Source organism: Pyrgilauda ruficollis, unplaced genomic scaffold (genome assembly GCF_017590135.1).
Source record: "Pyrgilauda ruficollis isolate IOZ18807 unplaced genomic scaffold, ASM1759013v1 scaffold96, whole genome shotgun sequence".
NCBI classification, from domain to species: domain Eukaryota; kingdom Metazoa; phylum Chordata; class Aves; order Passeriformes; family Passeridae; genus Pyrgilauda; species Pyrgilauda ruficollis.
Window position 1 is genome coordinate 2017323 of NW_024531710.1, and position 72089 is coordinate 2089411.

Sequence of the window (72089 nt, forward strand, 5' to 3'; positions counted from 1 at the left end):
ATCTACACTGCAGTTCACAAACAGGCATTTCAAAGCTATTGAAAGCCCATTCACTCTCCACAATACTTAATTATGTCTCAAATTTACCCAACTATTAGCTTTAACTGGCAGCAGTCTCCACAGTACTGTCCAAAATAAAGGGGGAAAAGTTGATCTGGATGCCTTCTGTTTCATCTTTAAACTTCTGTGCTCATTTCAACAGGGCGCAGCAACAAAGTTCAAGTATCTTTCCCTGATTATCATGTGGGAAAAACCTGAAATATCCTAAATGAAAGCAAAGATAAACTGCTTTTGAAACTTGTTCACCTTCACATTAGCACAGGAGTTATAATTTGCTGGTGAATTACCCACACAACAGGAACTCCCCAAGGCAAAGCTGGCTACAATTAGTTCCAGTTCATCCACATATGACTCAGCCCTCGACTACAACAGAAAAGACATCACATGCTGAACTGCTTCCCTTCTGTGCTCCCACAAACACACACCTCCCCAGGTGCAGGTCTGCCTGCCCTGCCCAGCACAGCTGGGGTCAGTCATAGATCCAGCAGCCCCCAGTCTGGCTGCTGGTATTTTGCAATGCCCACACAGGGTTTGGGATAAGGTCAGCAGGGTGCTCAGACTTGCTGCTGTAACTCATCAAGCCTCAGCAAGTTTGGAACACTATTTGTCATAATGGAGATACAATCAAAGACTTCAAATACCCTGCCAAAATTCCCCCACAGATTATTACCTTCAGAACGACTGGAAGACGGGGCATAATTCAAACAAAACAAAGAGCCACAATGTAGAACTCAGCTGCTACCAGTACTGATTGGGAAAGTGAAACTAGCTTCTCACAGCTGTTGCAATGCTGGTAACCTGTGCATATTTACTCCTTGGAAAACTCGACTGTTTCTCACGTAGTCACATAGGAGCAGATAAAAATACCAGTCATTTAAATAAAATGCAAATAAAAGCAAAACTCCCCTACATCACAAAGCTACTCAAACCTTTAGTCTATGCTTAAATACCTAGAGCTGCTTCCACCATCTAAGCAATTTTTGAGTTGCTATGAACAACAATTCTTCAGGTGAAATCAGGTAACCGGGGTTTTACTTGCAGGGGATAAAAATATGTGTTACAGAAGCATTCCTCATAAAACTACTTCATCAGACTTTTTTCCCTAATGAACTACCCAAAAGACACCCAAATATTTGAATAAAATACCCATTAGAGCAGCCATATATCCAGTAATTTTACAAGACTGTAACAGGGATTTCCCCAAGATTTGCACTGCTCAAATCCTGCTCTGTCACACTGCACAAGTAACAACACACATAGGAAACCATGGAGCAGCTGCAAATGGGAAAGCACCTGTCAACAGGTTTGCTTAAGGGGGAAGAGGACGGAGGATGCTGAGGCAAAAAGCAGTGCTTTCCACTGACTCCCAGTCTTTGCCCTCTGGTTAATAAGGACCATGGGGAATCCAACATCAGCAGCATCAATATTAAGTTTCCCTAAACAGTGAATATCATACTGCAAGAACACCACAGAAGGAATAAGCCCAAGCCACTGCGCTGTTTAAAGAAACATTTCTGATTGTTTTCCTTACTCTTGCCAGAGACTTGATACTGCTTCTCAACAGGATCAGCCACTTTCCCAGACTCATAGAAAGTACATGCACAAACACAACTCGAGTTCAGATCTCTTGGGCAGGAACTACAGTGTAATAGTTTACCTTCTGAATCCTGACAAATAAAGCACATGTGAAAGGCTCACCAGCTTGATGGAAGGAGCAACACCAATGAAACAGCTTTCGCAATTAAGAGGTTTGGGTCTCCACATACCCCCAAAAGCAAACAGAAGGAACTCCAAACCCCATAGCACTTATTTCAAAAGGTTTCTTCTCCGTTTAAGACATTTGACATGTGAGAGTTTAGTTACAGCCAGTAACTGTACAGTGCTGCAATACACATGGAAAAGCAGAGGGTTCCAAAGAGACAAAGGTCTGGAAAGCAAAAGATGAAATGCTCAAAAATGTGTGTAATATAATGCTGCACAAGAGTCTGATGTTTTCGCCTTCTAGTATATAAAGAGTTGTTAAATTACAGTGTTTAAACCCTTACCAGTATGTACTGTAACTACTGCAATCCATACACACAGTATGCTGAACTTTCTCCTGTTTTTCTGTTTTCTTATGATTGGTCATAGGAATCTGTGCATCTTCATAATGCTTTTTTGCATGTCCATTCACATATCTAAAATAAATGTAAAAGAAAGAAGTTTATACTTCTAAACAGCTAGTCAACATTCATTAAAAAAAACAGGAATAAAAAAGGCATCCAATATTTACAACAGCATTAAAAAAGACAATTCATTTGTGTGAAAAGACTGGCCAAATTTTCTAATGTTTTCCCCCTTTACTCTCTCCTGTGGTCCCAACTGGCCCCTCCATGTCCTTGACCAAATCCCAAGATCTGTGCTCCTAACAGACTAATGCACTTCCACAACTGAGAAAATCCTGAACTCCATTTTCCCACACCTGTAGTGCACTCAGTTCTCTGTACTGCCTTCACATATACTCTTTTTACAGCTCTATCTTTTCTCCCCCAGCACTTGTGTTTGGGATCCCTTTAACAGAGTGCTGACTCCCATGTTCAGCTTTCCCATTCTGCAGCATGATTTAATATTACAGATATCGAGTTCATGAACTTGGGCTCTGGAGCTTGTGGTTACATAAGGGAATAAGAAATCTAAAATCCTGCAGCTCTTTTGCTGACACAATGAGCATTTTCTTGCTCAAAGTTTGATATATAGGAAACTAAGCACCTTTAATTAAAAAAAAAAAAAAAAAAAAGAGCCCTAAGGTATGTTTTATCTTCTCATTCAATTATTTTCCATTCTAAGGAGGGGAGCTGTTTGGAAAGACAAAAAAAAACCTGCAAAAATAACTGACTCAATATCTACCAACTGCACATAAGAAAGGCTATTTGGAGACAGTAGTAATTTTTTAAAGATTAGTAACAATTAAAATATTCCAATTATTTACTGCACACCATTGCATACCATGAAGTATCTCCCTCTCTCTTAGCTCCCACCAAGTATAAATTTATTAAATAGATAAATAGAGGGAAAAAAGGGTCAGCATCAAAAACTCTTATAGAACACATTATTAAAACTGTAGCACTTAGTGACAGCCAGATCAAACAACCAAAATCTGGAGTTCATTCAAACCACTTTAAAAGACAAAATCACTATGTTTCATAATGCTTTCCCAGAATACCAGCACACCAGCACAGATGTTACCCAACAGAAGAAAACATGCTCACATCTCAGATACTGTCTAAATGTCAATACTAACTGCATTCCACTGCATCTCAAACATTTATGTAGCAGCACGTTTTCTCCAGTTATCCTGACACATAAATAACAGCATTGACTGTATAATTGCTGCACAATTTTTTTGGTACTTCAACTAATACAGACATCAGGGTGAAGTCAGAAGGAATTCTGATGGCAGCTACTTCTTACATTCTATGGCAATGACTTTAGGTCCAAAACTACACTACAGTACATTTAAGTTATTTTCAGTGTCAGCTGAATAGTTGCTGTTTCTCTCAAAATAAGTTGTGCTAACTTGTGGCTTTGCAACAATTCTTATTGTGTTTATCTTATCACAAAAGAAACATCTTCCACAGAACGGAATGTTAAAATAGCCTACTAAACTATCAGTTCTCCACACACTTTTTGAACTGAGCAATCAAATTTACTGTCCATTTTACTTAAAAAACCCAATGAAATAAAACCCCCATATCTTGAATATAATCTCTGGACTTCTCATAAAGTAGAAAGAACCATGTTAAGCATAAACATACAATGTTAAATGAGACAATGAAAGGTTTATTTCAGGGAAATTTTGAATGAACTGCCTCAGAGCCAAGCAACAAAGGAGAAAGATAAAGGTGTGATTAAGATTTGCACACCAACACTGTACGCACCTTCCACAATGGACACTCGAACACGTCAGACAGACCCAGGGACTTTTATTTGACCGGCACACTATAAAAGATTTTTAAAAAAAAGTGTCAAACGAATGAAGTCTACTTGATTTTAAAATACAATACAAGAATATCAGAATGACAAAAACAGTGGCAAACGTTCCAATTTTTTCTTTTGGCTTTTAATAACAGTCCAGTGAACACAGGATAAAAAGCTATGGCTCTTCTGTTTCATAGAACTTGTTATACAAGGAACCATTTTAAAGAAGATATTGCAAGAAGCGTGGCAATCTTGTAAAGAAGCACATAGAATAAATTACTGTGCAATGCATGCTAATACACACCATTTATACAATGTGTATTCCTACGCTGCAGTGCTGATATAGAATTTATCCATAATGATTTCATCCTCAGTCCCGCACAAGCAGCTGAAAGGTTAAAATGTAACACCAGTGCTGTGCTTCACAATCTACTTAAGACATCAGAAGATGTTACCTAAGTTTTTGGCTGTCATATTTTAAGTCTAGAAAATTTAAAATATGGATGTTTTAATCTAAAGGTCTTAAACAAAAAAAAAAGGGGCAAACACTAAAAAAAGATGAAACACCATCCCAGGGTAGGGCCACGGAAATGGGATATTCCAACTCTAATTCCAACCCAGCAGGTCACTGAAAGAGGGAAGCTACGAAATACAACACTTAGATTTGAATGAAATAAAATTGTTAACAACTATCCATTACCACAGAATTTACAAAAATAATAATACGCTTCCAAATACCCAACTAGTATGATGAGAAAATTAAAATAAAATGCTAAGAGCATTGCTACAAGGGCAGAAAACAAAAATAAAATACAACTTCGATTATCCCCAAAATACAAAAGGGCATGATACCAGACCCATAAATTTTACACACCATAAATTTCTGCTGCTTGGAACAGCCAGTGAAAAGAGTCACGGAGGAAAGAAAAGGCATTGGGAACTTGAGGGTCTGTGAGGCCAGGGTGTTTAAAGACAAAGAGAACTGACCCTGGTTGTACATGTAAATTACTTATATTGTTATTCCTTGTGGGAAAGCTTGAGAACAGTCCTCCCTTTCTGGAGTCACACCTTAAAACAAGAACTGAAGCAGCAGAGAAGTTGCTCCAGGGTAGGATCATCTGAGCAGGCTAACTCAGGACTTGTAGCAAAACTCAAAATACAGTTCACCAAGCTACAAACCATGGTACATAGTAAACTGTCAAGATCCAAGACTATCAGAGAAAATCAAGATAAGAAAAGCAGTTTCTTTAGCAAATTTAATGTTCATTAAAAAGGAAGGCATCAATTTTGATTCAACAGAGAACTGACAAGCTTAGCTATTTAGAAGAGCTACTACATTTTTCCACTATCAGATTTTACCTTTTTGACTTAAATCGGGTGGGGAAAAAAGAGTACACTGCTTTTTAAACAATTGTTTTCTGCATTTGAATTTATTATTACAAATAGCTGCTGTATTTCAATTCAAAAGCTAAAAAACCAAGGCATGTTTAAAACGAGAATGTTACTGTGCTACATGGGAGAAAAAGGCACATCCTCCAGAAATAATTTATGAAGTAACTTCTTCAAACTCTTTAGTCAAGACTCCAGAACTGCTTCCTTCAGCTACTTTACTGGAGAAACAAATTGTCTCAGAGGTCTTTGTTATCTGGCATTGGTTCTGCAAAACCCAATTTTTCTATTTCTAAAGCTGCTTATTCCCACAGCTGTGATGGTCATCTTGCAACAGATAGAGGGCAGCCAGGTAGAGCTGTTTTGGTTTGCGTTTCAACTCAGGAACATGGAAGAAGTTAGTCTAATTTGACCAAAACATTACCAAGAAACCCAAAATTTAACACTGGCAAACAGAAGAGAAAGGGAAGATCTTACAAACAGCTATTATCAATTAAAAATGGGCTAAAGGAACCACTGGTCTACCCTGATACAATATTATTTGCTTGAATTTACAAACAGCCATGTAAAACATTAACCAGAAGGAAAGAAAGGAAAGCCATTCATGCACTTAATCTGTGTTTAAGTGCTGTGCGAAGAAAGCATTACTTTACACTTTCCATGCCAGGAACATAAAAAGGTCTTCCTAGGATTAAAATCCTAGCAGAAATTTCCCACTGTGAAATAACATGTTTGCTTTCACTATGTTATCATCTGCACATGGAATTGGTTCTCAACCAGTAGGTCAAAGCATTATGATGGAAACTATTACTCCTACTTTCCACCCCTACCAGACAATTATAATTTCCCATTCAGGTACTTTAAATACCTGTACTGCTTGTTTGTCAAGTGTTAAATTGTACTGAAGGAGTGCTCATTCTGCAGGTTTACGTGTTCTGCACAAAGCCAGCAAACAAGTCCAACCTCTGCACAATACCAAAAAAAATTGCATACACAAAAATTTTCCATCTTTCCTATCAGAGAATAGGAAAAGATGGCTCATTTGTTTACTTTAACTTTTAGGAAGAACTTTGCCCCAATTGCATCACATCAGAAATGTGTAGTTTATCTTCTGCACAAACATCTCCACCCACATGGAAGTGACTCCCACTAAGATTAAACACAGAATCCAGTGTTAAATCTGTGACCTCCAATTGCTCTGTTCTCAGAGAATTACACAACTCATTTTTTTAAGACATGGCTGGAGATTGCATTCTGTATTTCTCTGAGACTGGCTCAGCAGAAAACTGCATTAAAGCCTGGCTCTCCAGGCATTCCTCAGTTCAGATCCTGAAGCAGTTATCATCTTGCTACTTTATAAATTAAATTAGACTGGAAGTTTCAGGCATTACTTAGGACTCTATCAAGACAGACAGGCATCATGGAATGCACAGCAAAATCACAGTCACTGTCCAGAACTAGTTATAATCTAAACTAGAGGTAGACACTTTGGCTTCATGTATAAAGACACTGCACATTATTCCTTTCAGATGGGGTACAGACATGAATACAGTAAGCTTCAAAGTGGCCCTGAAGTGAGAGAGTGATCCATAGCAAATCCCTTTTCAATTCGAAGAACATTACACAGCCCTGGAAGTTGACCCCTACAATAGATTTGGGTGTTCTGGACTTTCAGGTCACACACACTAAATAATGAGGAATGATTTTCACTTGTATAGGTACCGATAGATTGACTCCATAATCAGTTTTCCAATTGGGATTTGGAGGTTTGGTTTGTTTTTCTTTAAGCACTACTTAAAAAAAGAGAAGGGAACATTACATTAGCATCCCTTACTTTGGATTAAAGTTATGTTCACACACTGCAACCCCAATAAAAAAATTATCTGTCTTATTTAGTGGTATACAGATCAAGGAACATTTGCTGCTTTCTCAGCTTGGACAAAAGTTTGGCTACTGAAACAGTTACCAACTGCCTCAATTTGCTGTGTTCTTAGAATAGATTCAAGTGGTCAGGCAAAGACGACACTAACGTGTCAAAAGAAAAGGGAAAGCAAAGCTGCAATGCCACAATCTTATCTGAGGCCATTTGCCACCTTACATCAAAATCATCTTAGTTCAGAAACTTAGAAACACATTTTTTCGTCATGTAATAGGAAGAATTCTTTTGCAGAATTATTTCTCTAAGTAAAACTTGAATACTGATGTGTTACACAGTCTGCAAAGCCCTCCCTCAATGAAGAGGAATTATCAATTCATCCCCAGGAGAGTAAAGACTCATACATAACTTTGGGAACACTCAGAGATGTCCACGCAGCTTCCACTTTTTGCAAATCACCCGGATAAGGTTATCTTCTCCTTAAGTGACCTTATAAGGTCACTGTGTTATGCCAAATAGAATGAGCAAGATACAGCTAATCAATTTGGTGTTCTCTCACCACAGGGTCCCCACCCCATCCTACCCCCATGATCATGCAAATATGTACTTTTCGTGCTTGACTTTTTTTTCTTATTGAAAACTGACTCCAAATGCACTCGTATGAAGCATGAGTGCTCTTGGCAAACACTGCATTTCTTACACAGCAAAGATGCAAACTGTCACTGAAGGAAAGTTACAGCTATGTAAAAGTATACAACAGACCTGTGGAATGAATGGGTTTGTTTAAACAGCACACTGCATAGCTGCAAAACTGGTAACAGAAAAAAAGCAGCAGGAAGAGACACACAGGAAGCAGTTTTTGTAAAGCAGCCATGTTCAGAAACCTGCAAGATGCAGTGTCCGCCAGAGATCTGGCAGCAGCACAGCTATGCGATCGACACAGCGTGAGCGACGCCGAGCCAGAGCTGCTACAGAACTGGCTTACAGCCACGGTTTAAAATAGCCCTTCATTGCTACACTAAAGAAAAGGTCACCAAATATCAGCGCATTAAGAGAAATACTTTAGTTCTTCTGTTAAAAGCACGTTGACTAGAAACAAGATTAGGGTCACTAAACTATTTCCAATAGTCTCCACAGCGTTTACCAGACAGCCTTTACCAGCCTGGGCTCAGCTCTCAAAAGGAGCTGTAGCAGCACTCGCGTGTTACTGGCCCAGTTATAGACCTCAATAACACACTGACCTGCACAGAAACATCTCCAGACTAACTGACCTCTGGTCAGTTCACTTTATGTTCACACAACGGGTCAGCTATACCAAAACAAGCTAAACTGAATTAAAAAAATCCCACTGTTGCTCTACTCAAGAAGAAGGAACAGTATTTACAAACTTGTGGTATCAGTGGTACAGTGACACTGTGCTGAGGAAATAATCCCACAAACACAAGCACTTGGTGACAAACACTTATCTATGCTACATAAGTACAGCATGCTGTATCATGTGACACACATGTGCCTATGCAAAAACACCACAATAATACTGTTACAAGAAATTGACTACTTTTCCTTTCCCATACCTTTACCTTACTTTTGCCTTAAAAATCTCTCAAGTGTCTTGTTTAATTATGATTTAGTAATGGGACTCCCATTTTGCTTAAAGAACCTGACAATTGCAGCAAAAGAGAGCCGGGCAGTCTCCACTAGCAGCATGCGAAGAAAAAAGCAGCAACAATCCACACACCAAAATGAGAAACCCCACCCTTGTAAAACATGGACCTTCTGCTGTGACACATCAGGCCTAAGGAATCAGACTGAAAGCTACCTTTTCCAAGAATCTGGAAGTAAAGGTGCAAGAAATTTGCAACCAAAAATCCTGGTGACAAAAAATTCTGTACAAGTATTTACCAAATTTACAAAAACCTCTTTAGTAAATAGTATTTCAAATGCAAAGATTTTTCAGTCAAAGGATTCAAAGCATTTTTCAGAAAACCCATTTCTATTTTACAGATAAGAACAAGAGACTGAATCATTTCCCAAAACAGTTTTACCAGCACAGATCAGAACTGAGCCTACTAGCCTGTAGCCGGCCCAGGGCCTGCAAGGCCTCCTTGGAGGTCAGAAGCCTGAGCTAGGAAATGCCAAGTCACGATGACTGGGCCTTAGAAGCCCCTCTCTTCCGCCTTTCGGACCCTGCTTATCTCTCTGTAAGCCTATAGGTCACTTTCCCCTGACCCTTACTATTGGACAGTTTTCAAAACCTCTGTAGGGTATAAAAACCCCTAATTAATTCTGCCTGGTTCGGCAGAAGAGCTGTCACTGAGAACCTTGGGGGACACCCCAATAAAGAATCCTGCGGAACCTTATACAGCTTTTTTTCCTCTCTCTCCCTGCATCTGCTGCTGTGGCACCAGCAAGCTAAAGAGCTGAAATCACAAAGAGATGATAATCACTGAGAGCTGAAATCACTTAAGCTTGCTTAGGCTGCCTGCAGCTGGGACCTGCTTGGGAGTTCGGACGCTGTGCTGAGCCTACCTGAGATATCCTGGCCACGGCAGTCCACCGGGCACAGCCCGGCTGGAAACTGCTGTGATACCAGCCCATACACCTTAGTTTTTTAAATAATTTTAACTGCAGCTAAGGGTAACATATCTCAAAAACCATCACTCTACGTAAATTTTGTAAGGTGATTTGCCAAAACAGCTCTGAATTGAACACACAGAACTTCCCATATGGAGTATACAACAGGCATCAGGTGTTTGAGAATCATCCACGAAAGCTGGTGTTCTAAGTAGGGAATCCTTGAGTTATTAACCTATGAGAAACATCAAGGAGACAAATGCATTGGATGTGGTCCCTCCTCTCGACTTACATCCTAGAGCTGCAAAATGGTTCTGCCCACTGCTGGAATTCACAACTCTGGAACTCTCTCTGGATGCAAGCACAAGATTTTTCAAAGACTGAATAAATCAGCAGAGGAGTTTTCTCCACAAAATGCCCTTTCATTCAAGATGTGAACATCCCACGTTTAATGCACGTACCTCCTACCCTTGAAAGACCTTATTTACAGACAACTTCTAAATGCTGAGGTAGCACTGCCAATTCCTTCCCATGAGTAAATACTTCTTTTGGGGAACAGTGAGATAAAGGAAGAGACCGAGTGAAACTTTCACCCAGCCGAGCAGTTACAGCTTTCACCCAGGCTGCAGGCCCCACAGTAAGGAATATCTATGCGCTCTACATTCAAAATCCACCACACGAAACACTCAGTTGTTAAAACTGAGACTGGAACCAAGGATTTTTCTCCAAGATGAATGGATCAATTCACAACATTTGAGAGCCACGTGCACTCTTTCCTCCTGGCCCACAAACTCACTTATAAACCAGCATATACAATAAACAGCATCTCAAGGCAAAACTGACAAGTCTTCCTCATCACAGAGCATCAGTCAAGACTGCAGAGTATGTGGATAAGTCCAGAATCAGACATTCTGGCATTGAAAAAAACACCTTATTGCCAGAAACAAAGAAGTCTTAAAGAATACAGGTATCCTCCAAGGTATATTAATATTTTTACCAGCAGCATATAAAAATGCCTAGCAGGCAATGTAAGTTCCTTACGACTAAGTACACATACACCAACACAACTGATCAGGTTCCCAGCTTCCGACAATCATTTGTGTATTTAAAAAGGCAGTTCCTTCAAGTGTACACACACACTTTATTATTATTTGACCTTACTGTATGTTTACATTCAGGAGGAATCAAAAGTACTGAAAAGACAGGGTAGGCCTTAACATACCCAGAAGTGCAGTAAGAATACTAATGCTATCTTATAGTCTAGGAACAGGTTCCTCAAAGTTAAATACAGAGTTCAGTGTGCATGGCTGTTCACTGTGGGCTTTTTTTTGTTTGGGTGGGGAATGTTTAAAGCGTACATGCATTTGGGAAAAGCATCTGCTCCATATTTAAGAAGGCCAGTGAATTCCGGGCGAATAACTGTAATGAAAGTCAGGTGACTGAAAAAGGAAGTAAATGTTGCAAGAGTATTTTTTAACCCCTGAGCAGATGAAAGCGCCATTCTAAACAAAGAATGCAGGAAAAAGGAACATTACAGGCTTTGAAAACTAGTGACATGTTCTACACTTAGAAGCCAGCTGGTTTTACTGTCCAGGTTTTAAAGAATACTCCATTTGTTTTCAAATTTAATTTCAAAAAGGTTTTCTTTCTTTCCTTCCCTCTGCCCTATTAAAAGAAGTTCATGCATGCACTAAATTTGCTCTAAACTCTTAACTGTTACAAAAAAAGAATTCTATTTAACAATATGTTGCATAACTTTAATTTGTACGACATCTTTACTACCTATTTTAGAAAAACAGGATTCTAGCCAAAATGAAATCAGACAGAAAGGGAAAAGGTTTTCAATTATACTATTTAAAATGCTTTGTTTCAAAATGAGCTAGCACACACTTAACTAAACTAAAAGTTAAGAAAATATTAATGAAATTTCAATTACATTTTTATCAAAGCAAAAGAACGCATAAGGAAGCAAGTCTCCTAGTAAGCATTACTAAACATACAAAAATGTTAAAACCTTCTTTCACAATGAAGAAAAGTCTCAACAGTATCAAGTCCTAGCCTGACTCAAATCACATTCAAATATAAGAGAATTCAAATAAAACTCCAAAGAACATTTAAAGAAAGAAAGAAACAACCCTCACGTGCAGCTATGGGAAAAAACCCAAGTTACTTCCCCATCTTTGTCTTTCAGCCAAAATCCAAAAGATTGGGTTTCTAGTAAGAAGTCATTCAGTGATAGTTTGTGAACTACTATTTGTGCTCATGCATACCTGTACAGGTAGTTTCCACCTCCTTGTGCTAAATAAAAGCATAGCTCAGTCTCATAGAAGAAATTTCACATGGTTACAGTGAACCATTCCCATTTACAGTGGAAAACCACACATAATTTAGCTATACTAAACAACACTTGTGTGAGAATATAAAGCAGGGGTAGGTGCGCAACTACTATTCAATTTTCACAGAATAGGTAGGTCACTGAAGCGCCCAACACATTCCTAACGCTGAAGAATGTCAGAGAACAAGGTGATCAGCTTCATAGGCCTGAAATTCCCTTCCCCACACTCAACCACACTGGCTTCAGTTCGGCATTCAGATTATGCAATCAGAATTCCACACTGAGAAACGGGGATGTTAGAAAAATGCAGGCGTTTTTGTTTGCCTGTATTCTCAGTGCAGAGATGGAAAAGCATACATGGAGGTCAGGAAAACTACTTCTAAGCAGTGTAAATAGGCCCCCAGGAAGTGGCTGAAATGGGGGCAGGAGGTGCCAAACCAAAGTCAGGTCACTCCCAGCAGAGCTACAGAAACACCCCAAGTTCACTGTGCCACTGCTCTGGGTAAGGCAGGAAGAGACAGGATCAGGGCTGCCAGTCACACACAGACATTCGGCTCCCAGGCTATACCACCGCCACTTCTGAGAATTTCATCTTTCTACATGTCCAGGAGAACGCAGACGTGTCAGCAGTTATCTTCCTGCATATACCACAGAAATCACATCCTACCTGAAAGCGCAGGGAAAAGTATGGAAGGACAACTGACAGAAAGAAAACAATAGAGGCAGTCTGATCTTAATGAACAGGCATAGCCAAAAGCATTTTTAAAAAAATTACTGCCTCTATTTCTCCTTCACACTCTAAAAACATTTTAAGAGTTGTTTGGCTACTTTGATAATAAATTAGCATACAAATTTAAATACATATATTTTAAAACTGAATGCTTTTAGCCTTCACAGAAAAACAGATATCATTTCTCAGTGTAGCAGTAGCCTCCACCAAAAAAAACCAAACAAACCCAAAGTTAGCAAATCTTTATGTTAGAGCAAGACACATAAATGCTCATTTTCAGACAGCAGCCAGAAAAAAACACAGCAAAGCCAACAGTGTAACGTCATTTTGAGTAAGTGAGCAATTAATAGCAGGTCAAAATATGCAAGCTGGGAATAGAAGGGAAAACAAGAGAAAGACAGAAAGAAGTCTTCTTACTTTATATAATCTAGTAATAATCTGCTTGTTTGTAGTTGCCACTATTACATTCCTACTTCCCCAATACCAGCAAAAGACACATTAAATCATCCCCCCCAAAAAAAAGGAGAAAGAAATGTATGGTGGATGAAAACATTACCAAATCAAAACACGAACTGAAGGGTAAAACCTCCAAAAAACTAAAAAGGTCAAGGATATTGTGAGAAAGTGTTATAAATAACCATGTAGTTATTGTCTTTCGCTATTATTAGCTTTTGTAAATTATTTCAATATAGTATAGTTTGTAATCTCTTTTGATACAGTATAATTTGTCATAATATAACTTTCATGGTTAATACCCTAATCTCTGTGTAAATTGTGTATCTTAGTGTAATAAATATATACATTATAGTTTGGGCTTTTGCAAAATATTTAAATAGAGGCTATGTACTGTGTGTTATAACTAACTTTTGCAGGAGTAATTGTAGTTGTGAAATAGTAACTAATGTCTTTATTTTTGTATCTGACTGACAACAGTGAAATGGCTAAGGTTGATTGAAAATACTTGTAAAAATAGCTATAACATCTGTATGATAACACTGGAAAAAGCCAGACAACACCAAAAGCACAAGGAAGAATATACCACAGACCCTTTGGCTAACAATAACTGTCAAACCACAGACCAGGGGGACTCATGAAGAAACAAAATAGAAGACACTCAAAATCCCATCTGCACTTGGCACGTACACGAAGAAGATGAGGTCAAGGGTCAAACTACGATAAGGAATTCTTGGAACATGTAAACTCAAAGGAATGTTTGTATATATGTAATATTCATTTATATGCATTTGACCAATGCAATGAGAAAGTACATAGGAAGAATTGTTATAGTTAACGGTGTGCTTCTAGCAGTTGGTCACACACCCCAGCACTGGGTACTATCCCATTTATCCCTTATTAAACTTTAAAAAATTTTAAAGACTTACCTTTGTTTCTCACAGAAAATACATCTATTTTGACACAGATAAGCAGATGCTCATATTCCCATCTATGAATTTCCTTGAAAAATCAGTATTTCCCTATTTGACATTGATAAGGACCTTCAACCTCCATCCCAAACCTGAGGGTTATCACCTTGCTTCACAGGCAAAAAAACTGTCTTCTTGCACCACAAGGGCAGGCCAACTTCCAGAACCACCACCTTTTTCTGCCAGACTGCCTGGGGGGTATTGGGATTAGATTCACCTGGGTAATTAAATCTGCCACAGAAATCTCAAACTACCTTTACAAGATCCAAAATTATGCAAGATATTCCAAAGGGGGTAACCCCAGAGGATTGTTTTCACATACCAGATAAGACTGCTAAGTGAGATGAGTACACTGCCAAGTGTACTCATCATGTCAAGCACCATTTAACACATCCTCTTATAATCGAGGAAAATAATTTTTTAAGGACAAAATCTTACACTACTCCCATACCAAGGGCACCATAAAGATATTCCAATTCACGCTACAATAAAATCTGTTTCCTCTAACAATACTGAAGTATAAATCAGAACAGCCTTAACTAGTTTTCAGATCCAAATTTTTTATTAAATTGCACTTTCTAATCTTCATGGAATATTTTAATTAATGGCTTTTAATCACTTTTTACCTAGGTAAGGAATGTTAGTTAAAACAGAAAGCAAAGCATGAACGGGGTACTAAATGAAGTGAGTGTTACTGATCAAATAAGAAATGGCTCAAAGCTTAATATAATTCCAAATACTGGGTCTGAAACTTTCACTCTGTCAGCCTCAGATACACATGACATAAAACCCCAAACTTAGCGAGTTTAAGTGTGCCAGCCTCAGCACCTTGACATGATCAGACAAACAAAGCATAATGCACTGATATTGTTTAACACCTGCATACCCTGAAGAGCTTGGGAAAGGCAAGTGAAAATCATCCTGCTTACACTGAAACCAGCTGTAATGAGATTTACCCTAATCTGAAGTAAATCAAGAGTCTGTCATGTACACATGAGTGTCTCATCCTGCTTCCACAATATCAGACGATCCTGGTCTCCTTACCTGCCACACTTTGAGGAGTCATTTCAAAGCACTGGATACTTACAACAGTCAGTAGTAAAATTTGTCCTTCAAAGTTGATCTTCAAAATCGTCATGAACATTAGACCTAGTTTCTCAAAGGCAATGTATTAAATGTCTACTTCTTTCCTCTGAAGCACCTCTTCCCCAATCTAATGTTCAAATTTTGTGATAGATTGCGATTGTTGTGCAGAAACAAAATTTTCAAAAGAAAATCTAGAAAATATTAATCAGCAATTTAAATTTACTGACTTGTAAAAGATACTAAGCATCTGAAAGACTTGCTTCTTTTTTGCAATTAAAAGAAAATTTCCATCTAACTTACGAAGCCAAAATTAAGACTTTTATCCTATCTCAATAAATGTGTATGTTCTAACAGAACTGGTTCCAAAGCAGGGTGCTCTACCTCACAGGCCAGGGTAGCTGCTGACCCCATGGTCAGTTCACACATCAGTAACCAATTCAAAAGGGAAAAAAAACCAACCCAATTTCAAGGAAAATAAGACTGAGTCTGAAAGAACATAAATCTAACAAGCTAACTTAAAACAACAGCCAGGGAATGAATCTAAGGAGACATTACAACCTACAGAGTTACTAACAAGCATTCCTGCATAGCAGCAACCCAGAAAAATGAAAAGGTGGAAGAGTACCCAACTTTGAAATTAAAGTTACTAAATAAAAAGAAGTAATTTTAAAAATATATTTACTTTATCATTTAAATCTCAGAATAAATCTGACAACTTCCAGGCCAAATTAATTTTCCAGACAGAGGGTGACAAATAATCCTCACACACACAATACAGACCATTAGGTCCACACATTGTCCATGATCTCACCCTGAGTTTACACACAGAGAACTGAAGTTGTCTTAGGAATAAGGTCCTACCTACCCCTCTCCAGTTTCAGCAAGTTTTCCCTCCTCCTACAGTACAGTAATAATGAAAAGACAGAAAAAATCAGGACCTCTAGTAATAAAACTGGAAAAGCAGACAGAAACAGAAATACTTATGGAAATGGAGAAGCAACACTAAGAAGCAGCTGGGATGAAAAGGAAAGCCAAGAGGGCAAAGTCTGTACCTGTGCTTTTACACTATACTTGTTTTGGCACTGACTGCAGCGGTGCAATGCCAGAAACGACAGTGTGGCAGAATGGCATTACCTACCCTAGTGAAAGCAGAACAGTGAGACTAATTTAACTGAGAAAACCAAATCTGATGGGGGGTGGGCAGGGAAGCAGCATCAAAAAACCCCATCAAAAGCAGCCTGATCCAGTGCAGTCATATTCTTGAAAGCTCTACTCAGCCTAAAACATTTGATCTCAAATCTAAATAAGCACTCAGGGATATCTGGGGTTATTCTGAACAAACTGAATTCACCAAATATTTTAGTAACTTACTACACAAACAACGAAAGTTGTTAACTCAGCATAATCACTGTACATGAGGCCTCAAAAAGTTTGCTCATGCTGGCCCTCCTGACTTTCATATTCCCAGTGTCACTTCCAAATCCCACAATGTATGTTGCTGACCATTGGTGCAATTACAACTCTTATGCAACAGAAATCAGAATGCAAAAAACTGATGCCAGGCACATATATTCAGCTTTTGCAGGAAACACCAGTCTACAGCCAGAACTGCTCTTCAACACTTAACAAAATTATGTTCTTTAAGGAGGAAAAAAGTATTCAACTGACAGTGATCTGAAAAGCAAATTTTAAGCATCCTTTACAAGTGCAATTCCCTTTAAAAAAACCCCAAAATCAGAGAATCTCTACTTCAGCAGATGCAATCCTATCAGTCCACAGTTGTTCTTCTAAAGACAGAACTTCAAATTCTGCAATGAACGACCAATGAGCCCAGTGAGAACAATAAATGAATCCTCAACCACACAGGAAAAAAAAGTTGGAAAACTGCTCCAGACTTCCACAGGTGTGCTTAGAAGATTGCAATCTTACTTGGGTGGGGCAGGGCTCCCTGTGGTTTGATGAGTCTATGAAAAGCTGTTGAGAAATACCACATCTGAGCTGTGCCAGAGTACTTTTCATAATTACATGATTTGCACAACAGTGCTGAAGGTGTGGCACATCATACAAATGCAACAGCTTCAGTCTGTGACACAGTACTGCCAGTGCCTCCAGCTACTCTGCTTCCAACTTCAGCACAAATTTCAGAAATTAAAATGCGTGGAAAGACTGCACTCCAATTGGAATTAGCAGATATCTGCCCACATTATTTCACGTGACAGCACTGATTAAAAGCCATTTTCAATTTCTATACCATTTCTACTTTGCATATATATCTCCTCCTAAATGCCCAATTACAATAATAACCTACCTATAGATCTGAAAAAAAAAAAAACCAAAACAAAACCAAAAAACATTCTGCACTCTCTTTTGATAATTTTGAAGCTTCTCAAAGCAAATACATGCCGATTTCTGTACTGCTTACTGTACACAGCAGGCCTGACTGGATTAAATACCCAGGGGAAAGCACACCACTTTATGGATGGGGGGGGCCTTAAACTCTCTGACTTCCAAGCTACCTAACAGGAGCAGAAGACGTAGAGACACTTAAAAATGAACATACTGCATTACTTATTAACTGAGAGCAAACCCGTTGATATTTGGATCACAGCCTTGCTGGCAATGCTTCCTCCCAGTGCTTTTTTAATAATCTTCCTTCATCACAAGACCTCCAAAGCAACTCTGGCAGGAAGCTTTCAAGGGAAACTTATTTAGGCCATTGGAGAGCAGCTCAGGCTGCATACACTCCTCTAACCGACTTGCTACCTTCAGTAAGGCTGGCTTCCAAATGCCAGCACCAAATGCAACACTCCTCCAGTACACAGTGACACAATATTCAAGATCAAGTAACAATATTTAAAAGTGCTTCCATATTACCTTGTGAAGTTATTATTGCAATCAAGAGTTTTCGTGGAGAGACGAGGAAAAGCTACTTAACCAGTGTACATCACTCAGCATGGCAACTACAGCTCCACAAATCTCTAGAACCCCAGACAATGACAAAAATAGCCACTGGCAGACTGAACTAAAACTCACTCTCCAACCTATTCTGCAACATTTTGCTATCACTGGCAGACTGAACTAAAACTCACTCTCCAACCTATTCTGCAACATTTTGCTATCACTGGCAGACTGAACTAAAACTCACTCTCCAACCTATTCTGCAACATTTTGCTATCACTGGCACATCAGGTGGCTGCCAGAAAGTTTCCTGGATCACTATCCTGTTCTGGAAAGGTCAGCAACAATTACAAACAGGACTGACAAGTTCTGAGGCAGTTTAAGACAACATACTTGATGAGAGATGCCCTGTAATTACAGGCTGCAGAAAACTGCCTTCCAAATATTTTTCTACAACTGGGACGCCAGCACCACCCAACAGAACTAAAACCACACAATCTTAGAAAACAGCATCAAAAGTAATAGAAAATGCATTAAATTTTGACAAGGTATTAATTTACACGCAGCATTGTCTGTTTAATTTTAGATTACAAAGTTACATCAAACCCAGCAAATAAGACATAGTATCTAGCGTGACTTGACATAAACCAGCATTACATATCTTTAAAAGAATAAGTCACCAAAACGAGTACAAACAAGAAGACGACAGTACTCTACAGACTACTAGGCAGTTAATGTAGCAAGAATCACATACTACTAGCTGGAAGTGAGAACTGAGGCACTACAGCTTTACTATACTAGTAGAAATGCAACAGGTATTTTTAAAAACCCCACGATTTCATTTGGTTTAAGTTAACAAGAGCCTGCTGTTTTTTCACTGGACTGCTTTAAATTCAATGCACCTAGCTTTTTTCTCTAGCCACTTGTTAAGACTTCTACAGTTATCTATGCGAGTACTGTGTGACTTATCTTTATTTTCTTAAAAAGCATTACAAACAAAAAACTCCCTTAGATATGGTGCCATCATTATACAGTTCCCAAAAAGCCCTCATACCTTCCTCCTGCCTCAGTGCTGTAAAATAACGCTGGTGATTGCCCTGCAGTTGGCTCTCCCTGTAAGTGCTGGTTCGGGAGAAACTCTGAACAACAAAGAAAAATTTGTTCTAAGTGCTGAACTTCTTTGTTGAGAAGCAGAATGCATAGGAGGGTAGCCATAAACTGGCTATTATTTTAAGCTATGAAGTTATATTAATACCTCAGAATATCTTTTTAGTTTTGGTACTTTTATCTAAGTTCTCTGAAGGGTGGTTCGCTACTGCCATATGCTTCTTGTTGACAACTTTGCTTACCCTTGATATTCTGAAGATAACAGATGGACTTACAGAGTTAAACTTCTTGTCAATAATTTGTTTTTGTAAAAAACCATTCGGGACAACAATTTTTCCTGTACTTCTCCTTACCTTCTAATAATTTTTCCACATGACTCCACTGTAAAGCGCGTACACCCTCTAAATCAAAAGCATTACAGAGAAAAATAACTGGTTTTGCAAAAGGAAGCAGAAATACTACCACACCTTGGCTCCCGGAAACTGCAATCAGGGAACAAGTTAAGTAAGCAGCAGCCTTCCCACACCAAGGCACTGACACTACGAGACAAAGGAGAACCATCTTTCCTTAAAAAAAAAAAGGAACACCTTAAAATACATCCAGCCCTTCAGTGGTCCCCGGTCGGTCATTCCCAAAGGAGACTTTCTCTCTTTCTCTCCAGTGACTACAGGCACAGTGACTCCCGCTACTACTCTAAGCAGGGCCTACTTCCCACGTGAAACCGAGATAGTTGTGTCCGCTCTCGTACGGAGCACAACTGAACACAACTACAGCAAACAAACAACGACAGCAAACATCGGGGGTTATCTGTGTAGAAAGCTAAATTTAAAACACCCGGCGCACGGCACGTTTAAAGGGAATGCCCCTGAACAAACAACGATAATGTAAGGGACAGCAGTGATGACAAGGTATTTGCATTCTTAAATCAATGAGCAAAATACTAAAAAAAAGACGACCTCTTCACTCCTACCGACTCACAGGCAGGTGACCGTGACTCCCAAACCCCCACAGACCACCTTCACTGAGATGCTCCTTGGCCTGAAGGGGGGTCCCAAGCCACGCCTTAAGCCGCAACAGTCTTATTAAAACTACTCTCTAAAGTCCTTCCAAAAACGTGTATTTAAAAAAAAAAAAAAAAAAAAAAAAAAAAAAAGGAAATAATCTCATACCAATTTGAAGAACACACTGACCCTGCAATTGCCAGCGGCTCCTCTCCCCTCAGCAGCGGTCCCGGGACAGAACTGAGCACGCAGCTCCTCCGGCAGACAAAAGGAGCGCGGAGCGCGACCCCGCAGAGCTCCGCGGCGTCGGACGTCGGCCCCGCCGGGAAAAAGTCCGCTGCCCACCCCGGGCCGGACAGCGCTGGTAGCGCGGGGCAGGGCCGGGGGTCGGAGAGCAGCCCCCGCTCCTGCCTCGACACACGGCTCCCCCGCGGGTGCAGCGGCGGCTGGAAGGCGCAGCCCCCTTCGGAGGGTCCCGCGGGGCGGCCCCGGCGGGTGGGGGATGGGGCAGCCGCCCTCCCCCGCGCCCCCGAGCCCTCCCCCGCCCGCTGGGCGCCCTCCCGCCGCCGGGCAGCGAGGACAAAGGAACGGCCGGGCCACCTCGGCCGGGTGGGCCGCGCAGCGCAGGCCGCACTCACCGCTGCAGCACCAGGAGGAGGGCGAGCCCTGCGGGAACTTGGCCGAGTCGGGCGCGATACAGACGCTGGAGCCAAGGTGCGGGCACTCCATGGCGGGCGCGGCGGAGCGGGGCGGGCGGGCGGCTCCTCGCGGCGCTACAGCGGCGGCGTCCCGCGCACAACAGCCATCTTAAGGACGGCCTCCCGCTCCGCTCCGCGCCGCCCGCGGCCGGGCCGGGCTTTGCGGGCAGCCGCCCTCTCTCCCGTCCGCTCCGCGCGCCGCTCCCCACCAGCCGGGCTTTGCGGGCAGCCGGCCGCCCCAGGACAGCGGCGAGCGGCGCGGCCCGGTCTGGCCTGGCCTGGCCTGGCAGACAGCGACCTCCGGAGCACGGGGAGCGCTGTGGGGTGGAAGGACCTTGAAGAGTCATCCGCTTTCAACCCCTTCCACTGGAACTGGTTGTTCCAGGCCCCATCGAACCTGGCCTTGAACACTTCGAGGGATGGGGCATCCACAGTTTCTCCGGGCAACCTGTGACAGTGCTTCACCACCCTCACAGTAAAGAATATTCTAATAGCTAATCTAAACCTGCTGTCTTTCAATCTGACCCCGTTCCCACTTGTTCTCTATCGCTTCATGCTCTGCCATATAGTCATGCCCCATCTTTCCTAGTCACGCCCCATCTTTCCTCTAGGTTCCCTTAAGGTACCGGAAGACCAGAGTTAGGTCACCCTGAAGCTTGTCTTCTGGCTGAACAATCCCCAAAATTCTCTCAGCCTTTCCACACAGCACAGCTGCTCCACTCCTCCGGTCACCTTGGTGGCCTCCTCCGGACTCCTGCAGGTAGCTCCACGTCCTTCCTGTGCTGGGCACCTCTTCAGGTGGGGTCTCACCCGAGTGGGGCAGCATCCCTCCTTTCCCTGCAGCCCAAGGACACGTCTGGCTTTCTGGGCTGCGTGCACTGATTGCCAGCTCATGTTCAGCCTGTCATCCAGTGTTCTGTAAGATGTACAGCCTGAGGCTTGTGCCAGCATTTTTTAAAGAGCTACATGGCCTCAAATTTAGCTTGCTAAATTGAGTAGGCTGAATTGCCTACTCCATGACTGTAATATTTAAGTGGCAATAAAAGTACAGATGTTGTGTAACAGCTTTACCAGACAAAGCAGAATAACAGTTCTCACACTCAGCAATTTGCAATACCAATATACAGTTCCTTTTCAAATAAAGCCAATAAAGTCCACCAGCATAAAAGTGGGGATATTTTATTCTAAGGAACAGTGACAACCATTGAATATTAAAAGTTTTAGACCCTTTCTCTTACCTTAATGTGAGAAACGCAATTTTGCCGCTGGTTTTGCCTGTTGTGTAACCTTCGTGTAGACACAGAAAGCATCCACCTCAGTCTATTATATGTGGTACTCTATTTCATGGAGTAATACTTTTAGAAACCGACAGTTCTGTATGGATTTTCAGATGAGATACTTTATATATTCATATCAAAGATGTCTTGGTGGTCACTAATCTCCTTGGCAAAACGTCATTCTTTAACCTTTGTTCTTTTTCACCCTGTTTACACAATGGGGGGAAATTCAGAGCATGAAAGACTCAATTCTTTACAGCATCAGAAACTACTTGGACTACACTCCATGGAATTAGTTTGCATTTCTAGCTGTGTAGCTAGAAGCAACATCAGGTCATTGATACCAAACTGTGCATTAAATGGCTGCAAATGTTACCTTGACACAAAACCACAGATCTTCCTCACACACCCCCATCCTACAAACTTGTAATATTTGATCTATTAGGTAAGTTACATTCCCATCATATACTTTAGAGGTTATATTATATATAACCAATATAAAAATCTATATAATATTTCTATAAATTTCTATTTTTATAAATTTTAAATGTATTATTATATTTATATAATATTTTATATAAAATTTATATTTAGAAATTTATATAATGTTCTGAACAAGCAAATACAAATAGAGAAAAAATCAAATTGGGAAAACTATTTAAATTTGCTTCATACAACATACAAATCTTGATATACATCTAAGAATTGCTAATTTAAGGAGCTTTTAAAAAGCTGGTCATGTTAGCGTGCTTTACATTAGTCAAAGGGTCCTTTTGTTTACTCTGCACCCTCTGCTACAATGTATAATGAAGACAATACATTAAAGCAGCAGTTTGACTGCAGTTGCTGTCTTTTCTAACCAATGCATACATTTAATCCTTGTGTTGTGCCCCACCCATCCTTACACACAAATAGTGAGTAAGAAACCTCAATTAGATCTGCTCTTCTCACTTTCCCCTTGTACTTGCATCACTTGGCCTTCTCCAAGCAGTATAAACCACAGTTTAACCAAAACAGTCAGCTCCTACCTCTGTGTCGATTATGTTAGCAGTATATTTAGTCTTTCAAAGTAAGGAAACAATATATTAACAAGATTAAATTTAAATATGGTAAAATAAACATGTTTATATGCTTTTGGTTGTCTACTTTCACTTTAGCACTGCTATTACTGACTTTACACCTTGTTCCTTTGCAATAATGGAGTTTTCTTTCTTTTTTCATTTGTGGGTTGACAGCCATTCATTGCATCTTTGAACAGTGTAATTCTGTGCAAAAATGTGCTCATTTCTTTGTTTTAGTTGCCGTGCCCACGGAAAATGTGGTAGCCTTTAAGTGTTTTTATCTCTAGCTGCCAAGGTAAGTACTTAAGTAAGGATGATTTTATCTGTTAGGGAGTCATGATGCATAGCAGTTATCACATATGTGATGATGCATAAGGACCAGTATAAGCATGTTTGTAATGCAGCCTCTTTGCCTGTTGAAAAATAATTGATCACTAATGCAACTCTCAGCACTCAGATCTCAAAAGCTTTGCTTACAGTAAACAAGTGTAGTTTTCAGTGGCTTGCAGTGAGGTGTACATGTTGAGGACAGAGGAAAACTGAAGTAGGGGCTCTGGGAATGATTTTCCTTTTTGGTTAGCTTTTCAGTAAGATTTCTTCAGTACAAATCACTTGATTTGGAACCAGAGCCTCTTGCTCCCACCCTTCCTCAGATCAGAGTAATTTAGATGGTAGCTAATATAAATCCTACAGGTATGCTTATAATGGGTTCAATCAGTGCAGAACAGGAGCTTGTGATTTAGCACTGTATATTAGAAATTTCTATTTAATACAGCATATCATCATCTCTACTACAACAGAGATATTTCACTCAACATCCTATTCTGGGATATATGTAGTCATCTATCTATGCTATAGGCTCCACCTGAGAGCATTTGAGCTTAGAATTTGGTCCTGAATGGTATCTTGCATATATACTAAGAATTTACAGTGGGAGTGGGGAAGTTTGCATGGAAAGTTCTTTTGTTCTGCTGTATTCCTCAGAAATAAAATTGGTGGTGTTAAGTATTTGAAAACATTGGAAACATTACTTGCCATGAGTATGTATTATCACATGATCTAATGATGCAGTAGCAGCATTTTTCCTTGTGCTCTTGGCTTCCTTAAAAGCCACTAGATGAGCATCGCTCAGTAGATCAAGTGAAGCAGATTGTTGCCTTAGCTGACTTCCACATTTGCTGTGGAAATTGGAGAGCATGAAGTGAAGAAGGAATGATGCTGCAGAAGTGGAATGAATGCTGACCTGAAGAACTGTAGTTCAGTCTTTGCCAGATAGTTCTAGTGTATGACCTGGCAGATTATTTAAACCAATTTCTTTACTAAGTAGGTCTGTTTGCTTGTTTGAAGACTAATGTCTTTCTCAACTACAGGTGTGAAAAGAGTCCAGCTCTGTTCAGAGCACACACATTGGACTTTTCCTATCTCTATGGATACACATCCATCCTCCACTTCTAGATTAAATGCATAAAGATAGAAAGAATATCATCTCCCATTGCATGTTTCTTCTCATTCAGAATGAGGGACATTGGCCGATGCGCGGAACACTCAGGTGAAATGAGTATTAGCAAACCTTTTGCTCTGAGCACTGGGTTTAACCTTGAGTGGCAACTAAGCTCCACACAGCCTCTCACAGTGACCACTCTGAACACACTACATGCCAATCCAGACCTAGTAGCCACTTGATAGATTGGGCTTTCACCTCTAATTTCCCAAAGGTATGGCACTGAATCTTTCATGTATGATGGCAATAGTAATGGAGACCACAGAAGCCCAGAACAAAGAATCACTTCTTTACTTTACCAAGCACTTTACTTGGTGCAGGTGCAACTCTGAGGCGGATGCTGGCATGCAAAATATCAAAAGAAGGCATCAGAATATAGGTAAGTTGCAACACAAGGTCTCAGCTTAATAAAACCTCTACTGAAGTTGGCCAAGAACTTCTGTGACTTTAATGCCATCTGCAGAGGACAGAAGCTTAGCTGCGGGCACCTGTGTATGAAACTGCACTAGAGCACATTAAATACGACAAGCACATTTCTGCTGACATGTTGTCTCATTAACAAATCTATTTCCATTTCCTGTATGGCCTCTGAAAATAAAGCTCACACTTTTTCAGTGTTTGATCATAAGAACACCAGCACCTTCCTTTAAAAGGTTCAAGAATCTTCTCTAAAGTGCAAGATCTCCGAGGTGAAGGACAAAGAATTTAAAAGGAGGCAAATGCCCAGAGCAAGCACCTGTGACAGTTCGGAGCCTGAGACTGGAGCGTACAAACGGGCAGGACTTGCGTCCCAGCACGCCCAGGACACTGCCCAACACACCCCTTGAGGGCGGTGTGATACAAGGCATGGAGCAAAGGTTCCAGGGCCGAAGGACGAGTTCTGCACTCTCCCTGCTCACACTGGCACTGCAAAAAATTCACGGGACATTACTGCCACGGGATTTATGGTTCTCTTCAGTACTATGGAAGCATCCCTCATTTCTTAATGAGCTATTTACTGTGGGAAATAAGGTTGACTTTGGCAGCACAAATGGCATTGGGCTGATACAGATTCCATCAGAAGATTGTGTTTATTTTTTTAAATATAATTCAAATATGTATCTGAGATCTAATTTCTTTAATTTCTAAGAGCCTATACTAATTTTACAACACTTTTCCAAGGATTCCAGAAGCATCTCATTGGAAAAAAAGAAAAAGGCAGTGCTTTAATTCTGCCCCAAACTTTGTTCTGCACTATCCCAGCTTGGGCACAATGTAAGGGTGTAAAGGTGAATGTGAGTAATCTCTGTGGTGGGTTTTTTTGAACAAGCCAATGAAGATGTGATGAACAAATGGTACAGATAAACTCAGTGGTTTTCACAGAAGGTATTATTTGTACAGACAAAGAGTTATTTTAAACTCATGCTTTAAAAAAATGCCTGAAAGTTCTCATATGTCTGGCAGTTACCAACACCAGCTTCATCAATTGTTTATTGTGCTCCAGAGACTGCTCAATAATACAAGTGCATCAGGGTGACATCCAGCAGTATTAATTCATGTCACTGGCATTTAGTTTTTACTGTATTTGTTATGTAAACTTTATATTACATTATTCCCAAAGGCAGTCTTGAAAATAATGATTCTGTACTTCTGCTTAAGCTTACTTAAAGGTCAGCAGACTTTATTTCATCCCATCAGAATAGAATATTTTATAACCAAGATAACTAATTTCTCCTCATCACAACTGAACATGGCTTACTCATTAATTTTTGGCAAATGAGGGAAGTACAGGTATATTAAAAAAAAAAAAAAAAAAAGATAGCTTAGTTTACATACTGTATCAGAGCATGGAAAAGAACTTCCAAGCATCCTGTTGAAAGAAAGCCTAGTAGTATCTATTTGCCTGGAAAACATCATAGTTGAGACCAGCTCATCCATTTGATCAAGGAAGGGAAAACTGTTCAAAAGCACTTCAGTAACTCTAGAACCTAAAACTCACTGGTACTATTTCTTGTGTCACAAGTAGCAAACCCATAGCTATTTCTAAGCTACAAGTACTGCATGTTTAAATGACATTCAGGTTTTCAATTTCACTGCTATGATTAGTTAATTAACAAATCTAAGGACAACAGACAATAATCCAGATGCAAAAAATGTAAGAAATATTACACTGGTAATAATCTGGGAGGATTAGGAAGATAATTAAATGGTATAGAATTATACTATTTCAGATAAAATTTAGGAATCAGAATGCAGAACCTACTTGCCAGTGAAAAAATAACATGTAATGAAACTATTGTAAAAGAAATATTGAAATTAATTTCTGAACTCCCATCTCAAACACTTACAAATGGAAAGTCCCAAGATGAACTGGATGATCTAAAATGAATTTTTTCACCTCTAACATGTGTTACAATATCTAATTGTATATACTAATTATAGCTGTTGAATATTACTACAGTAAAAGTATCATATATATCTCTGAACTGTAATTCTACACAAATTATATCACTTTTCTGCTATATTAAAGAAGATTGTTGATAATCAAAAGACTGTACAAGCTATTTCTGCTTCTTTGTTTGCAGTAAGCTACGAAGGCATCCCACCTGTCTCTCTTCTGCGCGTACTTGCCTCCAGTTTTGTACAACAAATTTTGAACTGTACTGCATGCATATTAGATCTTGGTTCTACTTTACTGTCCACAAATAACTGTAAATGCTAATACAAAAGGTGCCAGCATCTCAGAGCATTTTGGTTCTGAAGTGTTTTGACTCCAAAGCAAAGTATCTCTGGAGAAACTTGCCATTATACACAAAGACAGTATACACACTTCATTGATAACTAGCTTGAATGAGACTTGTGTTAGCAAAATGGCACATTTTATCCTGTTTGGAGATCAGCTTATTACCAGGGAAACAGGAATTTTATTGCCATGTCACTAGGATTACATTATTATGTTACTAATATTGTTATTATGTTATTCTTCAGGCCCAGTTATTCACATTGTCGAGTAGCACTCTGAATTGTGAAACAGGAGACCATTGGCCCAGATTTCCTTTCTTTACTCCCTTCGCTTAACATCTGTGAATTCAAGGACTGAACAAGGCCTTCTGAAATGTTCCTGCTCTAGCTGGAACTTGAAACTTGAGATGGCAAAATCTCAAGGGAGAGGGAGATGTTCAGCTTGTTCTGAAATAAGCTGCTGGGACATCCTGTGAGCAGAACGAAACCTTTGAAAGCAGTCTTGCCAAGCCCCAACCACTCCAAGTTACGGGGCTGCTGATCAGGCTGACCACAAACTTTGCCATACTCATCCTGCCATACCTCCCTCATTCGTCCTGAAGACCACCCAAAGCCAGAACCAGCCTGCCTGCTGGCTGGGGTTGGGGCACTGGCACTTACTTATGCTGCCAGCAGGCTGCTGTTCCAGTCATTTCTTCAGCCAATGCCCAGTCACCCCTGGCTGTTCCTACAGAGAGAATTGTCCATCACCTTGCCATGAGAAAAGGAGCAGATATTGTTGATAGTGCTGTATGAGCATTATCAATATTAAACCACAAGGTATCTATGTACAAGAAACATAAGACTTAGGGCTACCTGCAAGCTTCTTCCTGCAAGAATGTGCACTGTGTACCTTTTGTCTCTGTTGTTGGCACATGCTGCTTACAGTGTTTACAAATTCTTCTGTTCTCAGAGACACCTACAAACATTTCAGTAGTTTGAGATTATATTTACTCAGCTGACTACAAGTTGTCACGGGGTGTGCAGATGCATCATTAAGGGCTGAAATGAAAAGTGAAATTAAAGAATCCATCTGACTTGCCATCATCTGGACACATTTGTGGAAAATGTGGAAATGCAGATAATGTGAAAAATCTTTTCATGTATTGGCTGTCAATGAAGAAGTAATTCCCATTCACCTCTGCAAGCAAACAGCTGCAGCATTTCTTGGCTGTGTAATAAGAGAGGCTATTCAGCAATGTTCCCACTCTACAGTGCTGGGCTATGCTGGTCCTTTTGACTCTATTTGCTATGATAATGTGGTTATCAGTGTGCATGAAATACCACATTGCAGCTCTGAACACAAGACTGCTGCAGCAAACAAGCTGGTGGGACAACTGCAACAGCTCCATGTTCCAAGGCTGCCTCAAAGAGCCCCTTGTGGGGAGGTTTCAAGCCAGCAGCTGCACCACTGGTGCACTGCCTTCCTGAAGGGAACCCAGGCCAGCAGATGGGGACTCCCTGCATTCCTGGAGACAATTAATATTTTGAAAGATTTTGGGGACATATTATTAAAATGTAAGCAGAATACATTTAAATTTAAAACTTTTTCATGCCTTCATGCAAAAAAAACCTGGCCCCCGTTTCTCTCTCTCTCCACTTGTAACTCCCTGGGTTGTACAGTCACTATGTAGGATTGACATTTCTGGAAACCTACAACACTGACTTTTTTCACACTGGTTTTTAAAGCCAACATATGACTGCCAAAGTGTTTACTGGCCAGACCAACCAAGCGAGCTTTTTATGTCTCCAAAGATAAATAAAATAGTGCTTGGACCACAGCCTGCCTTGAGTTTCTGCATGAAGCTCCACAGAAGGAGATGGCTATTTTAATCATCCTGTAGTTTCTTAAACATAGGTTCTCCTGCTGGTTTAGAACAGGCTCAATTCAGAACACTAAGCCATAAATACATTTAGAGCTGAGGCTGAAGTAGAATTAATATTCATCTCGCTAGTTTTATTTTAAAACATACCTTTGGATCTCTCAATGTGTAGCAGAGTCAGTGAGTCACTCCAGACAATTTAAAGATATTTTGGAAAAAGCTGTAAAGTGCATTTTTGGGTTTGTTTTTCTGTCTTCCTTTTTTTTCCTTTTTTTTTTTTTTTTTCCTTTTCTTTTTTCTTTTCCAGTCACAAGCAGACTTGGCTTCGTTATTTGGCGTTTTTTTTGTAATAGAAAAACTAGAGTTGAATGGCTGTTAATGAGCACATAATCTCCCTCAGTGACACAGACATTCCAAGAGAAATGGAATGACTTCTGGTTGGACTCTAGCCAGCCATCCTGTGTTGATGGAACTGGTGGAGTAGTGACAAGGGGCCTCTGCATCCCGTGCAGCAGCAACTGCTGTGAACCTAAATGCTCAGAGCAAACAGCAAACTGGAAGGAGGAAACTGGCCATTTTTCCATGCTTCCCCAGTTCATATTGCCTCATGTGTTTGGCTGGCCACAGTGTGGAAAGTATGCAGCACCTACAGATATTTAGAGAGGTATAGCGTCAGAAATTAAGCAGAAGCAAGTCATTCCCAGAGTCAGAAACTGACAATCAGCATGGGGACTCCCAGTACCCTGCCCAGCTCACTTTCTTCTAGCCTGCCAGCTTAGAACCTAGACAAGGCCAGAACTGACAGTGTAATACCTCTGTCTTCTCTATAGCAAGGCTTTACTCTGGCTACTCCTTGCTCAAGCCAACACCATGACCATGTGTGTTGAATGAAGCAGACAGCAGAGGCCAGCAAAAAAAATCATCCAGTTATTTTGAGGAGTATTTCGGGCATGATCCAGGGGTGCAAAGCAGTGAGGAGAAAGGTGTTTTTAGCATTTTTAGCAGAATGCCTCACTTTGCTGTACTGTGTTTTGTGACTTGTTTGCTTGAGCCTTTTTTTAACCATACTTTTGGGCTTTTCACTGTGTGCAGACAGGACAAATATAGTGACTAACAAGCATATACCTGGTATTTAGTTGTTATATAAAGTGCACCTGAGTACACCATGAATTCACATTTTAGGTTTGCTGGAAACTTCTTTTGGAAATTTTTTCTGGCCTGTTGCCACCTTTCAAGGATCCTTTCTCATCCCTCCGCCCCAGGCAAATCCTCAGCTTGTTTTTAAATTATTATATAGAAGCCCTGTTAGTCACAGCAGTGACCACAAAAAACATTTTGGCTTTGAAATTCTTATTTCATGCAACTTTCTTAGGTAACCTTTCCTAACATAGGATACCATTTGTGCTTGTCATGTGGTGGCAGAGTCACCGTCCTGGTAAGTGACAAAGAAATTCCTTGGAGCCTGTTTTAGATAGCAGATCTTCTTGCACATCATTCATAGCCATCCCTATGAACAACACAGCCCACTAGCCTGCTTGGCCCCCAGGAACACACATCTGAAGTGACCCTCCTGCCCTCATCAACAGAATGAGCCATGCCCTTGCAGAGCATGCAGTAACCATGCCCTACAGGCCAAAGCAACATATCCACCTCAACCCTGTGACTGAGAACCTCTGTTAAGTCATATTTCTATTAGCACCAATAAGCTTTATTACCTTTGTATATAATCAGTTTGTTATGCACTACATACATTCCCTACATGCATCTAAGCAGATACTTAACAGATCTTTTTCTCAGAAACTGAATGTAGTGCCTTGAAATTAACTGGCAATATATTTGTACTTTGGACTCACCTGCATGCCAAGATTAGCATTATTTCTAACTGGTTACAGTCACAGACACTGTAAATACAGCATTCAGTCTGCTTCTTTTGTGGGTGCTGTTTAACCTATTCTAAGCATCATAGTTTAGTCTACTGTTTAAATACAAGTTGGGTTTTCCCAACAGCTGGGACCTGAAGTCAAGTTGCTTTATGGTCATGTTTTACTGTAACAGGTTAACTTCAGTCCAGAAATGCAAGAGAAATTCATTCTTCTGAAGACATACACTGAACAAAAACAATATATGCACTCAGAGAGAACTTTAGGTCTGTGCCTGATGTGATCTTACATGCTCCTGTAAATCTGTTTGAGAGCAGACTTCAGGGAAGACAAGCACTAAATCTGAATATCAGTTTGAACAGAAAAAAAAAATGTTGGGGAAATTGATTTTAATTTGTATGAGTGGTCACACATAACAGTGCCTGAGCTTCTCTTACAGGAAATCCTGGAGTGCTGCTCAGTCTGCCAGTTCCCAGCCTATTTAGCATCTACTTCAGAACATGCAAGAACTCTTAAATATAGCTTCACTGGGCTACTCTGCCACAGCAGAAACTTCTTTCATAAGGGCATAATATTTTAGGGAGGGCAGATGGGAAATTGCTAACATATAGGGAATTTCAAGAGGTAGAATAATTTAGAGGGCAGAGGACTGGATTTATGAATTCCTGCTCTAACTCCATAGCTTGCAATGACCAGGGATCAGTATCTTGATTTTGTGCATCATCTGCAATATGATTTTTTAAAAAAGCAGTTCCTACCTTGAAAACTTGCAGATGTAATGAAAACAAGGCAAAACCAAAATGAAAACACAGCAGAAAAATATCTACCATTATGCACTGCACCTCAGGATGCACATATCCACATTTAGAGGTGATATAAGCAAAGATACTGGACAATTTCCAAAATTTCACAGGTACTTAGAAATGTTGTTTTGAAAGACTGAAAGGCTTGAAGAAAGGTCATGTCAAGGAAACAAGGAACTTGCTTGAGGTATAAATCATAAAATCCCATCATTTGGAAATGGCCAGTAACAATAGTGTCCTTTCTAAGTGAATTAATGTCAAAAAGAAGACAACAAATACTGCAACTCTGAACAATATATTTTATCTATACAATTACAAATTCCAAGAGAATGGACTAAATGGCAGCATGCACTGACATTTCAAACATAGACATCAAGGTTTATATTCCAGCACAGTTCAAATGTGAAAGCAGGGCTCAACTTCAAGGCTGTCTGGTGTCCCTCATGCAATCTGCCTGTCACCCAACACTCCTCAAGCACTATTAGGGTTTCTGAGACAGCTAACTGTCTGTCTGTCAATGCTGTGCCCTTCCTCAGACAGCTCTGGGGTTAAACATTTTGCTTACAGACAGCAGTTACATGGGTTTGTATTATTTGAGCCTTACATTCAGGTCCTCTCACTGGGCCCCACTGCCAGCAGAGCCCCCAACACCTACAGCCTACCAAACTGGGGAGTTGGTGAGACCCCACAAGATGGCCATATGACCCAGACTGATTTTAGTTACTGCAGATAGTGAGGTAATTGCTTCTTTTGGATCCAACTGACACTCTTTGCTTTCTGTTTACAGTATGCAAGGGGCTCCATAGTCTGTTTTTTATGGCCATTTATCTGTATGTTTACTAAAAGGTTTTTTAAAGAAATGCAGTATCAGCATCTCCTCCAACCTTTGACACATCACAAGAGAATCACAGAATGAAGTAGGCTGGAAAAGACCTTTGAGATCATCAAGTCCAACCTATGACCTAATACCTCCTCATCAACTAAACCACGGCACTGATTGCCACATCCATTCTTTTTTTAAACACATCCAGGGATGGATGGGGAGATGATTTCATTGCCCAGTCACTCTTTCAGTGAAGAATTTTCCTCTAACATCTAGCCTAAACTTCTCTTGGTGCAGCTTAAGACTGTGCCCTCTCGTCCTGTCAGTGGCTGCCTAGGAGAAGAGTTTGACCCCCACCTGACTACAACCACCTTTCAGGTAGCTATAGAGAGTGATAAGGTCACCCCTGAGCCTCCTTTTTTCCAGGCTAAACAACCCCTGTTCCCTAAGTCATTCCTCACAGGACTTGTGTTCCAAGTCCCTCACCAGCCTTGTTGCCCTCCTCTGGATGTGCTCAAGCATCTCAACATCCTTCCTGAACTGAGGGGCCCAGGCCTGGACACGGCACTCAAGCTTTTGTTACCCATGCTGACAGTCAGCATTAGTGTACATGCACTTCAGCTGGGATGCTGATTTAATCCCTGACTCTGGCTTACCACCCTTGGGCTTGTTTCTGGAGAGCCCAGTTGCATCCCCTTCCCACTTCAAACCTAGTTTAAAGCCCTCTCAATGAGTTGAGCCAATTCGTGGGCTAGAAACCTTTTGCCCTTGACAGAGATGGAGCCCATCTAGCTCCAGCAGACCAGGTGTCATAAAAGTTGCCCCATGATCAAAGAATCCAAAAGTCTGGTGATGGCATCCGACCTTAAGCCACTTGTTGATAATGCAGGTTCTCCTGTTCCTTTCATCATTTGTCCCTGCAGCTGAAGGCACTGAGCAGAACACCACCTGTGCTCCTGCCCCACTGACCAACTGACCCAGAGCCCTGAAGTCCCTTTTAATTACCCTGGTCCTCTTCTTCTCAATCTTGTCACTGCCAGCCTGGAGCATTAGCAGGGGATAGAAATCAGAGGGCTGAATCAGCCCACAGAGTCTCTCAGTAATACCCTGTCCCCAGGCCTCAGGGAGGCAGCAGACCTCCCTGTGGGATGGGTCCGGTCGACATACGGGGCTCTGTGTTACACTGAGAAGGAAGTCACCTACTACCACTCCCCTTCTTTTGTTTTTAATGCTAGAAGTAGTAATCTGTCTGATGGATGAAGTGTAATTGGGAGGCTCTCCAGGCAGATTATTTTCTTCTGTGTCATCTGGCCCTCTGGATCCAGGGCTTCATACCTATTCTGAAGTGGCACCTAGGTAGGTGATGGGGGTTGGGAGGAATTTTCATAACCTCCCCAAGGAGGAACCCATTTCCACTCTCCTTCATCCATCAGGTGTCCTCCTCCTGCCTGATGGTGGGAGGCATGGAAGTCCTCTGATTCCTGGTAGGCTTCTCTCAAGGATGGAATGGTGAAACTCCACCAGTCTATTTCCCTTTCACTTTCTCTAATGTTTCTCAGGCTTTCTACTTCCTCCATAAGTTCAGCCACCAGACAGAGGAGATCATTCACCTGATCACACCACAGGCAGGAGTGTTTTGCAACTTCCCATGGTGCTAGTGACAAGCTCAAACACTCCTTGCAGGAATGGGTCTGGACAGATGGGGGTTCTTCTTGAGGGCTTCTGTTTGGGTTGGTGCAATTTTACTAGCTATAGCTTTTGATTGTGTGGAGACCATTGCTGAAAAAAACCCAAAACCAACCAATGAACCAATGAACCAACCAACCAACTAAACCAAAATAAAAAGCCTACTATCTTTTTATTAAAAGCCTCCTACTAGGAGGATGACTGCAACCCTGCCTGCGTGAACTGCAGTGCAAGCTGCCATGCCATGCCCTCAAAGATATGCCATGCTCTCAAAGATGTGCCACGCCCTCAAAGACATGCTACACCCTCAAAGATATGCCATGCCCTGGGTCACAACACTCCCTAGAGCTGCCTTTGAATCAAAACCCCAAGGGCTGCAAGAAGCTCCACCCAGCACCTGAATGGCTGGTGAGAGGACCTTGCTTTCTGTTTTATTACAGCTTCATTTCTGAGGTTAAACACATCAGGAAGAGGGAGTGATTGTGGTCAGTCAAATGCTCACAGAATTTGCAAGTGAAAACTCCAAATGTACTCTCTAATGAGAATGCCTTGTCTCACCCATTTGCCTTGAACTTGTCCTGTATGCTTTCCATTATCACATCAGTCTTTGCGTTACTTCTGCCTTGGCAAAACACCACCAAGGTTACAGAACAGTGCAAGTTAAAGACTGACAAACCCACACTGCAGAATTTCAGCCTGACCTTTGACACTCATGGTGCAAATCTACTACTTCTCAAGAGCCAACGTCATCCATGAAAATGCTGCTCTGTCTTTGCCTTGCCTGGTGTGGAAATGAAAACCGACTGCTAGCAACCTAAAATTTCTTAAAGCCAGAATAAAATGCAATCCCTATGTAGTTTTTTTCCTCTCTGTCAGGGAACTTTTTTTCTCTTTTTCCATGGCTTATATTTTGCAAGCAAAGAGCTTTTGCTCCAGCCAGCCTTGAAAGCACAAGCCCTGCCTGGAATTCCTCCCATAAGTGTGAAGCCAAAATGCCTTCTGCTATAGCAGGAGCTAGGGGAGGAGAGGTACAGATTATGAATATGCAAAAATGGTCTGAGGGGGATTCTAAGAATCAGAGCATACTTCACCATGGTGAATGTTTCAAGAACACTGGTGGAAAAGATGAAGGAAGGAGATAAGAAAACAGAGTTTGGCAGACAGCTCAGTCCATACACTCCTACACAACATGGTCTTTTTGTAGAGCAGGTAATTTTCAGCTCTTGATACCAACCTTAGCAGCTTGTCAGACAGGCTGCCAGCTATGTGAAGGCTGATGACAAAACCACTTATTCTACAGAAACCTACAAAATGGTGTTTCCAAATTTCCACCAGGTTAGGAAGGTCCTGCATGCAGCAACAGCTTTGTGCTGACAGCCCTCATGCTGAACACACTCATTATGCTTTTTGTACCCATTTGGTAGACAGTGTCCCTCTGCTTTGGGCCATGGCACTAGTGAAGTCATGTTAAAAACATTTTCACTATAGCTTACACTCTCTAACTCTTGATTACATCTGTCTGAACCAAAACAAGCAGAATTACAATCTAGGTTTACAAAATGCTAACAAGAAGTATAAGAGGAAGTGTTCTCAACCACAACTGCTTTCTAAAAGGCTACAGGACATTAATTAGTTGGTGCTCCTCCTTGCAGACTCCCTCTACCTAGACTGGGAGGACTGGGCTGTGGATGAAGAGCAGCAATAGACCAGAACCATGCTTTACAGCAGGGCCCTGCCTGGGACCTAGGCAGAAGTGAGCCATGCTGCAGTTAACTTTCCCTTGTCAACTTCATAAATGGCAGGGAAAAATAAGCACATCTAATAACATTGAGCAATTACACAGTAGCTGATAAATAAAGATGTTGAAAATAAAGTTTGACCAATCAGTACTAATACATGATAAAGCTGTTACTGATATAGAGCAGTTAATAACAATTATAAATAATGTACTCAAATAAAACTAATGGTCTCTTCAATCCCACCTTGTGCTTCTCCACTGTCCTCACTTTAAGAGCTTATTCCTCAATCACTGACAGAAAAGGACTATAACTTATACCCTGTGCTCCTCTTTATCCCTCTCCATACATGTCCTGAATAATACCAGGTTCTGGGACTATTGCTTCATGAATTTTCAGTCCTCCCTACTTCATGTGTCCTCCTGGTTCCAAGAGCATTCAGCTAAAAAAAAAAAAAAAATCTGTTCCTGACAAGCTGGACGGTTTTTGTGGGAAGTGTCCGTGGTCCCTTTGAGTTATTACCAGTTCCACACAGAGCCTCACTTCTCCTCCCTTCCCTCCAGTCCTCACAGTGGGCCATTATGCTAGATCAGACTGATCCAAAAATGGGAGCTGAGGGAGACTCTGAAACAGGCTAGAAACTCTACTGTGGTACAGCCTATAGGAGCACAGATTATTAAAGCATTTTTGTCTCTGCCAAATAACTTCTCAAGTTCCATGTTTAAATTCCCTAAGTGCTGGAATCTTCCCTGTGAGGACTTCACTAAAACTGAGGTAATGAAGGATATGATCAGTCTTCTGAGGGTGTTCTGACATACAGGCAGGTCTGATTACATCATTTGTTTTGGGTTGAGTCTCAGGAGCTTTATAAAAAGCAGTCCTAAAGGCAAGGAGAGAGAAAAGGGGAGAGGAGGGCAATAACTCATTAGCAGAAGCTCTGTATATGTGCATTCTGCTATTTGCCACATGACTACAAGGGAATTTCTTCAGAGTGCAAAGAAAGCCGTGACCTGCTGGAATATTATAAGTCTTTCCTTGAGATGTCAGCCAAGAGCTTCAGTATAGTCACAGTGGCTACTGTGCTTATTTTCTTCCTAAAGATACAGACCTCAATGCAAGCGGCGTTGAATGGTAAAGTCTTTCAGCTTTCTATTTTATTGTCTCTTGTACCTTAAGGCAGCCATTTATGTAGAAAAATGGCATCCTTTCATTATTACTATTCCATCATGCTCAAAGCTGTATATTGTCGCAGTCTGCCATTGTTTGCAGTTAGTATCCTTATTTCAATTTCTCAGAATAGCTATTCTGACTTATACAGGGAAGAGAAATTTGTCCTCTGATTTAGTGGCATTGCAGACTTCTTGCATGCTCAGTATGCTTTGATTTGTGATTTTTATTTCTCATAAAATGAAACGGAGACTGGCCCTTTCAGAGCTAGTGTAAGCATCACACCTTTCCCTCTGCCTGTTTATTTTTAAACCAGAGAGAAAAAAATCAATCTCTGTAAAGCACCCTACACATGACACCAGAGGTCATTCTCATATATTGGAAACAAGACTAGTTTCAGGAGGTTGGCACTCCTCTCTCCCTTTTTAGGAGTGAGTGTTAATCTATTCAAGCTGATTATAATAAATTTTCATTTTTTCAAACTAATTATAATCTACCTGGTGTTATTATAGGATATGAGGGGAATTGTTCTGAAGTTTTGTGTTATTCAGCACATATATTAAAGGGATAAAAATCCAGGAGGTTCAAATATAATCCAGAGCTGTTGGTTCATGGAGAGCTCTGTCAGGACAAACATTTTACCAGGTTTTTTGCATAAGCAGCAAAAGGTATGGAATTCAAACTTTTAAGGTCATCTTCTTATTTTGTGCATATGTCCTCCGAAAAAATACCTATCGTCTATAGCAGAATCTCCCACCTGAAGGAGAGAGGTTCCTAGAAACCACAGAACAACAGAACAACAGAATAAATAAAGCTTGATGCTTTACATGTGGTTTCTGTGACCATACAGAAAGTTTGGAATTGAAAGGATTTGTTGAAAAGACACGTTTTATGATACATCCTGAAGGGAATTCTGGAGAGTGCCTGTCTCAGACTTAACTGGAACCTGGTCCCAAGAAATGGCAAGAGCTACAGTATCTGCCTATCTCAGACACCTTTCCAAGTAGATTATCATACCTACAACCATTCACACTTTCCTAGCTGTCAAGTGACACTGGAAATGTATTTTTTCCCTGGCTGTTGATCAGTCAAATGCAGGTACACTGGCTCTAGGAACCTCCTCTGCCATGCATGGGCACGTAAGTGTGTAACTAATCAATACTCATCCCAACATGATCAAAGAGCCAGGAGAGTGTTCACAGACATAAAGCCATTGAATATGCACATCTAGATGTGAATCCTCCAATTTGACACCATGTGACAGTCTGCCTGACTCTCATTTCATTACCAGGCAGAAAAAAAGCAACTGTGGGAATCCTTAAAATCAGAGGGTTTTGGGAAAGCTGCAAAAGACAGGCCTCAGAGACAGCAGAACTGCGATTAGAGCAAATAAGATTTGTCAGCAGAAAAGTTATATAAGAAGTAGAAAGTAAGGACAAATAGAACAATGGTTTGTGTATTAACACTTGGATAGAATAACTCCCTAAGCTACAGAAAAATATATCTAGTGAGATATTAGGAAGTTCTAAGCTTAATAATGGAGCTCTGTGCATTGTACCTTAAGGCTTACAAGCAGGTATTGTAAATAAGCATCGAAATAAGCAAGCATTGTTTTAACCGAAGGCATGTGTGCTTACAGTGATTGGTTAGAACTACTGTCAATATGCTTTTGCTTTGAGTGATTGGTTAAAAAATATTAAAGTAAGTTGTAACATTAAGTTCTTTGTCTGCTGCTGGGGATGTGAGCTGCTGGCATCTTCCCATTGTCATAACCATGTAATGAGACTGATGCTGGAAAATAAACAGCTTGAGACTCCTTCCCCAGCAGTCCCGTCCCTTTCATGGGTCGTACATAGACCCCTGGCTGGCAATAAAAACCTTGCTCAGGGTCTGAGGTTGGCAGCTCTCTGTGTTCATTCAGACAAAATCAAGAAGTTTCTGCCATCTGGTCATTGATTCATCTCCTGATCCAAGATGAAATTACTATAAATGTGCCTCAGCCCTACCTACAGCAGCTCTATGGCTATGCTCACCATAAAGTCATAAGGGTAGCAAACTGCAGATCATCAAAATGCTCACAGGTTTAGGAATACTTCACTTGGCAAAAGACTTGAAGCTTTCACTTACTTTTGTGTCAAGTGGCATAACTGACCAAAATATTGTAAATGCTTAAAAGTGATTGTTTTAAGGATGCCGTAGATTATAAAAATCATCACTTTGACATCTCATACACATTTTAATGGTCAATAAGAGCAGGAATACAGTAGATATTGTATTTCTCTAGTATTTCTTCAAATCCTGATCAAATAAGGACATTTCTAAAACCTACTGCCAGTCGTTTCTATCTTTATGTAAGTTTTGTCTACAGAATGACCAAAGGATACAAGCAACCCCCAAAAACCCCAGTAAGAGAGAAGATAATCCCCTGCAGAGAGAAGGCAAGAAAGGCAAGAAGAGAATGAGGTTTCTCATCCTGAAATCTTAAACATGAATTCTTCTATGAGAGGAACCTGAGGACTTGAGTCAGGATGATTACACAGACCTTGTTTTGAAAATTCCAATGTAAAAGAACAAGGCACACTGGCCCTAACAAAGTGAAAGCAGAGAGTTTCATGTTCCCACCACATACCAATACAAATAGCTACATGCAGTTGGTTTGCACAACCCATCAAATTAATCCCAAACATTTCACACAACATTCTTAGGGAAGAGCTGCATCTGTGATCACACTTGAGAGCAAAAGAAATGCTGCCAAGAACCGTGTATTGAGCAGACAAATGCATGTAATGATAAATATTTGCCTGCATGCATACAGACACACTCACAGGCACACTGAATATTTGCAAGATTTGTATTTCAGGACTGTTTTCTAAGCAGGAATAAAATTAAATTTTCAGAGAGTAAATATCAGCATTAGCCTGATAACCCAAACTGTTCAGGTCTGTCAAGATGAGTACATCTAACTAGGCAGCAAGCTGAGTGATTTTAAGTAGGTTTCAGGACCAGGAAAAAAAAATTAAAAAGAGTATTTCGTTAAGTCAAGACATTTCCAAAAACATGAAGAGATACCATCTCAAGTTCAGTTCCTTAAGCAGTGGATGAGTATTGTTCATTTTAACACTCACTCACCCTCTTTGGGATTCTCTGAGTTATATGGGTTCATGTGTCATACTCCCTTTTTACAAAGTCCATCTATTCATTTCTGTCCATCACTTCTCAGTGTAGCACTGATGTTTTTCAAACTCTTCAACAAGGCATAGGGGGACTCATTGTAGTTACACTTCACTTATATTCCTTAGCTTTCTAACTAGAGAAAAATCCTAGGGGTGTACCTACAGTCTGTGGCTATTCCAATTTTATAAAAAAGTACTGAGAGCAGTCTTGCCCCAAGACTTAATTGACCACAAGAAATTCACCCCTATGGGCAGGATCACATGGATAATTATAGTTACAATTTGAGTGAGAAAGGTTCATAAAATATCAGAAAGTTTGAAAGTATCTCTGCTTTTCTATGTTTTGCTCAACAGCTGCGACTAGAATGATAGACAAAAGTATTGCAACATTCAATGCATGGGTTTAAGTAGCAATTTGTTTCTTTACAGAATAAGATCAATTTCAAATACTCACAGTAATATTTCCTTTTTCTTTAAACAGCGTCAAAATGGTCTTATATTGGTAAGTACTAATTCAAACATACAAAGTTATGGCTTTCTTCCGTGCTTTAAAGACAACTGGCCAAATGTATTCTAGTGAGTACTTACTGGGGTCACAATCTTTACCCAGGTTTGAATCTGGTCAATTTTCTTGAAATCTGTTATTCTTCCACCAGGTTTCATATCTAGGTGACTGAGAATCAGTTACTGAATTCTAAATTTCCTTGTGGAATGACAAGAATTTCAGCAGACTAAAGCTGGCCCTACAACTGCAGATGGTCCCCGAAGCCCTCTGTTTCCTCAGCTGTCACATTCCAGCCTATACTGCAAAGAGAAATCTCTCCCTACCCAAACGAGTCTTCTTTTTCAAGTAGAATCAGAGTTCAGTAAGTCACCTGTATTCTGTTACTGGAGGCTCAGGTCCCCAAAGATCCCAGCAATGACAAAGCAGAATAAATCACCTTTAGGAAAGCAGTGTTAATTTGTAACTAATCCTTTTAGTCATCTACTAACTGAGAAGGACCTGGTGGCTGCTCAGTAAAGAATTATCTAGTGTTTTTCTTTTAATAGATCAAATCCTCTAGCCAGGTATTTCCTCATTCAGAGTAACATTTTACATGCCAAATACCCACACAGAAGTAGGCAGCATGGAGAATCTCAGAAAAAAATGCTTGTTCTTAAGCTTTTGGTTCTGCTCCAAGTCAACACAAAGAACCTCTGAGACTGAACTTGCTGCTAGGAACTCCTCCTTTTGGCTGTGCTCCATTTTACCTGACTGGCTCCATGTAAGCAGGAGAACTGCCGGCTGCATGTCTATCTGCCAGTGTCCACACACAGACCTCACATTCCCAGTAGTGAAAAAGCTTGACACGGCTTTAACAAAAGCCTGGGTTTACCACTTTGACAGCAGCCATCAGATAAATCTAACCCTGCTGGGTAGTAAAGAAAACAAGACTTTTTTTACTACTACGAAAGCAGAAGTTTTGCCCTCCTTTCTTGTTTAAATTAGTTACTTCTCCCTTCCTAGGAATTTGGGTACCAGTGTTGATTTCAAAGTATGTTATTCTCAGTGTTCAACTTCGTCAATTCCTGTTAAGCTCTTCCACACTGCAGTCTGATTTTGACATTCTAAATGTAAGGAGGATAAAGAGAAGGTTCACAAAACATTATCTTTTTCTTTCAGCTATAGATTTTGAAACATATCTAGAAAAACATATAAAAGCAAATATATAAAAGTAACTTCAAAAAACTGATGTAGCAACTGAATTTGTACAGAATATACAGAAAAGCAGAGGTAGAGCACTGATCCCTACAGAGAAAAACAGCTATTAGAGACACTGTGCTAAGCCAGGAAAGAGTCCCTCCATACTCTTCTACTGATCCTTATGCATTCTAAATCTTCCACTGTTTGTTTACCTTTGCTCCTGAAACACTCTGCAGTGCCTCTCACTGAAATTCAGTCAATAGGAATGGAAAGGAAATCAAGCCATTATAACCACAGTGCAGACTGATGTCAAGATGAGGGTCAAGGTACAAGATGAAGGGTGGAGAAGAAATCTGAGTGCTCATTGTCAGAGATTTCTATTTGTTGAGTATTTTACATATTTTACAATATGTAAAACTGAACGTTGACGCAGTGTTATTATCTCAGGCCATAGTGACAAAGCAAGATGACACCGCATGTGATCAGGCCTTATCTATTCAGCACAGGCTTTCCAAAGACATGAGAGTTCACCTTGTCTATAACGGAAACTACTGCATTAGATACATCAAATATAAAGGCTAAACCTCTCCTGTTTTCTTCTTCCTTAGCCAAACTACAGCAATGCTATTTCTTCCTGTTTTCACTACCCTTGTATGTAGACCAAGAAAAAGTGCCTGGAGGAAACACCACAGAGCAGTGAGGCCTGAGTTCTCCACCCCTGGTGACAGGCTTGCTTTGTGCCCTCTGAAATGTAGCTCCACCTTCTGTAAGATGGACAAAGTAGATCAAGTGTATCGTAAGGAAAGCATTTTCAGTTAAAGAGCTGAAAGAGTGGTTCCAACGCCCCACAGCTCAGGACAGCATATGCACGCAGATTTTGGCAATCCTGCTGTTTGGCTGTGAAGTGCAGGCTGAAGTCTTCTACCCCAGAAAAAAGCCAGTAGAAGTGGATGTTAGGCTTCAATTCTTTGGATTCTGGCTCTTTTTCTGTACTGTAAGTGGACTGGAATGAATTCAAGAGAACCAGAATCATCCTTTCAGAGTGGACAAGCAGCTACAATGGAGAAAACTAGCTTTGCAGACAAATTTAAGGTAATAGTGCCAACAGAATTATTAACACACTTTAGCAGTAATAGTGCCAACAGAATTATTAATGTACTTTAGCACGTGAAGAGACAACTTCATGCCGTAATGCAGGCACAAGAACTATTGGTGATAGACATCAGGCTAATTGTACTTGAAAACACTTTTATTCTGCTGCTGCCAAATACTCCAATTCAGTGGGGTGCTGAGAACCTGTGCTAAGACCCTTCCACTTCCCCTTCAGAAATGCCAGCTTTAGTGAACACGCTAGAACATGCCCCAGATTTCTCAATGCAGTAACAGTGACAGCTACAGCCCTTGGCAATTCCTCTGTCTCACAAGCTTCCCTCTGGACACACGTGTGGAAGATACGCACATATTGGCTCTGTGTGCACAGAATGGTATTTACTGAGCATTGAGCAAAATGGAAACCACATGGTTGTGTCACCATGGCAGGGAGCCTGGGCTCAGCCTTCACCACCACCTCAGCCCTGGGCAAACAGTAGCTTTACAGCTTCCAGCTGGCAGAAAACAGGGAAAAGTGCTCTGCTTGGCTACAAAAATACCACAGGCATTCCCTGCCATGTTACTGATGCAATGTATTTTACTACATGACTTCAGATCAAGAGAACTTGCATAGACTGTGAGAAGCTGGAGCAACATGAATATTAATTGGTCATCAGAGCAACAGTCTATTGGTACCACTGGTGCCTCATAGAGCTGTTTTCTCCTTATCTTAAATGGGCCAATGTATATATCCTGGGAGGAGACACCACTGTTCATGAAGGAACATCTGTCCTGCATTGCCCAGCAGCACCAGTGTTGTTGGGGCTGGCTGGAAAGCACAAAACTGTCAAAGGAAATGTTACGATGGACACATGCAGTCTTGGTGCTGAGGGTGTTTTGCTCAGCTCACTGGGTAGTGGGCAGCCAGACAATGCAGAAAATTATTCCTGCTCTATTTACAGACATCTTTTATTAAATAGCTGTGAGGGCACAGTCAGGCTCCAAAGCAATCCACAAGCTGGATTTGAGCAGCCTGAGTTTGCACCCCCTAGGGCAGGGAGTGCTCTTGGCAGCACTGGGAGCAGGGGTAGCAGGAAGGATCTGACTTCCACTGGCACCAGCAGCTCCTTACCTTAATATGCTCACTCCAACAGCTGAATTAGAGTATTGAGGGGGTAGAACAGGCCCATGGCACTGTTAGTGCTCTGCTGACACAGTCCTGGTGGGATCCTCATAGCAGCAATCACTTCTGAAATGCCCGGGTCACAAATGTGTCACACAAAAAGGAAATTAACTTTGAAGATAATTTTGCAATACTTCTTCTGTTAATATCTTTTGGGACTTGTAGCACAGGCCAATCTTACATGCACAAGCTGTTCTTTATTCAGTAGTGATCAGACAAAGCCTTTATAAACACAATGTGATTTCCACTGAATTTTCTGAGTGTACTGGCACAGAAAAAGGAAAATCTGGTTCACAATCAATCATACATTTTCAGCAGACCTAACTGAGAAATGCCTTCCAGCTGTGTGGTTTATCTACCTTGTAAAATCTCAATTTTACATATGCAAAACTAAGCTGCAGTGAGCTCAGCTCTTTGAGACAGGAGTTTTGAGGCACTGAAATTAGAAAGACCATGTGACAAAAGACAGAACTTCTATAAAAACTGGGTTTGTACCAAAAAAGAGGTCTTTGATGTTTTGTTTTTTTTTTTTTTTTTTTTTTTTTTTTTTTTTAATTGAGCAGGAATGAGAATCAAGCAAAATTTTCCATAGCTTAAAGGCCTGTGAGTGGAGTTGCAGATTTATGTCAAGAAAAGGGTCAAGGTACATAAAGACTGCGATAGCTGCATCATTTTAAAGAAAAGACAAAAGCTTTCCTTCTGAACTGGCAACATAGGTGTTAAGTTCCCATATTCTCTTGCCAGCTCTCCTAGACATTTAAGTCACCCAAACAGTACTGAAAAATGATTGGTACTTCATGACTCCCTGGCTGGGACTAGACTTCTATTTTATACATCAATCACCTACTTAATTATCAAGTCTCCAAAGCTGTGATATGTAACATATTAAAATCTTCTTGCAAACTCATTACCTTATCAAACCTTTTAAAATTATTGAAGTCTTTTTACAACAAAGGCTTCTCACCAATTTTCTGACATTGCTGTAATCTTAGTTCCTTGAAAAGTGTTAAATTTCAGTCTCATTGTTTTGCACAGTAAGCTTGAACCTAAGAAACTGTCATTTCTTGATATATCCTAATGAGTATTTTCCTGGGAAATATTCTTCAGTATGTATTCCACAGTATGGAATTTATGCTCTTCTGGATGTATTTGTTATTTGCAAAAAATAGGAGGAGAGGCTTCTATAATGTCAGCATAACACTTATTAGCTTTTTAAAATCATTTCAGCAATTTTAAGATAGTATCACAAGGATGTAAGAAGAAAGAAATTGATGTGATTGTCAGTGAACTGGAGTGAAAAATTTAAGTTACAGCAACAGCAAAACCTATTTATACTGAAAAGCACTGATTGAGTCTGAGTATCCAAACCTGCTAACCCTATGTCTTGAATACTCTTAAACAGCTTTACCAAGACAGTAAGTCTGTCTTTAAGCACCAGGACTGATCTTGTTGATTCTGTCATATGTACTATGTTTAAGAAAGATTCACCGTCACTATCCATTTACTTGGCAATTGTCTTTCATGTAAATAAGGTGAACTGCTAATAGTATCCTCCTGCCTGTTAATTTCCTTCAGAAAATACCTAACTGGCTTTGCCACTGATGACCTGATCCTCAAAGAAGCCACTGGGAATATTATAGTTTTGGAAAAGAAGCCTTCTAATCAAAGACTCAAGGGACTCAATAGTTTAAGAGAAGTGAGAAATTATATCCTCTATATTATAAGTACTTCAATGAGGAAAAAAAGTATGGGAACAGCAGGCTCACAGTGAAAAGCAAGCTGACAAAGAGAGTAATTATCCATTGGGCACTAATGAAGTATCTTTTATCTGCAATGCTTAAAGGAAGAGTAGATGTTTATTCCCTTCTGAAAAAAAGACCTCACTGAAGTAGAAATTTATCCAGGGAGACCCAGTGTCCTGTGTTACACAGATCAGACTGGGTGATAGGTGATCCCCAAGGACCTTCCTGCTTTGGAAAGAATCATGAATGTTCAGAGACAAGGAAAAACAAAAGTTGCAAGTACCTCTTCTGGTATTTAAATCCAAATCATCTAATCTTACTGTGTGTAAACAGCTGCTAGCTGTTAACACGCAATTAAAGCAAAGGCACCATTAAAATTCTCTTGATATTATCTATTCTTTGTAGATCTTACCTTGGGCAAAAGGCTGTGATGAAGAAAAGTTTCACCAGAGTTTGAGCAAGTTATTGCAGGTCAAATTACCATAACACCTTCGATTTTTGCAAGTCAGCTTTTCACAGTAGGTTATGAAATCCCGTTAGATAGTGCCATACAGTTTGTGTAGTAAGGAAAAGTCTGAGGGTCTGATATCATCAGACCTGTCTCTAGGTCACAACACCCTCAGAAAAAAAGATCACATCCTTCATTACCTCCATTTTAATGAGGTCCTTTTTTAAAAAGGCTTCTTTTCCAAATTTTTTGTGAAGGCTGACACAGGAGAATTTCTGTGTTAACTACATAGTGAAGGTTTGACAAATGTGTCTCTGTTAATTCACACAGGTCCTGATGGAGAGAAGGCCTGGCCAAAGAAATACCCATTTTGTGGAGGAGTATTCCAATCACCAATTGATTTCCACAAAGCTATTCTCCAGTATGATTCTAATCTCTTGCCTTTAGAATTCATAGGCTACAATGTGCCCTCCACTGACCAGTTTACATTGATCAATAATGGACATTCAGGTAAGGGAGCTCACAGACAGCAAGGAATGGTAAAAGAAAGAGCTGCAGGAACTCACTCTTTTTTTTTACTTCATGGGTGGACTCCTTTGATTATTAGATTAAATTAAGCTGCTAATCAGATGAGAAAGCCTTCACATCAGCATACATACATCTAAAGAACAGGCTAGAGAAATCTGGGAAAGTACTAAGTACAAATGGATTCCCAGTAAGTAAAATTTTAATTTAAGAAATTTAAAATAAACTCTAGGCATGTCAGAATTAATGCCCAAGGTTTTCTTATTACTTTGGTTGAGGTGTGCTGAAACAGAAACAGACTTTGTGATTCTGCGAAAAAGGGATAACTGATAACATATGAGCAATGGGTGTCTTCAGTTCATCAAAGCAGCTCAACTGAATGACGTGAAGGTATGGGGAAGAGGGAAAAAAATGTAGGAGCACCATTCTGTTCTTTTGACTAGAGAAAGAAACCTGAGATAGAAACGTCTTTAGCATAAGGTAAGATAGACAGTGATACATAGTGATAGGTAAGAAGACAGAAAAATAATTACAAACAGGTGTACAAACAGGTCCTCCCCACAGCAGCACCAAATCAGTGTCAGTACAGGAGGTAAAGGCAGAGATGATGCTGTCTCATAAAGGTCTCCTATAATAACATAATATACAATACCAGTGAGTCAGCCCCACCATTTTTCATTCCTTCCTGAAACACTTGAAGACTAGAAATAAGAATAGTTATAAAGCCCTCCTTCTTTGTATCCTCCTTTATTGCAGAAGTATCAAAATAACCTGCATTATAAAATGGCCTCACCTGCTTGGTTATGAATTGACCAACATGCAAAAATCGCTTTTTTTATCATTTTTTTCAGTGAAGTTGACCTGCTTAATTGAACATCATAAGCCCATTCTTCAGTAAGGGCCAGCCTCTTGGGACAGACTCCTGGTTTTCCTCTTGATCAATTTCTCCTTTAAAACAGGTTGCTTCAGTCTAGGAATGGCTGGAACATCCTTTCCTTGTGAGCATTCATTTCCTAAAAGTCCTTCTCAGTCCTGAGTGAAAGACTGGACTGTCACAGTTGAATGCACCAGGCTGATGTGATAGGCAGAGAAGGAAATATTGTCATTGTGTACTTGAAGGGTGCCAGAGTGCAGAAGGAGCCAAAAGAACAGCACTGAGAGCCTGTCCCTCCCAAAACAGTCACACAGGTAAAAACAAATTCTTTGGAGAACCTAAGTCACTACCACTGTCAGATCTCACCTCTAAAATATGAAGTTTGATTATTTCCTAAAGAAAGTCGAGACAAAAGTATAACCCCTTCAGGAAAATGGGAATATAGTAGAGTTCAAAAAAAAAAACCCCTTTTCAGCAGGAGGCTAAAAATACAGAGGGTCACAGCTGTTACTTCGCTACAGTTTTGAGCCTTGTTTCCCCTGAAAAACATGTCCAGGTCAGTCCAAAACCAAACTGTATTCACTCTGGAAAATAATACAGATAAATTGCAAAACAATCAATCTTCCTAATCGATCTTCCATAGCTTCCTAAAGCAATGGCTTATGTTCTTGACATAGGCCATTGCTTTAGGAAGTACCAAATGCTGCAAGTGAACAACTGAGAAGTTTCTGAGGGGTTGAGAATTACTGCTATAATTTCTACACAAAAAACTCCCCAACAAGGCAGCCTGCCTTCCCCACCCAAGAACCTTAGTGAGGAGAAGGGAGGGTCATGCCTACAAAAGTCTCCTTCCAGCAGGTCAAGAGAGGAGACACTTGATCTTAAGGCCTAGGGTTATCTTGCTGCTCAACATCAATGTTCTGGATTTTGGGAGCAGCAAGGAAAGGGAGGAATTTATTTGGTTTTATCCTGTGTCCCTAAAAGAAGATTAAGAGGCAGCAGAGTTCAATATAACAGGAGATATAGATTACCATGAGAAATAGTAATTTATTAAGCCATTTTCAACCATTGTAAGGGGATTGAAAGAAGATACATGAGACTAAATTTTGCTTTGACATATCAATAATTGTCTCTTCAATGTCTGAGACAAATTCACATTCTTCAAAGATTTCCACTAGCAACAACTGTCACATTAAATTCATGTATTTAGGAAAATAGAAATGGGTATGTTCTAAATGTTCTAAATCCTGATCTACCAAGAAAGACTTAAAGAGAACAGAAGTGTTCATTTCCTACCATGGACTGAGATGGATTTGAGTCAAGAATCTGCTTTTTTCATGCTCCATATATAATATACTTAGACTTGGTATTTCTATTTGTCCTGTTCCTGAGAGCTGTGGTATCATTTGTTCCTATCTGGTTTTGATCTGCTTACAGTGAAAATGTATCTGTCACCTGCTATGTCCCTCAGAAACCTCCCATTTGAATACACTGCATCTCAGCTTCACCTGCACTGGGGAAACCGAAACAAGTCCGAAGGCTCCGAGCACACCATCAGTGGGAAGCATTTTGCAGCAGAGGTAATGCAGGCCAGCCCAGATCGGGGGAAGCAAAGAAGATTGGGTAGGTTCTATTGTTTCAAAGTGGAATCTCTGTCTTGGGTAAATGACGGTAAAAGGCTGTGAGGTTCTAAGCCAAGTATTTATGATCTGGGGATATACAAAAAAAAAAAAAAAAAAAGGGGGGGGGAAAAAAAAAAAAAAAAAAAAAAAAAAAAAAAGGGTTGTGCACAACAACAACAACAACAACAACAAAAGGATTCGGATGTACTAAGTCAGGGAGCTGGAGTTTAGATTCTAAACTCAGAACTGGCACCAGGTCACCTGAGGTAACTTTTAGCTGTACCACAGTGCTGCTCTGTTTATCTTTTCTCACCTTCTTCTGTACAGTGACTGTGGTAGTCTGTTATTTCACAGGTTGTTTTTCTGTAGTAGGTTTTAAATATTCCTTGTTATAAGTTAATGGTTCATTCCATGTACCCTATTTGGCGTCCCTGATGGTTCAGTCGTGGGTTGTCCACCCCAAGATTTTCCCAAGTGTATGTCAATCCACCACCTATCAAAGATAGCACACCCTTTTTGTTCTGGAATGTTCCCTGTCCTTCATCTGTTCCCTGAAGCAAGATTGGATTGCAAGGTTTGCTCCTTCCCCTTGTTGGCCTCTATTGGACAGCCCTCACCATGCACTCCTCCCTAATGCCTTCCTATTGGTAAAAATTGTCTCCTCCCCTTATTCCCTCCCCTCCCTAAAAGCAGTTTTTTGCCCTCAGTTATTGTCACTTGTCACTGACTCCTCTGGGGAAATGAACCTTTCTTGGAACTCTTAAGTGATTCCTCTCGGTTCCTTAGCCTCGGCCCCTCGTATTGGATTGCTGCTGTGTCACCCACGCCACAGCCATGTGCTGCAGGGAGCTGTGAGCCCCTGTATGCAGCACCACCCAGGAAGGTCTCCGCAGAGATCCAGGGGCAGCCTCTCCTGTGACTGCCCATTGGTCTCAGGCAGTGAGCTGGCCGAAGAACATACTCCCTGTGGCTGCAGCCCGCACTTACAAGTGACAAACTGTTTATCTTTTCTAATTTGTAAATTATTTGGGTTTGGGAATAGATTTTGATAAACAGCACCAATCAAATATTTACCTCAAAATTATTAAGAAAAAGAAATTAGCCAGAATCATTTGCTTGCATAACAGCACTTTAGGCATCCACTTCTTCTCTCGTTATGTTTAACACTGGGGTTTGCATTCCAAATATTGGAATGCTAAGGTATTATTTTTTCAGAAAAATTTACTAGCACTCCAGTCAAGATGCCTCGAAGCTGAAGTCATGAATCCTCTTTCTCCCCTTATCATGGTGGGGGGTGTGGGCTGTGTGTAACTCAGCTACAGCAGGGCTGCGAGTCCCAGGACCTTCTGCCTTTCTCTAAAAAGATCTTACCACTGCATCCAGAAGTCACTGAAGAACCCTCCTGCATTGTCCTATCTTGAGGTGGCTGCATGGTCCTTTCTAACTGTGAAACATAAATGTGAGTGTGACCCAGCTGCTATTGTAACAAAGTATCTCCTCCTTTGTAGCTGCATATTGTGCATTACAACTCTCAGAAATACCCAGATATAACAGCAGCAATGGACAAAGCAGATGGACTGGCTGTTTTGGCTGTTCTCCTTGAGGTAGGATGCAGGATCTTTATTTTCTGTTTGTTTAGAATATGCTTTCAATCATTCAGTTATGAGAGACCTTTAATGTACCAAACTACCTACATTACTATTGTTGTTGTTATTATTATTATTATTATTATTATTATTATTATTATTATTATTATTATTATTGTTATATGCAGTGGCTGAATAAAGGATTTTTCTTTCCTCTTTCACAAAAAAATAAAAAGAGTCAGATTCTGGCAGCACATACCAAACCAGGAGCAAATGCCACAAAATGAGGAATTCTGAGTATTTCCTCATGTTTTTTAGTAAATTAACTTCAGCTATGTTAAATCCATTTTTGTATTCATTTACAAACTAATGACTGCTAGTGTTTATCAGACACGAGGCAACAGTGAATTTCAAGCTCATTCACTCAAAGCTGCCTACTGCAGCATGAAGCAGTTTGAACACAGCAGAGAGGCACAGGCAGGCACAACCCTGCCTTTGACCACTGTATGTAATTAGGATTTAACCACAGTCTTCTCCCTGCTAACTTCCCAGATTCTTTGAGAAGATTACAGAAAATGAGTACGTTCAGTGACATTTTAAGATGTCAGGACAACTTTCCAATTTTTCTCTCTTAAGTCCCACATATGAAGATAATAATGGTCTTAAACAAAAAGAAAAAAAATCAATAGCTTGTACGTATATAATTCTCAGTAAGATAACTGCAAAGATAATTTTTAAATGTGTGGATTTTCTGCAGTATAACAAAGCAAACCCACAAGCTTCCACATTTCCATCAAAAAGTAAAATGTTCCAGTTAGCAAAAAAGGCTTGCATTGATATTACCCAAGCTTACTTCCTAGCACTTCTAAGATTCTGACAGTAATTGTGTTAACTTTTAGTTCATTTGGAAGTTGTAGTTGTGAAAAGTGTCAGAGTATTGTTACACTAGGATTCTGGTTATTTCTAAGCAATGGTATTTGAAAATCAATTTGTTGAACAACATAGATTAGGTCTTGGAAATCCTTTCAGACAGCTGGTGGGTATTACAGTTAATGTAAGGACACCAGTTTACTATGTCCGGTTGTCAGAGGAGTTGCTCAGCACCAGCTCTGAAGAATTAACAAAAAAGGCATTGATTATTAGACTGAAAAGCTACTGGTAGCAGCTGAAAAACAGTCTTGTGTGATAGATGAGTCTTGTCAGTAGAGTTGTAGGCCTGTGGCCCTGTGGTACCCAAGAGTCTCTTTCTTTACCTCCCTGGACTGTGAGAAACAGCAGAATAAAAATGTTTGTGGGTGGAAAAATGTGGCTTTGATTGGAAACCAGGAGATGATCTGAGAAGCCTGAGCTTCTCAGCATCTGAGAACTTCTGCCTGCAACGCTCTCAGAGGAAAGGGCTTCTCATCATTTGCACAGCACTGAGCAGGCAAGGGCTAAAGGGTCAGTGCACACAAAAGGTCTGCACTGCAGTTGTAAAGGCAGCAATACAACACAGAAGCTATTATAGCCCTGGAGCAGGAATATTATCATGGCTTGAGGACAGAGGGAATGTTTTGAGTTATAAAATACTTATGCCATTCTAGGACATTAATATCTGGACAGTGGAAGCCCTTGCCTTAGGACAGGCCAGAAACACAGACTCATATTCAGACTAGTGATTTGCAGCTGTTGATAATATGATCATTGCAGATTGGATCCTTCAGCCCATCCTATGAAAAGATCTTCAGGCACTTCCGGAATGTGAAATACAAGGGTGAGTGGCTAAGTCAGATTGAGAATGGCTGAGAGTATCAGGTGTCACCCTGAGAGGGATTGAACTGGCTGAAGAAACAGTCCAGAGATCCCATGCAAATCTGTCACAGACTGTGAAAGGCTTCCAAATGCAGTGCATCCCTGGGAAGAGTGTATGGGTAGCATGCCCCCTGTGATTCTGACTGGGCCTTATTTGGTCCATATGGTGTTTTTTAATTAATATTGCCACAGTTTATCTTAGAGGACTCTGATTTGGTGTCTCAGACAAGATTTGTAGATAGGAAACTTAAAAAGCTGTAGTCCTTATTAAACTGGGATTTAGCCTCTGCTAAAAGGTATTTTTCTTTTCCGAGTGATATGACATTGAAAATATCCTACTTTACTGAAAAACAAATTCACTTCACCTGTGTGGTCATGATGCAATATTTAACACAAACCCCCTTTTTTAGATCAGAAGGTCCTGGTCCCTGGTTTCAATATTCAAGAACTGCTTCCTGACAGACTGGATGAGTATTATCGCTACAAAGGATCCCTGACAACTCCTCCCTGCTACCCAAGCGTTCTCTGGACAGTTTTCCGACACCCTGTTAAAATTTCTCAAGAGCAGGCAAGTTCCAACAGAGCACATTTCCCTGACTAGTGTCTGCTGAACAACAGTAAATACATATTCTCATTTCCTGGATTTCTCTTATGTTCCTGTAAAACTGTACAGTGACCTTTGCTAAAATCCTTTAAGTGGGAAGAACAGTATAGAACTGACATAAATCAATATCCCATTCTGTTTGTTGTTAGCACATTCTCAGTTGGCCAGAACAAAGGACAGACAGCTGCACAGCAATTGGTACAGTATCAGCTTGAAAAAATCCCAGTCAAGTGAGATGAATTTTGATTTTCATTATGTACTTAGTCCCTGCTCTAAGTCTTTCCATGAGTTACCTGCAGATTATTGTTTGGGCTCCATGTCTGAACATTATTCACCAAGTATTTTCGTGCTACTTTGATCCTGATGGACTTGGGTGGGTTGGAAAGTTTCTAAAAAGCTTGTGTTGTGTTATTTATCCATCTTGACTACCCTAACTTTTCTCCCAGCTTATATTTTTTTTGTGCTTATCTTTAATAATTTATATATTGCTTATAATTAATTTCTTTTGCTCTTAGGTGGCCACTTACCTAGACTATAAACTCACAATCACTATCTTCTGATTCACCTAATCATAGAGACAGGGGAAAATATTATTAACAAAATCTCAGATCAAATTACTGCGAGCTCCTTGTTTTGACAATACATTCTCAGCTTCTGTCAGACCATGTCTCTACCAAAATAAAGAGCTTTTTTCAAAAAGTAGCCTTTAATACTACTTAGGAGTTAGACTGTGCCAGGGGGAGGGAGCATGCTGGAAAAGTCTACCATGTTTCCTCCCATCGAGTTTTCCTGGCAGACAATCTGATAGTAAGCAGTAGTTTTGTTAGGATGCAAACAAAATACAGGTATAGACTTGGAGATGTCACACTGTTTAAACATTATTCTGTATTTGGGTTCACAGGCCCCATGAAACTTAATGTATTAATGTATCCCCTTCCCTTTGACTACACCTTTTTCTTTTTTCCGAACACTCGGCAGTGATCACATGCTGGCACTGCTTTCTCTGTATTCCGTGAGCTGAACAGGTGCTTCCCTTTGTAGTTACTGGCACTGGAAACAGCCATGTACTGCACAGAGAGTGATGACCCAGAACCCCTGGAAATGGTTGATAACTTCAGAAATGTTCAGGACTTCCATGAAAGACTGGTTTTTATCTCCTTCCATGAAGGTGAGTTGTATGAATGCTTCTGTGCAAAGAAACGGTGCACAGTGATCTGTGTAAATGTGAAGTACTGGAATGGCAGTCCTGTTCGACTGTACCACAAAACACAGCTATCTCCCTGCAGTTCACTTTGTTGCCTTTTCTTCTCATATTGCATTGGTGCATGGGCAACTGTACAAGAATGAGGTATTCCCAGGGTAGGCAAGAATTTTTTTCCACAGTGGGTATCAGGGAAGCCCTGCAACCCTTCTGATCAAAGGCAAGGAGATAAAAAAAGGAAGACATGATTGGCCTTGCCATGCTTTGCAGAAGTATTTGCTGTCACTCTAAATACTAAACAGGTCCACAGCTGAGCTGTTTCAGCCAGTGGAAGTGCTTAAGATGGCCTTATCTCACCAGTGACATTTGCTGGTTCTCAGCAAGATCAGGCTTGATCTTATGCAGACCACACATTTGAAGTTGGGAGTCCCAACTTCAGGGACACTGTTTTGGGGAAATTACACAGAATCAGAAGAGGTCCTTGAGGAATTAAAACTTGGCAAATAAATATAATTCATAACACTGGATTGTATGATTCAGTATTACAAATTAAAAAAAAAAAAACAAACAAAACACCATTTTATGGGGAAGAACTTATTCAAAAACTTAACTCTGCAGTGTTACACAATGACAACACGTAAGTTTGGTGGGGGGCTTTGCACAAAAGTCTGCATCTGTGATGAGAAGCTAAGCTGTACCCCACAGAAAGGCCTTTCAGTATATTGTGCAAAATGTATTGTTCCAACTTCTTTGTTGTCCTGCAAACATATACTCTTAAGGATCTGTGAAGCTGGCATGTACACTCAAGGCAGATGATTTTAGGCAAGCCACTGCACTATTTGAAATTAAAAGATTTATAAAAGAAAAAGCAGACTTCACAAAAAAGATTAGCCAAGAAGTAAACTTTCAAATTAATAAAATGTGTTAGCACATAATTTCAACTTTGCCTCCCATTTTCTTCACTGTTTAGATGAAAAAACAGAAAACACGAGTTGTCTGTTTTGGACACAAAAGAAACAGCTCCCTGCATGCACACTGCAGTAGCTGTTCTTGCCATTCCCCTCTGCAGACAGACCCTTTCATAAAGTATCTCTTCTAATAGAAAGCTATAAAGAAGAAGAGTGAAAATTAGACATCAGCCAAAACAAATCCTGGGCAAAACATTTCTCTGAAATCAGAGATGATTTGGATTTGTCACCAAAAGTTGTCTGATCTCTTAAAATGAGAATTACACTAGAAGTTCTCTTGTTGCTGCATTCTAAACATAATACCTAAGAAGATTACAAGTTTACCAAATTATCAACAGTTCCTAACATCTCTGTGATTAATATACAAAGTGATACTAGTTGCACAAACAATATTTTGAGTAAATGAAAAGATGACTGAATAGTGAAGGAGAGATTACGTCAGCCTTTATTCTGCTTTTATGGATTGGCCAACCAGAAAAACGCCCTGCATGGCATTCTTAAATGACCGCAAAGAGGTTAAAGCTTTCTTCTCCAACCTCCAGTCTCAAACACTGGCTGCTGACTAGAGAGCTTCTTGGGTTCAGAATGGTTATTTTAATCACCTTCTTCAAATCACTGCTTAAGCCAGATTATGTGCAATGATTTCGACCAGCAGAATTTGCAATGCAGCCTCCATATTTCTGAGAGTAAGGCTTCCTCTGCAGGTCTTAAATTCCTGCACAAACGATCTGCAATAGCAATGCCACTGCAGAAATGCTTCCTGAAGTACCAGAAGTTCCAGGGTGAGCACCACCCTTGTGATTACAAGAGGTTCACCACAGAATCCTCAGCAATCCAACTTTTACATTTTCTACCCTCATCATCTATTTATCACAATTCACTACCTAGTGGGCTTGGCAAGGGTATGTTGTCAATTCCTAACAACACCTATAAGCCATTGATCTGCTGAGTCTGAATGGTCAGTGAGAAATGAGAAATGCAGTTTTCCATCTGCTTTTTAAACTGACCTCTCAGCATCTGACTATATTCCCTCTATAAATCATATTCAGTACTTAATAGTAGACGGTAGAGAGTTACCTGACACTATGCTTTTCATCTAGGAATCTCCAAACATTTCACAGAAATAGTGTAAGCATTATTATTTCCATTTATGGGGGAAAATCTGACCTAGACGTGACTCTCAAAATTGTTGCTGTGAACCAGAGCCAAACCAAATAATAACATTTGGTTCTCCCTCTGCTAAGCCACAATATCGGTTCCCATGCAGAGATAACACCAGACATAAAAGCATTTTCAATGTATCTTTAAAGCTGGCATGACTTAGCAGAGTTAAACTGTAGGGGTTATTGCCCATCCGGCTATTCATGCCCCAGAATTGGTCTCTGTGGCTATGAAAGACATTGCTCAGTGCTACTTTAATAGAAACCCCATTCAGTCTAAGTACATTAAGTTACAGAAGCTCATTGACTCTATCAGTGAACCATAGAAAAAATGTTCAACCCATTTCAAAAAGAGTATTCATTGCCCCTGTAATCTCACATTCCACTTACTGCAGCCACAAAAGCTCCCTCACAGGTGCAGCCCCTCACCTAAAGGGCAAAACAAGGAAAGACAGGAAAAAAAAAGCGCAAAATAAGGAAAAACGGCTGCTGTCAAAGCTCAGTGAAGTACACCTGGCTGCTGCAAGTGCCCAGCCTGATGCAGTCAGCTGCATCTCAAATAGGAACAGAGCACACCTGTTAAAAAGGGAAGGAGAGGCTATGCAGAGAGTCAAGGACTGAGCCAGGCAACCACTGTAATTTGTATAAGAAATCCTGTTGTGCACACCTAAGCCCCTGCCAAGCAGGTTTTCAGAGCAGCTTTTCTGCCTTATCACTGACAAGCCTGAACTGCCACCTTCCCCTGAGCACAGATACAAGATGGGGCCACTGGCCTGTGTTTTGTAGCAAAATTGAAAATGACTGAGGTGTTCAGTCATCCACATTTTTGATGCCAGTAATGAGCATCTAAATTCATGCTAACTATTTATAAGAACCACATTTCAAAAAGCCTCTAATCTTTAAGGATTACACAGCAAAACTCATGTGTGTTTGTAATCTATTTTGTCTATCAGCAATTTATTCCAATAAAATCCCCTTCATAGAAATGCAGCTGGAAATTACGATGTTTAAACCACCCAAGCTAAACAGGAACTCGTGTCTAGTTTTGATTAGGGTACCAGGCTGAAATACTATCTAACTAAATTATATAAGAAGATCCTCTCATCACACAGAAATGCTCCCTACCCTTTCCCTTCAAACTACAAGCTCTTTTTCTACAGTTATCTCTTTGGTGTTATATTTTTTTGTCCATTTGACACCCTTACTATGATAAAACTCACCTTTTGTTAAACAGCTCCTCTTCAATTCCATGGATTGCAAGCTTCTTCCATTCAGCTGGACTTCAAATTAATGGGTCAAATGCAATTGAACTCCACATTTTACATTTGTGTTTCATCAACAGCTGATTTAATAGGAGAAAATATTTAGACGGAGTGCATGAAACCTGTCAGTTTGACTCTGAAAGTGCTCTGATGTTTCTTAGTGTGAGAACTAATAATTTGAAAAAATATTTTAAAAAATGTGTAAATAAATTAAGAAAATGCAGTTAAGAAAAGGAAGCTCACCTCCAGGATCTTTGTGGAAGCCAAAATAAATAAAAAATACCTTAGTTGCCAAAAGTGTACATGAAGCTAACTAAGAAATATAGCATTATGATAATCCTTAAATCTTTATGCAAACAAGAGATCACTCAGTTTTTCATACCAATATCCTGTTTTTACCTTCTTTGATGCCTTTAAGCAATGTTCTCAACAGCAAAGAATATAATTCTTCAGCTGTCCACAGTCAGTAGTGTTCTCCGTGAGAGAACAAAAGGCATTGAGTTTAATGTCCTTGATTGCCTGGGTTTAATTCTTTGGGTTTGTTTATGAGCTCTAATTTATTATAGCATAAAATTCATACTCCTGCTATGACCTGCTGTACCAGGTCCTCCACATTGGCATTGTGACTTCAACATGTGTCTCATGTCACGGCACTGTGAACTGTGGAGCCAGCTGTGGGATTGAGACATTCCAGAGGACATCGGTGCAAAGTTGCCCATTCATAGTCACAAAGTGGTGTGACAAGGCTGTAGAAAGGCTGCAGATGCAGAATGCAAACATTGTGACAGACCACTCACCTTCTCCACTCAAGGCAATGGTGTTAACACTTGTGCATGTTTGCCCTCTATTTCTTAGGTTTTGTGGTATCTGTTGTGATAGCCTGCATTCTGGGAGTTCTCATCATTCTTGCAGTAGCATTCTGGCTACTGAAGAAGAAAAGGTAAGATGTCTGGCTATCATATCAGAAAAAAATTCAAAGCATATTTTTCCTCTGACACATAGAAGTGCTTGCGTGTCCAAAATTTTGCGCCTTTTTTATAGTGATAAAGTTTGATCATTTAGAAGACATGATCTCTTCCTACAAACTATGATTTGTTTTTATTACTGTAGAAATTATTTCCTTGTGTGATATGAGGCTGGGTCAATAAAAGACTTACCCAGTTTTTCTATTTCTCAAATGCCATTTGTTCTCTTGTTCTTTTTGCTACCACTGCTGCTCCTAATTGCTTCTTGGATCCTTCCCTGGATCAGTATGTGAAACAAGGAGAATGGGATTTTAGGAAAACCTCTCCCAAAGGTCACAACATTTTAGATGAAGAAATTTGTTCTGCCAAAAGATCATTAAGCCACTGTTTGCTGACAAAGCCAAATCTGGGAAAAAAATCTAAGATTACAAATTTTCCTACAGCCTGATTCTCTTTGCATTCAGCATTGACCTTGCATACAAAATGTGGTCTCCTGAAATATTTGAAACAATAAGCTACGTGACATTTGCACTAGTACAGAGAAAAATAATCCCATACATGCATAATGGACAACTTTTAGTAACTAATTGTACTTTTCCTTCATTGGCATTACAGTTATTTAATAAATTTGTTTTATTTTAGCTGCAAAAAGGGAGGTGGAGACAACAAAGGAGTCATCTACGAACCAGGCATATGCAAGGAGAAAGAAGACATCTCCAAAATTTGATGCCCTGCTCTGTCACAAAAGCCCCTTTTCATTCACAGCACTGATTTATTTTGAATTAATGAAACACATCACTTGTTCTTGGCTAATGATAACCCTCAAGAGAGTTCTAAAAACACACACCAGCCAAGTTTTCTGTAGCCCTTGTTCTCTTCTTTTCCAGAGAGATATGATCAGTGAATTCCCCTGAGCTGAATTCCTCACCACATTCTTTTCATGTCTGCTGCTTACTGAGTCTGGGTGTTTTATTCGATTGTACAGTTAATCCTAAACTCCAGTTTTATGGTTTGTTTAGCACAGGTTCTCTCATAGGTATTCAAATCTGAAGACACTCATCAAACTACAAGATCTCTTCCCTGCTAAAACAGGGCATTGATTTTAGCAGCATGAATATAAACAAGATAAAGGGCAAACTGTATTTGACACCAGTATTTGAACAGGGTTGTTCAGCAAATACAGTTTGGAAAAGTACAGGATATGATGCCACTGTATTTACCAATGGAATTGTAATATTAGAGGAAAAGACAAGTGTAAAAACAATGAAAACCACATGGATTATTAATGGGGTTCAAGCCCAGGACCTCAGTGCTGAGAAAACACTGCTAGGGGGACAGCTCACTTTCTAGCTTTTACACAGCCCCACAAATCTGTTAAGGCAGTCAGCCCCTCACTGTCACAGGAATTAGAGAAGAAGATTGTCTAATTATTCTGCTCTTATTTATAGTGTATGAATGATGTGAAGATAATGTAGTTGTTGCTGCTTTTAAGCAGACTTTTCATTTAACCACAAAATCCTGATAGATTACAGTATATATTACAGCTGCAATTACACAGTATACTTTTTTTCCAATTTAGTTCTCTTAGTAATCTAATTCTTAGAAAGAAATCTAAATTATTTTTTCAAACCTCATAAGCTAGATACTCAGATTTTGATTATGCATTTTTGGAAGTTAGAAACATAAACCTTATTCCACTGCAGACAATGTGGAAAGTCATTGACTTCAGGAAGAATAGGGGGTATCCAGCCTACCCTGATGCATACAGAATTACTCTTCAATCTGGCATCTACAGTGCAGACCTGAAATGCCTGTACTTCAGTATGCACTCAGGAAGTAACAGACACAGGATTATACCTAAAATAACTTTAGGTCTGAATGCTGCTAAACACTACCAGGTAAATTTCAATCTGAACTTCATACTTAGATACCTTTTGTATTCCATTGCAGCACCACCACGTCTGTGACTTTAAAAAAATAAACTCTTATCATACATGTTTTCTCCTTTCAAGATGGCAGATTCAGACTGTTTCAGCATAGAGTGTTTTAGATTCTTCCTCTTCCATCCCCAAGTAGACCGTGTGATGTCATAAGCAGGCTTTTCAGTGCAAGGAGAAATAACTTATTAATACTAACTGTACATGAAATTTAGGAGCACAATCTTACAACAGAGTACACTGCATATGCCAGCATTTTTATCCCACATAAACAAGCACATAAAGATAATCTTGCTGAAGTGTTTGAAATTAATTAAAAAGCAGCATTTGTGTGCTACAGGGAACATAACTTACTCTTTGAATAAAGGTGTTTAAAGACAAAATTACATAATAATTTTTTTGCTATGTCTTTGGCTATGCTTTTCTTGTTCTTCTAGAACAGTAACATTTTATTGTGTATTTTGACCTTTACCTCAGCTGATTAGAAACATCCATCAATCACTTTCTTTTGCATGTAGCATCCTTGATACCTGTAAAAAGAAGCATAAAAACCCTCAGGCAAACACTACATGCTTACTGTAAGGAAAATCTCAGAGTACAGCAAACATATTAAATATATTACACCTTGGGCAGAAAATATCTCCTTCAGAATTGTTTCCTAAGCAAAAGAACAAACTGAAGAGGAATTCACATAAATCATATTCCTGCTACTCCTGCTTATAACACTCTCTAATTGCATAGAGGTGTGAGAAACAACCTCTCACTGTAAAATTTCAAAGGTGTATCAAATCTTGACAAACTACAACAAAAGACTGAATAAGGAAAAATACAGCACACTGACAGCGCATGACCACCCACTACGTGCTCCTCCACGAAATGGCTGCTCCGCTTTTTATGCCCTGGCAGGTTGCATCAGGCAACCCTGGCCCCTGCCAAGGTCTGTCAGTTAACTCTTCTTCTCCGACCTGCTTTCTTGCAACTTGATTGGCAGTCAAGTGTTGTCATGCTGCACCCCTCCAGCAACAAGCTTTTCCCATTCTCAGCTGCCCCATGCACGGGGCCCATGTGCATGTCTTCCCTCCACATGTCTGACAACCCAGGCTGTCTGGCAGCAACAATACAGAGGGGGAGGAAAGGGGACTATGGGCAGAACAGAGGACACCTAAGCAACAAACCACCATAACATAACTATATATCAATAAAGCTTCTCTTACAATGCACACAATATTCATCCCTTAATTGTGAGCCAGTCATCTCATTACTCATCTATAACAGAGGCCTCATGCAAAATCCATGCTGCCTTTGAAAATGCAAGCATATGGGAAATATTGTTTTTCTTTAATATTGTACTATGTTTGCACTGCCAGTGGTCCCTAAACTGAAAGAATCTAAACCCATATGTTTTCTGGTCTCTGCAGCCACTGTCATTTAATAAACCTATTGAAGGATTGTATTTTTTAAAAATAGTTTCCAGCAGATTTCTTTCGTCACTCTTACACACATAATATGTCCCGGAAAAAAACCAGGCACGATCAGAAAGACAGATGTAGCTAACATGGTTACATAATAAATTAAACCAAGTTCAAAAATATCAATTCCCTTCTTTCTTAAATGGAATGACCCATTTCTGAGATCCTAATAGCAGAAATGAAGCCTAAATAACTTGAGACAGTGAAGTGGAAGAATAAGATGCCACAAGGGGTGTAAAAGTCTCCTTCCATTTCCTGTGTGTGACAACACCCTCACAACATGACCTTGTAATCTCAGAATATTCACTTCCTGTCAGCAAATACCAATATCCTCACAGAGATGCTTTACTGACTGTTTCACTTCCTCGTTCAGGCAAGAATTCCTCTTCTCAGGAAGAGGTTATCAAAACTGCAGCTACCAGGTTTTCTTCTTCAGTTCAGAAAGGACAGTTTAGTCCAGGACATCCTATCATAGTTTATATAAGCTAACAAAGTCTGAAGTCAACTTGGTGTTGCCGCAGGCCTCCAGCCGGGTAATAATTAGCATTGACTCCATGATTCTCAGAGGGCTGATCAATCTCTTTATTATATTGTATCGTTATTAAGAAACCCATTGCTTTTATAGACAGTTACGATACACCTGTACCTAATTGGTCCTCCAATCCAAACACCATCACCATTGGCTAATTAAGAAACCACACTTTGGTAAACAAATCTCCATAAGACATTCCGCATGTTCACAACAACAGGTGCAGCAAGTGAAGATAAGAATTGTTTATCATTCTCTTCTCTGATCTTCTCACAGCATTCCCCAGGAAGGCCTGGGAAAGTTGTGCTTTCTCTCTGTGGCCAGAGAGCTGCTGCCACAAACTTGCTAGTACTTTGTCAGAACTGGCTGACCAATCAAAAGACTACTCTCATAAAAGTGTGCAATGGGATTATGATAAATAATTTATTTTCACACCTTCTCCACTATGAAGAGTATAAGGATACAACACATCTTGGATGACTAAATGTGTTTCAAAATATGCCAAGGAAATACTGAGTCACAAAAAGTTCCTCACATATAATTTCTAATGTGTGAAAACAAACCCCAAAGAATTACTTTTAACATATTCACCTAAAAGTTAATGCCCAACCAAAGCAAATTTTGAAAAAGCATATTACATAGAGAAGTTTTAGGGGACAAAAGGCCTTCTAGACTTCAGCTAAAATGGTGGAAAGAAAACAGTAGTAGCTTTGCTATTGCAAAGCTTAATGTGTTAAAGTAAAATGTTATTTTCATTAATTCTGTAGCAAGATGAATACACTAATTCTTATCTGAGTTTAAGACCTAGTCCTCATTTTTAAATGTTACCCTTAATCAAACACATAAAAGTATTGTTGAATCATTTGTCTTACTATTGGAGAAAGCTATAACTGAACTATTAAGATGCCCAGGTGTGTGTTACCCATGAGAAGGTTTGAACTGTGCATTTCAAACTGCTGCCTGACAAAAGCCAAGTTAAAAAGTAAAAAAATACTGATATTTAAAAATTAAAAATAGCTCAACCAAATACTAGGAATGTAAGTGACATCCAAAGCTCTTCACAAAAGAAGAGATGGCTGGTGTCAAAGAGCTGGAGAGGTGAAATGAAAAGGCATCATTTTAAAGAAGTCAGAGGTTTTAAAAAAGCAGGGGTTCTGTAATAATGTGTGTGTTGGCTGCAGCTGTGTGCCCCCATTTCAGGCACTTCAGAGCAGAGCATCAGCAGACCCAGTAACACAGCAACAGAGGGAAAATACTTGTAGCTCATGGCTGGGCAGCTGGATACGCAGAACTGGCCAGATGCTGGGAGGGATATTCCCTTGAACTTTCACACTACAAGGAGATCACCAGGTTGTAGCTCTGTGCATTTTATAGCGGCTCGATGACCTGCCCCACTTTTCACTTGCCTTCTGTCAAGACCTTAAGGAAACAGAACTCGTGAATTCACAAGGCAGGTGCCATTAAGTGGCTCTGAACAAACAGCATTGCTGGCAAGGCTTTTATATTATTTTCAAGTAATCAAATTTTCTGAAATTCTGAAAGAAAACTATAAATAGGGGTTTTTTTTTACGCATTGAGTATATTTTGAGAAATCAGTTTATAACTTAATTGTGATGTGGGCTTTTTTCAACCACAAATACAGTGTAGGACATAAGAATTCAACAAGACACCACTGTGAATTTTTTATTATTAGCTTCAAGGAATATTTAAATCTTACTAAGACTTTCACTTTATTTTATTTTTCTTGGTTTTTCCTACTATTTAAAAGGCATTTTTCTTAATCACTAGAAAACATAGATTGGAACTTAACCTACCACACCAACTTCTAAAAGCAGACAACGTTTAGGTGTTCTATGCTTCAAAAATGTCAGATAATCAGAAACATATCAAAAAAGTAAAATCTGACACCTTGTTTCAGTTTTGGTCACATATTCAGCAGGAAATGTTTACAGACAGATTTAAAATTCCCTGTACTTTAATTAAGCCCAACAAAAGCAAAAGGAGACTTTGTAACATACACACAAAATTTGCCACCATGTCCATCTTTCAGAGTAGATGAAAACCATGAATCATTTTCTGGATGACCCTACAGGGCTGTGCAACCCTTGGTGGGGGAGGTATCTAACTGCCAAGAATGTGCAGGCTGACTCAACCAAGGGATCCAGCACCAGGATATGCTGAAGTCTCCATTTTTTTACTGTGCATATTTAGGATGTAATTGACTCTTCACAAAATATGTAGGAGGTAACAAAGAGACCGTGACTTAGAAGCCTCGGGAAACCAAACAGCTCACACAACCAGTCAGAATTTTTGGTGGTTTTAGATTGCGTGGTTATGGTAAGAGTTCCAGAAGCTCTGCCCACGTTCCAACTCAGAACCATAACCCACTGACTGCACAGCTTTACAAAATGTATGTGAATACAGTAGTGAATACTGCTTCTCAAACTGATAAAGTTGTTTCATAGCAAACCTAACTTACTGCACTTGTCCAGTTGTAAAACACTTTTGACCACAATATGGCAGCTACAGTTTCATAACATCATTTTCACTGAGAAAAAACTGATGGCCAGCAAGTCAAACCCAGTATTAGGGTCTCTCAAAATAAGTAATTTTACTAATAATGAGCATTCCTGTGAATGTAAAATTTACTTAGCCATTCTCACAAAAAAGCTGTCTAAGCCATTTTGCAGAAAAGGTTTTGGAAGCCTCTCCATTTCTGATCTGCTAAACAGAAAATGTAGTAGTTAAACATGGAAATAATATCCATCACTTGTACCCAACTGGCAGTCAGCACATGAATTGTATGACATACATTTTCTATGTGAAATTATGAAATAACAGTTGCGCAAACAACTTTTAGTGTGTTATGTGAAACTGCACTAGGTGGTTTCTGTGATATCCCAGGAATACAGCAAGAGATATAAATGGGCCACTGTTAACTCAGTGTTTTTCAATTATCAGTACACAGAGAAATGCAGAGCAGCTGTGAGTGGATCAAAATCACTATGCCTCAACTGAAGTTGTAGGTGAATCATAATTCACATAAGCAGCAGATACTTACAGACCCTCAAACAATTATACATTTAAAATGTGTATTTTTGTCAAGACTGGTCTCATTACATGAGTAAAACAAGTAAACACATATAAAACTGAAAGTTTATTAAAATTTAAAAGAACAGAACTTTAAAAATTTGCACATGTTCATTAATACATTAGTTTGATTCAATCAAGACATCTATATTGCAGTCTCAGGAAAAAAAAAAGAATGCAATCAATTAAAAAAAACCCAAACAACTCAGTTGATCAATTGTTTTCTCTTAAAAACACAATCAACAACTGTGACTAAAAATATGTAAGACAGTTTCTGATTCCAGAGAAGTGAAATGGCACCATCTTGTGACTCACACATGAGAAAATCAGAAAAGTTGTCACTTCTTTTACTTCCTCTCAACACCATGCAGTCAAGTTTGGAAACAATAGCAAAAGGAAATGTAAAAATAAACATAATAAACATGAATGCCAGAACACTTACTATGGAGCAAGGAATTGAAAGTCAAGTGTTATATTCAAGGATTATCTTCCTACCAAACCAGGTATCTATGGTCCGCAGTATATTAAAATATTTTTGGAGGCACATACAATATAAATTTAATAGTTACATACTATTGACCCAAGTATCTTCCCAGGAACAACACATAATTTTTAAGCAATGACAACAATAGCTTACTAAAGAGGCTTCTATCAATTAGTATTACACACAGCTGTCAACACTTAGGAATAAAAATTGAGTCACTTAAGGTACATCTCATTTTTCACTGATAAATTCAAATATCTGCCCCTTGTGAAATACAAAACTGTGTTTCGTGTCAGGTGCATACAGGCAATGTGTGTATTTGTGATTGTGGTATGTGTGGAAACCGACCATGGGACAGTTATAAAGACGAATTCTAATAAATAACTGAGGAAGTGAAGCATGGAAGAAGGCCTTTGAACCTATCCTTTGTTCGCAATTAACCTTTATAAGTCTTAAGTTGATTTAGGAGCATTTGAATTAAAGCATTAAGGATGTTGCTGTTTGACAGGAACTTTCTGTAGTTAAGCCTTAAAGAGTTTTGCAATAATAACCTTTTGAAGTATAATTTTAGAGTATTGCTTGTAGTAAGGATCTTTGAAACTATAGCTTTAGAATATATAAAAAGGAAATGTGTTGAGGACTCCCCATGTATGGAGACACAAGGCTTGACTCCATGTTTCTCAGAAGGCTGGTTTATTATCTTATGATATGTATTATATTAAAATACTACATTAGAACTATACTAAAAGAACAGAGAGAAAATATCATCAGAAGGCTTGAAAGAACAAGAATAGAATAGAATGAATAACAAAATATTGTGACTCTCAGAGTCCGATGCAGCTGCATCTGTGATTGGCTCTTAATTAGAAACAACCAACATGCACCAATCACAGATGCACCTGTTGCACTCCACAGCAGCAGATAGTTATTGTTTACATTCCTTTCCTGGGGCTCCCAGCTCCTCAGGAGGGAAAAATCCTAGCAAAGGATTTTTCATAAAATATCATAGCTGCATTTTAAACTTATTAAATTTTAAACTTATTAAATTAAATAGAAAAAAGAATGGTTTTAATCTCTTCTGGGCCCTTGCAGAAGACAGAATAAACACTTCTTGAGGTTCATCTGTTGCCAATCAAAACCTCAATGAACTGCTGATGTGGAATGGTCAGGGAAACTCTTCACCTGCAGAACATTCAGGGAAACTCTTCACCTGTAGAACATCAAGTTCTATCATATGACTAAAGCAATCTTACAATATAAGAAAATGCAAAACACTCATGCAAAGAATGTTCATTGTTTCAAGTCCAAACAGCTGAATTTCAGGACAGAGTCCATGAACTGAAGATGTTCCTCCTTGACATCTCTGGAAGTCCCTTTTGGTCCTGAAACAGGCTTGCAGAATTCTGAAACAAAGAACTGCTAAAGACAATAATCAAGAATCATCAAAAAATCCATTGACAGTCATGAAACAATTCAGAGAAAATTTCTGGAATGCCCTGGCCACAGCCCTTCATTGAACCACTTGGGCTGAGGCTAATTTTTGGCTTTTCAGTGCTTTTGAGCTACTACCTCTTTCCACTTTTATGTATTAATTTTTTTTTTTTTCAAAAGAAGAGCAGCAGCAGCAGAGGGCCCTAGGACCCTTCAGTGGCCCTGATCCTGGTGGGCGGACCAGGGACCCCAAACCTGGCCCACAGAACGGTGGCCCAGGTCCGGGCAGGGAGCTCAAAGCTCCCAAACCCAGCACTGGATGGGGCACTGGCCCTGGCCCAGGGAAACGAGACAAACGGCCCAGAACCAGCCCGTGAGGCGGGCTCTGTGTGCTCACAACCTGGCAGGACCACGCTGCCAGTGCCTTCAGAGCAGAAATGACCAAACGCTTCCTCCCCGCAGAAGCACCAGTGCACACCGTCAGCTGGGGAAGAGAAGCATTCTCAGGAATATTCATCCCAGATCTGGGGGGCTCTTGTCCCCAGAGCAAGCAAGCAATGCTTGCTTTGCACTGGTTCTTTGCTCCTGCAAGGCAAATGCCACTGCTCCTGCTTTCTACCCCTTGGCACCACCCCTATCCCCTCTGGGCTGGGGACCAGAGGCAGAAGCCACAGGAGCCAACTCCCGCACACTGCTGGGGCACACTACTTAACTTTGTCTCAAACACATGAAATATGTTATAAATTATCGCCACTAAATATCCTAGACCACAAACCAAACATTTAAAATCAAAAATTTCTCACTGAGTAGCGAATACACAAATACACACCTACAAAGGTATTTTGTCAGTTTTTCTTATCGTTTCTTATAGAATGGTATTAGCGGCGTTAATAGGTGCCTGTAAGCTATTTTCGAGAGTGTGTTTGAGCTTCGAATGAGTCCACGCTGATACAGTGGTATTTTAAGTGTTTTTCTGAGGGGATTTCATAGGATGACTTTTGGAGGAGTTCTCTGGGGATGACTTTTGGGTGTTTCGGAGAGCGTGTTTAGGTTTAGTGTGTTTATAGACTGTTACAGGTATATTTTAAGATGTTAATTGGCCGTGTTTTATAGCATGAACTTGGAGGCACAAGCACGTGATTTTGGGGTGATTTTCGTGGTATGTGTCTTCAGGTGTGTTTACAGACCTTTTAAGAAAATCTCTGGTTGCACTTTGTGGCATGTATTTGGAGGCTTTTTCGAGAGAATGTGAGGTGTTTTCTAGAGATTTTGTAGGTTTTTTATGGTTTAGACTTTTAAGTGGTATTTTGGTGGTGTTTCTGGTTTTATTTTATAGCATGAGTTTGGAGGTGTTTTCCGGTGATTTGAGAGTGTTTTCTAGACCGTGTGTACGGCTTGTGTGTATATAGTCTTTTTAACTAGTCTTTCAGATGTGTGTCAGGTCGTATTTTATAGAAGGACTTTGGAGGTGTTTTTGTGTCATTTCATTGGTTTTTAGAGAGTGTGACTATGTTCCTAGTGATTGGAGAATGTTACAGGAATATTTTAAGGGTTGTTCTTTCCGTAATTCATAGCAAGAATTTGGAAATGGTCTCGGGTGATTTTATTGTGGTTATCATAGTGTGCCCCGGTTTTCCCTGTTTATAGTGTCTTTAGGGGTATTTTTGGGATCTTGATTCAATTTTATAACATGATATTGGAGGAGTTTTCGGTGTATTTTACATTGTTTTCGAGACATTGTTTTTGATTTGTGGTCTTCTAGGCTTTTGCGGTTCTATTTTAGTCGTGTCCTTGTCGTATTTCATAGCATCAGTTTGGAAGTGTTTTCTGTAGATATTATACTCGGATTTTATAGCATGATGTTGGAGGTGTTTTCCTTTGATATTAGGGGTTTATCGAAAGTGTGTATAAGTTTTGAGGCTTTTTTAGGTATTATAGGTGTATAGTAGGGATGTTTCTATTCATATAATACAGCATGAATTTGGAGGTATTTTCGGGTCTATTTAGGGTGCTGTTGATAGTGTCTGTAAGTTCTAGGCTGAAACAGCGTTCTTTTAGGGGTGTTTCAGGTCGTATATTTAGCATGATATAGGAGGTGTTTTGGTGATTTTGGGCTGCTTTGTAGACTGTAGGTTCTGTTCGTTTTCATGCTCCTAAAGGGCTATTTTAGGACTATCTTTGTTCCTATTTTATACCCACTTGCCAGGGCCGACGCTGCTATCCTGGATTAGGGACTCCGATGATCTGGGAGCCTCTCTGCATTGCCGCCACTGAGCCAGCTCACTCCTGGCCAGAAAACCTGTGTAATCTGCCCTCAGCACCACCGCCGGGTCCCCTCTGTGAATCCTTCTCTGCTGCAGCCCCTGAGACACCGCCGCTCGTACAGGAGCAGTCAAACACCTCCCAACATTGACAACTCAAACTTAGTGCCTCTAGGTGCTCTCGACTTTCTTTTTTTTTTTTCCCTTAGCCAAAATATCCTCTTTTCCCGTCAAGGAGGGCCTGTTCTGCCAAAATTTTTTCAGACCCCATTTCGGCATTGAGAAATCTCTTTAACAACCATGTGTTAAGACACCTCCTTGATCTTTATACAGAAAGCTCATTCACACTTCTGCTCTCTTCTAACACTAAAACATCACAACTCCACTTCCCAGCATCCCAGAGTCTGCTAAACATCCCTCCCCTTCTTCAATTTCTCTCTCCTCTTCTTGATTTCTTTTTCTTTTTTTTGATTCAACACACTCCAGACTGTACAATGTGTACAAACAAGTAGTTTACTTCCAAAATTGAACATATAATTTTCTTTAACTAGTATTGCAGTAGATGTTATAGGTTAAATACATAATGGCCTGCTGTGGCCTACAGGACTTAACATCTTTGATAAATGAGCTACTAGTTTCTTTACTCCTTTCCACTCCTGAATTAAAATTTCATGAGCTACTCCATTTTCTACATTTACATACAGAAGAGAAATTTTGATTTGTCTACATTATTAACTTTTATTTCTCATTCATTTTCACGCAATCTTTTACAACCTCAGGACACAAAGCAGATCCCTGTAGCCAGGAAATCACGAGTACCTGTGGCCACCTTTCGCCATGGGGGTGTCCTCTGCGTTTCAGTATCACCAGGCTTCCTGGACGTGCCCTGACACTTGTGCCCCCACGACAGCCCACATGTCAGGCAGTCTGCGTGCCTCTCACACTCTTTAGCCACAGACCCCTTCACAGTCCAGAGAGAAGAGTGGCAGGTTTGCTGGTCACGTTTACCATAGCCAGAGTTCCCACCTGCACGGGAGACAACGGCCTAAACTCAGGTCACTTATACCTTAGCCAGAGTACCCAGCTACCCAGGAGAAAACGTCCTAATCGCAGGTCACGTATAACTTAGCAAGGGTTCCCACATACCCGGAAAAAATGGCCTGTATGCCTGTCAACTCTACTTAGCCATAGTTCCCACCTGCTGTGGAGACAACGACCTTATCACTGCTCACTTATAGCCTACCTACATTTCCCACCTGTCCAGGAGACAACGGCCCACTCGCAAGGAACTCATACCGTAGCCAGTGTTCCGACCTGCCAGGGAGAAAACGGCCTAATCGCTGGTCACTTATACTCTAG

At 40.1% G+C, this 72089-nt stretch overlaps 2 protein-coding genes across 9 annotated transcripts in view; one reads left to right on the plus strand and one right to left on the minus strand.

Moving 5' to 3' along the window:
* Positions 1 to 22283, minus strand: part of USP3 (ubiquitin specific peptidase 3) — a 45280-nt gene extending 22997 nt beyond the window's left edge. The window contains exons 1-3 of one of the 8 annotated variants that reach the window (XM_041489782.1): positions 21868 to 22283; positions 3978 to 4038; positions 2106 to 2237 (exon numbers count right to left, since the gene is read on the minus strand). In XM_041489782.1, the coding sequence (XP_041345716.1) occupies positions 2106 to 2237; positions 3978 to 4038; positions 21868 to 21961 (287 nt within the window). In that variant the 5' untranslated portion in view covers positions 21962 to 22283. Of the gene's footprint in view, positions 1 to 2105; positions 2238 to 3977; positions 4039 to 9101; positions 9233 to 19903; positions 20521 to 20605; positions 21720 to 21867 lie in introns of those variants that run through there. The other 7 variants (XM_041489783.1, XM_041489784.1, XM_041489786.1 and 4 more) reach the window with 7 other exon arrangements.
* Positions 22284 to 37396: 15113 nt separating this feature from the next.
* CA12 (carbonic anhydrase 12) lies at positions 37397 to 60256 on the plus strand. The gene is made up of 10 exons (XM_041489740.1): positions 37397 to 37616; positions 41307 to 41327; positions 47302 to 47481; positions 49808 to 49950; positions 51501 to 51596; positions 53268 to 53331; positions 53780 to 53937; positions 55015 to 55141; positions 59420 to 59504; positions 60172 to 60256. Exons 1-10 carry the CDS (start codon positions 37526 to 37528, stop codon positions 60254 to 60256), a joined length of 1050 nt encoding a protein of 349 aa, XP_041345674.1. The 5' UTR covers positions 37397 to 37525.
* The last annotated feature ends 11833 nt before the right edge of the window (positions 60257 to 72089 follow it).

What these genes read in the sequence shown, in the direction of transcription:
- CA12 (XM_041489740.1), top strand. Translation starts at nt 37,526, where the DNA reads ATGTCAGCCAAGAGCTTCAGTATAGTCACAGTGGCTACTGTGCTTATT. An exon ending in GTCAAAATGGTCTTATATTG is followed by an intron (nt 41,328 to 47,301) that starts GTAAGTACTAAT and finishes TAATTCACACAG; the next exon opens with GTCCTGATGGAGAGAAGGCC. An exon ending in TTTTGGCTGTTCTCCTTGAG is followed by an intron (nt 51,597 to 53,267) that starts GTAGGATGCAGG and finishes TGATCATTGCAG; the next exon opens with ATTGGATCCTTCAGCCCATC.